Below are 72089 nucleotides of genomic sequence, written 5' to 3'. Positions count from 1 at the left end.
ATCCACTTCAGTAATGCTTTTTGAAGAAATCTATCTTAATACAATTTGCTGTAGCTCTTGTGTACTGTAAACTAAACTAACAGGGCAGCACTGGCAACATTTTAATTATGTTCTAAACTGTTCCTTTAAGAAGAGAGCGAGGTAATGGGGTGAGAGGGACAGAGGAGGGAAGACTAGAGCAAAAAAAAGAGGGAGGCAGGGCTGGAGGGATGGAGGGCAGTCACCTGTGGTGTGGGAATGGAGCAGAGCTCTCCACAGGGGACAGTGGTTTCTCCTGCTCCCCACTTCTCACCCCATCTGCTCCCCAACACACACACACACACACCCCACTCCACTTACCTCATCCGCCTTTTCACCTCCTCCCCTCTTTTGGATACAGCTGCGGGAGGGGAGGCGTGGGTGGGGGTACGTGGGAGAGGTTAGGTGCACGGAGACAGAGATCAGGATGGATGAGAGGATCAAAGGTGAGACAGGTGAAATGAAGTATATTCTATTAGAAACATTAAACATACAGTACCAGGCAAAAGTTTGGACACACCTTCTCATTCAATATTTTTCTTTATTTTTCTTTTATTTTCTACATTGTAGACAAAAAATGTTAAACAAACCAGAATATGTTTTACATTTTATATTTTAGAAGTAGCCACCTTTTTCTTGCTTTTGTAACTCTTGACTTGTACTGTACATAACAAGTTGAATACAGAATAAAGTTCATCCTGAAACAACACATTCTTTACAAAATAAAACTACAGAATAGAAAGGGGTTTTTTTTTGGAAGAAGTTGTTGTTTGTTTGCTTAATAATACTGTACTTTTAAATTTGGACTGTTAACTTCTAAATGTAATGCTTTATGCTTGCACAAATTAAATCATTTGACATTTAAATTAAAGACTAGTTGATCATGTTGTGTGGACTAGGGGCTAGTTGCACAGCTGTATTATTGATTAAAATTTTTTATTTATTTGTGTAAAATACTTAACATTTTAAAATCTAATGTATTGTTCACCATAAAAAAGTAAAATATGATAAATAATTTTCCCAATAACTCATCTTTGGTCTTGTGTTATTGTTTCTAAATATTTTTTCTGTCACTGAGAATTTGCTGCAAATGTGTCAATTAAGATTTTGGTGACAACGCATCAAACTATACACGATGACGTACTTATGAGTGTGAGTGTGAGTGTGTGTGTGTGTGTGTGTGTGTGTGTGTGTGTGTGTGTGTGTGTGTGTGTCTGTATGTGTGTGTGTGTGTGTGTGTGCTGGCCTCTGTCCCCCAGGCAGCTGCTTCCAGATGACCCCCAGCAGCGAGCTGTCACTGGACATCTGCATCACACACACAAACACACACACAAATTTGTGTGGCTGTGCGTGTACATGCGAGTGTGGTGGCCTCTTTTCTGCTTGGTTGGGATTCTGTCACAAGTATTTGAAGCGTCTCGCAGCCACACACACTGACAATCACTGACACTAACCACAGGAGACGGACAGACAGATGTAAGTGTGTGTGTGTGTGTGTGTGTGTGTGTGTTGCTGATGTTAATGATGAGAGAAAGAGTTGTGTTACTACAGCGAAATCACGGCCCATGACCTCTTGCCAGTAGACAATTGCAAGCAAATACGCACATACAGTAAGTGTAATAATGTTTGGTGATAACATAATGAAATACACAAGTTGTTTTATTGCAGCAGCTGATGAGAACAGTGCACGTACAGTACTTTTGATTTCTGACTGAATTGTGTCAGCAAATATTTAAAACTGCCCATTGTGCTCATTAAGAAAATATTGCACACAGAAACTATATTTAAAATGAAAGCATCCTCTAAAAGACACACAAACTCATTTTTTTTTTAGTTTACAGGAATTTTCAACCTGATTCATTATAACAGACACGCCACAATCCTCTGGTAAAGCTGTCAGAGTTATAGTTTGGGCGTAGGACGCACAAATGCGGCACCAACACGCACCAACAGCCTCACTGGCTCCAATATTAAAAACGCAGGAGATTTCTGAAAAAGGGAGATGTAACAGTTTTGTAATTCTGTTGGTTGCTCTGCTCTGATTGCCTTTGATCCTTTGATGTGATTACAGTTACAGATACACGCACACACACATGCGCGTAAGTGCGCACACTCCTCCAGATACACATGCTTCAAACACACACACAAGCACACACACACACAGGTAACTTTATGCGATTTTCGTTACACACACACACACACACACACACACAAATGCGGCTAAGCGGGCACACTCCTCCAGATACACGTTTCACACACACAGACATACACACACACATACACATTTTGAGGTTAAAGGGCATAGGTTGCTGTATAAATAAATACTTTAACAGGAATGCTTGTTGTAGGTGTGCTAGTTACTATTTATTACTAGTATTAATTGTTTGAAATCTCTGAAGAATCTCATCAAAGTGTACACACCCCGGCAGGATGTGATGTTAGAGAACCAACCAAGCAGCCAGCCAGCCAGCCAGCCAGCCAGCCAACCAGCCAGCCAACCAACCAACCAACCAACCAACCAACCAACCAGCCAACCAACGACCGACCGACCGACCGACAGACCAACAAACAAACAAATCACACCAAAAACCTTACCTCCTTGTTGCAGGTAATTACTGTGAATTTGTATGTTGATTTATTTACTAAAGCTTCAAGATTTACTTAGTTTGACTAGATGCTAAAAATAATACAAAAAAATCTGCAATCAGCCTGAACTGCAGTAGCTTCATATGACACAAACAACTTAACTTTATGGGCAAGGACAATATGTCGATAGACTTCTAACTAGCACTCAATATTACCCATAAAGATATTATATTGACAGTAAAAGCACTTTTAAGAACTTGTTGTGTCTGTTCTGTGCTTCTCTCAAGCACTCTGCTTGAGAAAATTTGACATGTATATTTCTATCAAAGCTGTCAGTGAGAAAATAAGAGCAAGAGAGACGGGGGACAGACAGACAGACAGGAAGTTGGACTTTTTCTCAGTTGTCTCTAACTCTTTCTGCTGTGCACACAAGCTGCATGTCTGACAGAGTTTTCCGGCAATCTCCTCTAATCTGTTGAAACAATGTGCTGAGGTGTCTGTCTGTGTGTGTGTGTGTGTGTGTGTGTGTGTGTGTGTGTGTGTGTGTGAGTCTGTGTTAGTAGGGTAAGGTAGGGTAGGGTCCCACACCACTGTGATTGGGGTCAAAGGTCGTCAAGGAACCAGGGAGCTGTCATGCTCCATTACGTTGTGCTTTGGGACAGAACTAAAACCAGAGTGAAACTTTTTTTTAGTCCACTTAACAGCCCTATTTTACACTCATCTGGACACTTACAGGATATGCTTGACCACACACGCACACACATGCATATACTGTATCTGCAGGGTATATTCATTTAGAGATGACAGAAAAGGTCATATCGGTGCTTATGAATAAGAGCATGCACGATGTTGAGCAAACATACTCAAGTTACTCACTGTAGCTGTTTTAAACTATTGATCTGTGGGTGTAAAACAGAATTTCAATTATTGTTAACTTCTTCTCACCAGTGTGTCTCATTAACCCTCCAGTTATGTTCATTTTTTTCAGGAAGAGCAATAACCCGGGCATGTTTAATCATCCAAAAGTGTCAGAAACTAAAAAATCCCAATAAACATTGTTTATATTTCATCAATAACTCCAATACTAACCATTTAATCAATATTTAGTGCAATGGTGTTCTTTACCTCTCACAGATCATGGTTCAATGAGGATAATTCACTTGTTTTTCATTAAAAAAAGGCATGTTAAAACTTTTTTTATGTACATTGGAAAGACCTACATATAAAATGTAATGGTTTAACATGACATTGATTTTTTAAATGTTATTTCACATTTTACATTCTATTCTTTTTATTCATTTTTTTTTTTTTTTAGATTTTTAAACTTTGTAATGAGTCAATTTGACGAACAACATAGGAGGAGGGTTAAAGCAAGCAACTGTATCAGTTATTTTTAGTTGTTCTGCACTGTTGTTAATGATTTTGGTCATAAAAGCAAAATGGATCAAATCTTATTTTGTGGTGAATTTATAATAGAAAATCAATATGTTGATTAGTAATGTTTTGAAAAACTATCCACTTTATCTGTCAAGAATAAATCATTTCATGGAAAAGAGGTTAAAACATGTTTTAAATTCCAACTTTATTATTCTTAACTTTTTTTTATGAGCTATATCATGGCATAGAAAACTTAAAATAACAGGATAATATGGTCTTATATTACATTAATACAGGTCTTCTTTTAGCTCAGGGCTAATCCAGTGAAATCCAGTAAATACCTGAAAAATTAAGATAACACAACAGTTTGATGGAAAAATGTTGCTGACAAACACTGACACAGGTATAGCTTATGAACAAAGAAAATTGCCATTGATTTCTTATTGGAAATGGGTTATTTTGTTTTGTGTTATCCAATCAGTAACTAATGTTGTGTCCATCCTGTCTAAACCATTTCAAATTACACAGAAGCTGCACTGGTGCACATTTTTCATGCTTGTCACAATGTTCCCCACTTTTAATCCAGGCTTTGATTGGTCGACTGCTTCTCAGTCTGGCGGAAACAGCTGCCAATGGGAGAAACTTTAGACCTCGAATATTTGAATCACTGAAGAAGAGATACGAGCAGTCAATCAGATCTCTTTTCATCCTTCATTCAGTTGCTGTTTGGATAGATGTTATGCATTTTCTGTTAACTTTAACCCTTGTGAACTCTATGAAAATGTTTACTAGATTAATTGATGTGTTGTGCTTACTATGGGGACTTACTGTGGGAGTTACTTTGTTTAATCTTGACATGAAGAACAATGTAACACATTTCACGGCTAGTCTATGCTGCCCTACAAACCCTTACTGCAGTAACTACGCAAAGAGAAAATCTTTTCTAAAGAAAAACTGCTTTAAAGTTTTTTGCTGCGGGTCTCTGGGCGGCTCCGCTGTCCCCCGGCTTGTAGCGAGATCACCGGCATTACAGCAGTGAGCGGCAGCGGAGCTAGTTGGTAGATTAGGCTTTTGCCAAATCCTGTCGGAAGCAAGGCTAAAACATCCTTTTAGGTGGTGATAAAGTAGTGTAAAGTCAAACATTGTTCTTCTTTTAAAATAAACTTTGGCTCTAAACTATCTAGAGCACTGTCTACAGCTAGATTGAAAGAGAGCTTCGTGTCTGTTGAAACCATGTTGGATCCATAAGAAAACTACAAAACTACAAGCATCCGTCTGTCGAATAGTACGCATCATCGTCCCCGGGCTAAGGGAACTCAGTGTTTTTTGCGGAATGCATTTCTGTGCAGGACAATGCATGCACGCATATATGTAATTCACCTTAATACTCTGTAAAAGATTCAGCAGAATAAAAAAATAACACTTACATATCAAGATACCTGGACTTCACCTCAACTTTTAGCCATGTCAAAATTGTTCAACCAAAAACACACCGCCATCCGGTCTCATCTCATCTCCATTCTCAACAGGAGAAAACTAGAAAAGAGAAGACAGAATTAGAGAACTGTGGGGCGTCCCGGTGGCTCACACTGGTATAGCGCTTACCATGAAAGCTGTGTGCTTGCTGCAGCGGACCCGGGTTCGAATCCGGCCTGAGGTCCCTTTGCTGCATGTCTTCCCCTCTGTCTCCCCCTTTCTATCTGTCTCTATCCAATAAAGCAGTAAAAATGCCAAAAAAATAATCTTTAAAAAAAAATAAGAATTAGAGAACTGTGATGTCTACTTTTCAGTCAAATTTGAGAGGAATATAAGGTGGATATGGAAATAAATGCTCATATAGTAAAAATTGGATAAAATATTAGTGGAAATCCTTCTGTTCTTTTTATTATAGTCCTACTAAGTATAAACTTAACAACTTAAAAAAACAACTAGAAGTCTCCAAGGTCTATTTATGTGTTCTGCCGCAATGTTAACAAAAGTGAAAAATAATTTGTTTATCCACCAACACTTCCACCAAGTTTCATAAAAATGGTAAATGGAGTGCACTTATATAGTGCTTTTTTCCAAAGTGCTACACTACACACTATGCTCATTCACCCGTTCACACACACATTCATACTAGTGGCCGAGGCTACTAGGGCACACTGGTGCCACCTGCCACCATTGGGAATTCATTCACACAACGATGAACGCAGCATCGGGAGCAATTTGGGGTTCAGTATCTTGCTCAAGGTCGGGGATCGAACCACTAACCTGCTTATCAGAAGATGACCTCTCTACCAACTGAGCCACAGGCACAAAATCTGGCCTTTAGTTTTTTTCCTGAATCCTGCTGACAAACAAACAAACAAACAGACAGACAGATAAACCACACCACAAAAAATGTAATGTAATCCGTAATCATAATAATTTGATTTGTCTTCTTTTATGCAATCCTGTTATCACTCTTTCACAGTAAAAGAGTAAAAAAAAGTGTGATTCCTGTGTTCAACCAAGGTATTTTCTTTGATAAGTTCTTTTGGTGCATGCACATAAATAAAAAATAACATACTTACATTGCAACATTCCTGGACTTCACCTCAACTTTTAGCCATGTTAAAATTGTTCAACCAAAAACACACCACCATCCTGCACCATTAATGTCTGTTATTGTTCCACTGAAGCACCAGACTGAGATGCTGAAGGTCAAACCAGAATACCAACCAGGAATTTCTGACTTCCTTTCTGACGTAATGTTCCATGCACCACTGTACCTTGAAAATGACCACTGAAGAATGTTGATTTGAAAAGGTTGTAATGGGTTTTTCCTTTCTATTCTGAGGCAACTTTCCACCATCTACGACGCACAGCCTATTTCCCTGACAGAAGGTACTCTCAGCTGTCCACAGCCTATTCATCACTCCAACAGGCTGGCTGACTTCATGTCTGCCAGCGCTGCAGAGAGAGACATGTGATGATGGAGCACACGGTTGGTCCCGGCAGCAGGTGTGTGTGGAGAGAAACACAGGGAGGTAGTCTTTTATCTTTCATCCTGTCTGGTCGAGTCGAGATATGATCGATTGGTTGAATGACTGAATTTACTCTGTAAAAGTTCTCCTCACTGCTTCATCAACTTTTGATGTGATAAATTTCACTTTATTCAAACAAGAAGTCCTGAAATGCCCCTCTGTGTCACGTCGACAATATAATGCATCCAGATTTTTAACATGCAGTGCTGTATGTGCAGTGTAGTTTATTATCTCCAGTGGTGGAAGAAGTACACAGATCCCTTACTTAAGTTAAAGTATTAATACCACACTGTGAAATTACTTCACTAGTAAAAGTCCTGCATTCAAAACTTAGTGAAGTAAAAGTATAAAAGTATCAGCATCAGAATGTACTAAAAAATATCAAAGTAAAAATACTTGTTATGCAAATTGGCCCTACTCAGATTGTTTTATATGTTCCAAATATAGTATTAGATTATTTGTATTGATGCATTTATGTAAGCAGTATCTTATGGCTAATTTTAACTAAAATTTAATTTAAGATCATTTCAACTAAAATATATATATTTAAATGTCTAATTACTATAAAGTTATCATATTTTTTTATCTTAAATCTCAACCTGAAAAGTAACTAAAGCTGTCAGCTAAATGTAGTGGAGTAAAAAGTACAGTGTATGCCTAATAACGTAGTGAAGTAGAAGTATAAAGTTACATTAAATGGAAATACTCAAATTGTACTTAAGTATAGTACTTGAGTAAATGTACTTAGTTACATTTCACCACTGATTATCTCCTCTAACGAAGTATGTTTTCAGTTTGGTTAGTTAGTTGGTCTGTCTGTCAGCAGGATCATGGAAAAACTAGTGGCCCAATTTTGCTGAAACTCAGAGGAAGTGTATGGTCAAGGATTCCATTAAATGTTGGAGAAATTCCAAAATCCCAGTGTGAATACACAAATTATCTTTCAGTTTGGGTAACATTGTGGGATAGGGCATTTGGCATAGCTAAGGCGTCCGTTCTCCATAACACTTTATTTAAACTCGTAAGGCACTGAGGTTTCCTTCATTTACAGTGACGACGAGTACATTTACAAACAGTACAGGAATTCAAATTCAAAATACAGATGACAGTCACAATAAATGAAGTAAAAATGCTGTTTAAAATGACCAAAGCTAAAAACTGTTGCAGGAAGGTCTGCAATCCAGCTATGAAATTGAAAAAAATGTTATGGGTGTATTGATCCTCAGTGTGAGTTGAAGATCATTTCAGGTCGCGGGTGCATTAAAACGAAAGTCTGACTTTTTAAGTTCAGTCTGCACATGGGGAACTGTGAGAGTAAACCAATTATTTGATTGTGTCATATAGTGTCCATGGTTCAAATCAAGAAGTCTTGTGAAGTACAGAGGAGCTTTTCCAGTAATGGCCTTAAAGATAAATAGGAACCAATGTTTCTTATTTATTTCTTTCTTTTTATAAGATACATGCCATGTCCATGCAGTTATAAACACAGATTACACAGTGCTTTACAACAACATCAAAAATATAATGAGATCAAATACAATGCACATACAAACACTTTAAGCAAACTGCCAGCAGTATACACCCAGGAAAACCCTTGCAGTAAAAAAAAAGGTGAAAAGTGACTTAAAGAAGGGGTTGACTGTACAACTTTGCGTGGAGTTCTGGAAACCAGGGAAATGTATTAAAACATTGCAACAAGAATGCTTCACATCTCCGCAAATCTGTCTAGAGCTAGCAGGGGGTTACTCAGCTGAGTATAAAGACTGGAAACAGGGGAAACAGCTAGCCTGGCTCTGTCTGCGACAACATTTATACCTGCTAGTGCCTTTAAAGCTCACTTAAATCATTCAGAGCATGTGAACTGAGCAGGAGTGAGAGCAGGAAGATTTTGGATGGAGTGGAGAAGGTATTTTTAAACCAGTTGGTCCATCGCCTTATCGTCCGCTCCATCCGCTGCTCCAGTATCGTTTCGGTACGTTCAAAGCATGCCCGAGTCCAACCCAGAATGCATCTGCACATCCACGCTCTTTTCTGTCAAAATGGGCTCAACAATGAAGTTCAGAAAATGTTTTCTTTCTTTGGAGCAAGTGGTGAGCGAGGGTGAAATCTGAGTTGAGCATGCAGCAATATTGGGTAAAGCAGCCTGGATCGGAGGGAACAAACAGCCTTGTAAGCGGAGATCTGAAATTCTGTGATCTCGTTTACCGTTTACCATAGGTTACGTACCGGACAATTTCTGAACTCTGTGCAGTCACCAGGCAACCAGTCTATTACTCATCCTGACTTGCAATTAGCCTATGAAGAACTGAAGTTGTTCCAAGGGACATAGAAACAGCTCCGACAGGCTCAGAGATGCAGATGTCCCTTCGTCATCTAATGCCCTTGACTTTTTGTTTACTACGCATGTAATGCACTTCTCTTTTCTGTGTAGAAATGCAGCCAAAAATAAAACAAGTCCCTTCCTGAACTCGATCTTTCCTTACTCTAACAGTTTCCACTACTTTGCTTGCAACATCCACATACCTTCGTACTCTTGAACAACATTTTGCTGTTGAGAAACCGATAAGGTGACACAAAGGTGAGACCTGCTGGCGTTGAGATGTTGGGATTTCCAGCCAGCAGGTCTGTGTGAATTGGGTGGTGATGGTGCAAGCTGCTCCTAAGCAAGCAGCTCATGTTTAGTCCCAGTGTAGTGGAAAAAAACCTGCCTAACCTGTCCAATACTCCCTCTGCCATGTCAGTGTGTGTGTGTGTGTGTGTGTGTGTGGGCTACTTACCTCACTGGTTGCTGCAGGAAAAACATCCGAACATTCATCAAAACAGCAAAACACAGATGAAGATAAGGCCGTTCTGTTGTTGTATGACATGTCTGTTTTTGAGAGTGTGTTCCCCGCAGAAGAGACAGAGAATGGTGTCTGTGTGTGTATGTGTGCGTGTGTGTGTGTGTGTGTGTGTGTGTATGAGAGAGAGAGAGAGAGAGAGAGAGAGAGAGAGAGAGAGAGAGAGAGAGAGAGAGAGAGAGAGACAGACAGAGAGAGAGAGACACACACAGTGTTTGGGAAAGACACAAGACAGGACGTAGAGACAAAGAGCAGGCTACGACTAGTTTTGAAGCCATATGCTGCCACCAAGTCAAATATCTGTCTTTGATTGGAGCTCTCCTGGAGGCCAGATAAGAAAAGCCTCAGCAGTGTCTATGTGTACGTGGTTTTCAAGCTGCAGCTTTCAAGGCATCTCGTTTTCCCCTGAAGTCTGATAAGACACATTAAAGGCAGGGACAGCCTGAGCTCCTTTATGAGTCGTGTAGGTGGGCAAAGCCTCCAGGCAACGGGAAACAAAATAAGGCAACACGGCCCTAAAACAACATAGACTGTCTAGAAAAGTGTCAGAAAACGTAATGTACTGGAACTTTTAGGTTTCTTACCCAGGAGATTGTTCGATGATTGTGTCCCACTGGAAGTTATGTACCTACCTTGTTCTTTTCCCCCTAACCTTAACCAAGTATTTATGGTTCCTACACTTAACTGTTTCACAATCACAACATGTTTAAAACATCGATCATCTTCAAAGGATAGCATAATGAACTGTGACACAAAAGTTTTCGGAAATCATACGAAAATCAATCATATCAACCCATTCATGACAAAATTGACATCTCACATTTTCAACATCCAAATATCCACCTAAACCTGAAGTTTCTCTGTATTATAACATTACTGTGTCTAAACATACCTTTTATACATACACACACACACACACACACACACACACACACACACAAAGCAGCCCTGCACATTAAATCACAAAACCTGAAATGAAAGAAAACACATGCAGCCAGGATTTTTTTCTCTCCTATTGTCTGTATTTACTGTTGAATTGATCTAAAATGCCCCAATAACATGAAGAATCTTGACCGGAAAACAAAGAAAAATGTGTGACTAATGACCACATGTCAGAATGCTACGCAATACTTCAAACTGACAAAATAACAAACAAGTCAATCACATATATAATTTCTTTATTTCTTATTTGAGGCATGTTTTATGCTTTATTGATAGTGACAGAGAGAATGGAAGTGGGAGACAGAGGGGAAGCAGCAAAAATACAATGGCTACAATGACTCAGAATTAGTGGTATGCATTCTACCAGTCAGCCATCGTGAAACCCAAATTAATTTCTTTTTAAAAAGAAAAGTATGGTGATTTTCTTAAACTTATGCACAGAAATGAGAAATTCATAACTTAGAATAAACAAGTCATGGCAAGAAACGAACATTTCTTATTTTGCACAATATGTTCAAGGGAAGTTGGTGACAACTCAGCATTGTATTTCATTAAGAAAAAACATTGCACAGCAGAAGAAAAGTGGCGAGAGATTTGTGTAACCAGAACAACCTCTTCCTCAGCTGAAACAATTCCTAACACTGCAATAACTTGATGCTAATGTGTGCATAAATTACAGATTGGTAGCTTAAGAAATTACACCTGCCAGGCTTTTTTTCAAAGGGTTTACTTTCCAGACTTGCCAGGAAAAGAAGGAACTATTCCATAAATGTCATCCCAACAAACTGATTACTGCTGTAACAATGCCGGGGTGTTGAGCTTGAAGTGAGTGGACGACATGACCTGTCATCATTTCTCTAAAAAGTTTTCCAGGATGTCACAGCCTTAACATTAATAAACATGTAGCTCCTCAACAATCACAAGCAAATCTACAACACTTTGATATGCTGGCAGAGCGTTTCCAGTGAAGGAATAACATTAAGTGAAGTGTGAGTGGGATTTTATATATCCGCATGAAGCCTTCTGTTCTTTTCATTTAAAAAAGCTAAACTTATAAGTGAGAGTGTTAAAATGTTTGATGAGGGATGGGCTCACGACTTTAAAGTGTTTAACTTTTTTTTCTCTCCCCCCCTCCAAGTCTTTCATCTCTCCCTCTCGGAGACATTTTAATATGTTACACATTAACTCTACAGATGGTGTCGGAGGCGACAGACCAACGTGTGCGTGGCAGAGGCGTGTAATTGTGCCGTCGCTCGACTCTGTGGTTTGTTTTCCAAGCTGGGAGATGATTGGAGCTGATAAGACGAACCTCTAAATATAAAGTTGTGGAATCATTAAAACCATGTAAATATTCCCCTCCAATCCCTTTACACTAATCCTCACCATGGCCAATGAAACCATTCATTAGAAAATCATCAGCTTTGCAACATTCCAGGATTTTTGACTTTATGCATAAGTGTGTGTGTGTGTGTGTGTGTGTGTGTGTGTGTGTGTGTGTGTGTATTTGCATGAGAGCATACAAGCGAGAGAGCATGTGAGTGTGTTTTATGTAGCGCTGCTGCAATTATGCATCCATTTCTGTGACAGTGTGTGTGTTTGTGTGTGTGTGTGTGTGTGTGTGTGTGCATGCATTACCTTAGTGTGTACTGCTTATTTATGCAAATCACTGTGCCGTTTTTATTTCGGTATAACTGACAACATTAGGTCTAATCCTGAGTAGAAAATGTAAGACATTGTTCCTGGTCCATTTAGCAGATTGGTAACGAGAAATGCTACCTGGTTAACGTTTTATGGCCCGGCTTCAAGGTCAAGAAAACATTCAGTTTTTAACAAAAAAACATTTTTATTAATATCTGTTGTGAGTTAAGGTATGCAGACTCAAGTTATATCAGGGTTAAGGCGTCTAATCAACTTGGAAGCTGAAACTATAAAAGCTTCTTAATTGGCAACTTGTGTGCAAATTTGTTTTTGAGTTATTGTACAGCTGATAACCTTGCTTGAGCTTTTGCAAATTACATGGTAAGGAATACAATGTAAGTGGCTTCATCCTAACAGTGAGAGTAAATTAATGATTTTATTGCCTGTGCTTTTTATTCCCCAGGAAGTCAAACCCTGTTTCATAGGTTTAAATTAACTGACACTGGGTTTGAGCCAAAGGTGAGATTGAAGGGGAAATTTACAAGTGCATTTTAAGGTGCAATTTAAAAGATGTTATCAGAAATTTAGTTTAAACACAAACCATGAAAAAGTTGTCTTTGTTGACTATCACTCGTGCAGTTTTAATCGACAAATTTGAAAAACGAAATTTCGTCACAAAGACTCAAAATATGACTTAAAAATTGAGCAGAGATTTCTTGAAAATAAGTAATTCAGCATGAAACAAGCATAAAAACAACTAAATTAATTGATCATTGTCGACTTGTCTTGTAATACAACTGGTACCTTAAGAGGAGATAGTGAGTCACTGTAGAGTCCAGTCTGTAAGTAACATCCAGACTGGTCTCCCCTCAAAAACGACAAAATATGGGCTGTTTGTATATGCAGCAAAATACGACTCATATTTACATTTTAGACTGTCCTCCGCCATCATCGTCCTGATGATTGACGGTGAGTTCAAACAGCAGACGTCCGTGGCTCACCTCACCCTCGTAACTACTTCACTTCTGGCATTTACCTAAATTTATTTTTTATAGCGCCTAACCAGGAAGTTTTTTGCCCTAAACATAGGTCAGTGGTTTGTAGCCTAAATTCACAGAAACATCAGCTTTTTTTACAACCTTGAACCATATGTATATGAATAATGACCTGTGTGCTATTTTAAGAACGAATTACTATGTACCGCGAAGCGCTCATATGAGTCGTTATGGGTGGTACTGACAAACAGTCTTTTCTGTCGTTTGGGTTGGAGATCTTGTTGGTAACATCATACATTGGCTATTTAGCAAATCTTTAGTGCAACTAATGACAACAAAACATTCCAAATGGTGTCGATATATGGTCTTAATGTGGCTGTTTTCTTTGTAAAACTGAGCTAAGCAAATTATAACGTAAGCTATAGGCCAACACCACATGTGAAGATTATGAGACAGCAATGTTATTTTCTCTCTAACTTTCAGCAGAGTGGTCAGATTTTGTGCACTCTTGCCCTGCTCTTAGTTAGTTGTTGATGTTTTTAAACTGGAGACTGGAAGTTTCTCAAAGTTCACTGTACATTTTTGAGGACAATGCAAGGTTTATTATGTGTGTCTGACTGTACACAGTGTGGGTGAGAGGAGGTGAAATGTTGCCCCCTATTTGTTTGGAGCTTGTCGGCAGGTTTTACTCATTGCACCTTTAAAGAAATATTACACACTTAAAATTCAAAACTACAAAATTCAAAACTAAGTTGACAGTGGTTGGTCTGGCATGGTGTGGCAACAAACACACACACTCAGGAACGCACACACACACACACACACACACACACACACACAAACACACAAACTACCTGACAGCAAGATGGAGGAGTGGGCCTCCATTTCAGGCCAAGCAGTGGGTATCGGTGAACCTTCCCCCAGGTGTGTGTGTGTGTGTGTGTGTGTGTGAGTAAGAGAGAGAGAGAGAGGCACCCTCCTTGGCAGCCAGTTTGAGGAAAGATTATCTTGACAAATTGGATAAACATCTTGTGTGTGACAGGATGCTGATGGAGGGTCTACCTGCCCACACACACACACACACACACACACACACACCTGGGGTTGTTGGTCGGTTTGTTTAGCCACAGACCGTGTGTGTATTTGTGTGTATGTGTGTGTGAACCCAGCCTAAAGGCAGGTAACAACAGGTCTCTCTCCTCAAACAGAGCATGCAGGTTCTCAGGTGTGTCTCCCTGCTCTGCTTCAAAAACTCTGTGCATGCTTGTGTGTGTGTGTGTGTGTGTGTGTGTGTGGTACTTTATGGAGAGTTTAAAGTTACCTCATTGCTGTTTTCATCTTACATAAGCTTGGTATATAAGCATTGGTATACATTAGTCATATAAATGTCCAGTGTTGTGTCTGTAAGCATTCATTATAGAAGAAAATATACACTCACTTTGTCTCGGTACCTCTGTGGGAAAAAAAGAGATCTTAATAAATTACTTGGAAGCTGTTTGTGGTGTACACTTGACTCTGTTGCAATGTGATATTATAATTATTAAATTTCACTCACATGTAAGTATCACTCCTAAATGGAGCAGCGATGCTCTGCCTTGGATTGAAGAATTGCTGTCAGGTCAAGTGTTCGTCTTGTAGTGGATGCAGTCTTCTGGGACCTCAGTCTGCTCCTGTTCAGAGTCATAAGATCAAATAAAATACATAGAATCAAATAAATTGTGTATAATTTTGGCATGATGCCTCACCTGGGTGAATTTTGGCTTTTCCAAACACCAATTAGGAAACTTATGATCATTGTTGAGAAGTGTGTATCTGTATCTTTAAATCACTTCTTAAAACCCACTTTTACAAACTGGCTTAAATGTAATGCTTTCTATCTTACCACTCCTTTTTACTCCTTTTATATTTTATTGTGTATCTGAGAATATCTTGTTATTGTTCCTGATCTGTCTCTTATTGTTTTTCTTTTAATGTAAGAATTGTTTTTAACTTTATGGCATCATTCTCTGTGTAATTAACAGCTCTCTGTTGAAGCACTTTGTAAACTGCTGTTTTTAAAAGATGCTATATAAAATTATTATTATTATTTATTATTGAATTTTAATCTAATATTAATTGGAAATGCATTTTGCCTTTAAAGAATCAGAATTGATGCTTTAAATTCATTAAAATTAGCACATATAGTAATTTATAATAAAATAAAAAATAAAAGTACACATGCTCAAATTGTACTTTTCATCATTTCAAGGAACATATTGGCTGACGCACAGACATGTCAATTATGGCTTTCCCCCCCTGAATACCAACAAGCATCTTCGGATAGAAGAAAAATAATCTGTTACTGTCACAATATTTGTGCTTCCTGAATAACAGATCTGCATTCAGGTACATCCCTTGTGTGTAAAGTCAAAGCTTCTCAACAAATTATTTCACTGCAGTTTTTGGGGTTTTGTCTCTCCTCTGACTGGTCTCCGAAAAATGACATTCCCACGCAACTAAATTGCATTGTCAATTGTATTTCAAGGGAAAAGTATTATCCTGTTTCATCTTGATGTATCACATAAACATTTTTAATGAAAGTCTATGAATGTCTGATTGAGGTTGCAGTGGATGGATAGGGCCAAAAAAAATCACAGATTCTAACCCTGTTTGTGTCCTTTAGAGTTATTTACATAAATAAAAATACTAATTTTAACCAAAGCCATACTCTTTTACTAATCCTGATCACGTTCTGTCACCTAAACCTAACAGGGTTGCTCTGTGTCTCATTGAAAACATTGCAAATTCCAAATTTCAACCCTGAAAGTGTTATTGGAGGATATTACAAGATCTTTTTTCAAAATTGTTCATTTTTACATTGGAAGTCAAGGTCAATAAAGTTATAATTATTATTATTATATTATTAGGCATGGGGACATTTTGGTCTGCTGAAGTTATCAAATATGGTCCTTCGTCCAATAAAGGGTTAATGCTTTAGATGTATTATCAAGTTTGAAAAAGTGATAACACAAATTCTACACAACATTTGTTATTTATGTTGATTTTATATTCAAAGTCAAAGTCAGCTTTATTGTCAATTCTTCACATGTACCAGACATACAAAGGAATCGAAATTATGATTCTAACTATCCCCACAGTGAAGACAAGACATTTCTAACACTGAAGTAAACAGTAAAGTAAAGTGCACAAGCTCAACAAATAGAGACAAACATATCCTAACACTAAAGTAGACAATAAATAAAGTGCACAGTAGATGAAGACATTTAAAAATAAACAAAAAGAGAATAAGAGTCCACAGTGTAAATGTAAGAAGTAGCAGCAAAGTTATGTATACATTTGAAGATGTAAAAGTGAAAGACAATCAGTGTTAGCAGCAGAAGTTTTCTGTTCTGTCCCATTTTCTTTATATTCTACTTACTTTCCCTTAAATCAAGTATACATTTTTGAAAAGGCTTGAAATTTGGTGTAAAATGCATTTTGTGTTATTAATGACTTCACTTCGGTCATTTTGGGCTTGTCTTAAAGTTCCAAAACAAAGATTGATTGAGGTACAACAATGACTCAGTCAAATCTTTGTAACCTATATTCTAACTCTAGTCATATATTATAGAATACTTTAAACCTTCTCCTGTGGTGATTGGGATATATTTAACCAGTCACACTTTCAGATATCTTGTGGAAGCATGCCGCTAAGTCCAACCTAAACACATGCATGCACATACAGTATAAGCCCACAGACACTGGAGTCACTGAGAGGTTAATTCATCCACTCCCACCCTCTTTAAGTCCCACTTTGACGGGTCCATCTCTTTTTAAATCCAGGATTTGGCGATTTGTTATCGCTCTCCCTCTCTTCTTCTATCTCTCCGTCATTCGAGTTCCTCTCTACTCCACGGGGGGTTCCAGGCTCTCACATTTGGAGGATTTTCAGGGCCACTTTTGTCTTAATTAAACCAACAGCCCAGCTCTGGGTTCCACAGAAGAACAGAAAGATGACTATGGGGCACAGAGGGGCACTGAAGACACTTCTGTGTGTGTGTGTGTGTGTGTGTGTGTGAGTGTGTGTGTGTGTGTGTGTGTGTGTGTGTGTGTGTGTGTGTGTGTGTGTGTGTGTGTGTGTGTGAGAGAGTGTTACAGAGAGGTCACAGGCTTTACTGTTAGTATAGCAGCGCCGTGCTTGATGCGCTTTCAATTTTTAGGCATTTAGCCAACGCTTTTACTCAGAGCAACATCAAATAAGTAGAAGCTAACATTGCTTCTCCTCATTAAGCCTGATAGCACAGCATGGCCAGAAAAAACAGCAGGGTGGTGATTTTAACTGGGACAAACTGTGAAGTAATAATCTGCAACATTTTTATATATGTACATGTCTTTTTTTTTTTTATCATGAAAGCTTTTACATTCTCACAGCCAATTCTCAAGTAACTTAAATTAGCTTCACTGGCACTGGAGAACAACATTATTTGTTGCCAAAAGAAAACACAACAATGCATAAGGAGTATCAGCAGCAATTAAACAAATATTCATCCATTAATGGAAATTCATAGAACAAACATGATGAACATTAGGAGTAATCAAAGCCTGGTGTTTCTTGTTATCACAGCACCATCAGCAGCTGTTCCACACACACTCTTTTGGAGGAAACATTTGTTGAGGCTGGAAAACCAAACTGTATTCCGCTTCAATTCCCTGACTGCTCAAAGTTGTTATTTTAAAGTGAAGCAACAACAACAAGCATTCGATTTAGCTAACAGGCTACATGCTAATGATGACCAATCGAATTGTGTATATGTCAAGTATCGAGTCAAACACAAAATAAACCAGATTTGTGACACGTGTAAAAAGTGGATCTTGATTTGTACTGTCGAGCAGGCAAACTTGATGAGTCCCTACAGCTATTGCTGTATGGGACCAGTGCTCGGTGCGATTGCCCCGTGGCCCTAATAAGTAGATGGAAGTCTAGTCGTAGTCTTGCAAATAGTGACCTCTGTGACTAAATATTCACATTGCTGATGTGAGAGTTTGTCAGACTCTCGTGTTTGGGAGGCATAAGGTGTAATATAGGCCACGTTTTTATTAATTCATTTCACGCTGTAAACAGATGATTTTACTAGTAATACACGCAGATTAGCAGGTGTATTTTGGGATGTGTCTTAATCTGCCCATCAAGATTTCACTGTGAATGAATCACACTTTGAAGTCAATATACAGTAATTTACATTTATTTGTGATAAAAGTTGAGTTGTTTTAGTCACACTGGGCTGTTTGTTTGAGTGTCAGCAATGTGGGAATGTCAATGGGCCGTGGGGAGGGTACAGAGTGGTGGTGATCGTCACTACGAAACACAGAAAGAAAGTCTGTTCACTAATACAGTGCTCACTATTGGGGTTTTGGCAAGCGATGATCGGTGTAGACCCTCAACACGCATATTCAGTAATGAAGCCACGCATACACACATCTAGTGGAGACTCATATTCTCTCTCTCTCTCTCACACACACACACACACACACAAGCACACTCTAAATAACAGCACTGTTGTCAAAACCTACTCAATACAATGTTGCCAGTCTGTGCTTTGCTAAAAATACCTCAAGCAAACAACCTCGTCTGTCTGGTCTGTGTGTATGTGTGAGTGTGTGTACATGTGTGCAAAGCAAGTGAATGAGGCCACTAATCAATTAACAAAGAGCTTGTGGAAGAGAGAGGAGCAAAAGAGAAAGAGAAGAGAAGAGAAGAGAAGAGAAGAGAAGAGAAGAGAAGAGAAGAGAAGAGAAGAGAAGAGAAGAGAAATGAAGAGCTAGTTGAAAAGACATGATGACATTCATGAAGACATGAAGGCAGATTAAATGTTTTTTGTTTTTTACTGAAATACAACTTTCATATTTTAATCTATATGTGGCTGTATAAACCAATGCAGTGATGATTGAATCAATAGCTGAGTGGATGTTTCCTGGTTGGTAAAATGCTGCACAGTTGTAGTTCAAATAACTTTGTCTTCTGGCCAAATCGCAAAAAAAAAAAAGATCCTCATGTGTTCCTTCATCTCCAATACAAATTTTGAAAAAAACAGAGAAGAACTATATTAAAACGGTATGGGGACTACAGGATTTGTAATCCTAGTTTGGGTTGGTTCCTTTGGTTTTCAGGTGGTATTCTTCACCATACCACTACAAACTAATGCCTAGTCTCCTGCATTAATACTACTCCATATTCTTAAACGGTCACTAGCTTGGATTGACAAACACTGCTGTGTGATAGGCCAATGATCTGTCAGTAATAATAAGAGAAATGTTGAAATAGTTAGTACAGGGGGCTGCTAGATTCTTGTTTATACCAAACAGACATGCAAAGTCTCAAGCTCCACTGGTGGGAACTGTACCGATGAATGTTGATAGTACTTTGAGATCTGCAGCTGAAATATGTTGCAAATCCTAAACTGGAAAAATGTAGGTGTTTTTGTCATTATTTTTGCCACCTAGAGCTACTTTGTACCTTTTTGGGTTATAGACTGTATATAAGTAGTGGACGTAGCTACTCCACCCATTTGTTTGTGGACTAACATTTTGAAGCCTAGAGTTTGGTATGTTGGTTGTTGCCATCGTGGTTTTTGGTGCCAGAAATGACGATATTAGGACGACAGGGTGCCAAGCAAGCTAGCTAGCTAGCTAACTAGCTTGGTTGGTTAGCTAAGTGCAAAAATGAACTTTTGATGAAACCAAATGCTGAACAAGACATTTTCAGGCGAATATTACAAATAACTTTTATGCAGTGTGTATTAAACACACTTGAAAGTGTCACATTTCTAGGCAGAGAACACAAAGTGTGCTGTGTTATGATTTGCCATGCGCTCAAGCATACCCTGCTTTACTCTAAATTACACCATAATTTATAACTTATGAATCAAGTGAGAAGTGAGGTAATTTCCTCATAGACTTCAATACAGTTTAACTTCTTTTTGCAACAAGTGGAGTCGCCCCCTGCTGGCTATTAGAAAGAATGACTGTTTAAGGCATTAGTGCTATCACTACCTTGTTCATGATGAATTACTCTAGAAAATGTTTTTTGTCTATCCTGACATCAAATCTTGATGTTTTCCATTTATTGTTTTAGATTTATTTTATAAAAATGTTAGTACTATTTGCAGTGTTGGGTCTGATGCTAGTTTACGAGATAGTTCAGTACGTTACATTGAGCAGGACGGTGGTACTGGGTCTGTTTTCCCTCGTGGTACTGCAGGGCTAATTTACAGCTTACAGACAGGAAATGACCATAATCCCCTGAGTATTCCCCTTAATCTGCAAACTCTTTCTGTTCTTCATGCTCCAAATGATCGGGCAACACACACACACACACACACACACTCACCTACACACTCACACACAGTCCTGAGCTGCTCAATGGTCAATTGTAAAGGAGATCCCGTTCAAGGTGATTAAGTCTTCTCTTCAAAACAACTAAGAAATAATCCGGAAAACTTTGACATCATGCCCAGTGGGACCGATTGTAATATCTTAGTGGCTGCCTGGCTGCAATTTACCCTCTGTGCTCATTTTAACTACTTAATATACTGTTATGATGTTTAATTTATAAAAATCATTTTAAGTTGATTACGTTTTTCATGTTAAATTTACCTAAAAAGTAACTAATGTAGCTAAATGTAGTGGAGTAGAGGAATAAAGCTACATAAACGGAAATACTCAAGTCAAGTAAAAGCACCTCAAAATTGTACTTAAATACATTACTTGAGTAAATGTACTCAGTTACATTCCAACACTGGAAGAGACTAATCTACTAACTTAATATAACTTGTTAGTGAGCAAACTAACACACAAACTGACACGAAGTCTCCAGGAAACTCTACAGGTTTAAGCTTCTGTCCACAACTCTGCCACCGTGTTTTAATTTATTAATCAATTAAATTGTTTTCTCAGAGCAGAGAAGAGGCTATATGGCTCTGGTGCAGAGCCATATAGATAAAATAATGTTTGGCTTTCAGTGGCATCCTGTGAACCCAAAACAAACTGCCAGCCCGTGAGTCAGAGCCAGCGGATGTTTCGGATGTGGGCCGTCTCACCTTGGTGATGATACTGAGGATGCTGTTCGGGCCAACAACACTTAGCTCTGAGTGCTGCCAAGGTAAACGGCGTCCTCCTGTGAAATGCCTTTCGGCCCGTTTCTAAGTGGTTAATGTGGTGTCTGTTGCCAAGGCAACACAGCACCTACCAAAATTATGTTTTAGGTTTTTGGCAGCGCCTAACATCCATTTTGACAAAATAAAGCGTAAACAGGTTCACAAATATTTGTAGAGAAGCGGTTTGATTTTTCACATGGGCCCCCCCGCTGAGATGTGAGAGCACAACACACACCTTGCTGTGATGGGTAGTCATGTGATACCAGCACTCCTCTCAGGTATTACTGCCATTACAGCATTTTCACACTTCAGCTAATATGTTTTTCAATGGACAAATGTGCTTTTAAATTACATTAAATTTCTCCTGGCTGGCAAGAATTCAAGACGAATTTATGAAAATCTGTTTTTTTGTGAAATACCACTCAAGCACTTGGCAATGCTCCCAGTATGGGCTGTTCTGTGATGGAGCCTGGGTGCCTGTATGATTAGAGAGCTGGACAGTGGTGAATAGATGCTCTGCCCTTTGCCTTTTAATCAGTTTATCTCATTCTCCTTATCTTTGTTTTTCTCTATATGTCTGCAACAGCAGTCCAAAAAGAATTAATGTTATATACAAGCAAACACAATTATGGCAGGCGTATGGCGTAATGTGTTTGTACTGCTAAATTGTGTGAACAGTCAAAATTCAGGGACATATTCCTAAATGTCTGCTGGAGGTGAGGCTTTGTTAAAAAGATCTTTATGTAAAACTATCTCACTTTGAATAATTGTTACCCAATGTGGCGGAAGATGTGGATTTCATTAGAGAGCAATTAGATAAACACTAAACATGGTTATGTGAAGTTGCTGTCCACATTGCTCTTTATCAAGATAAATAATGGTGTACGTCCATTTTTTTACCTTCATGTTTAATGCTTAATTCTCATCCTAGAGATGCATTTTTCACTGAAGATGCCCGGCCAGATTTGGACTTAAAATTCTTTTTTTCCGTTTTCAAGATCGTCAGTCTTCCCCAAAATCAAGCCTCCGTGGACTATACATTTTAAGTGACAAAAGAACAGACAAGTGGGTTTATTTTCAGCTAATTCAGAGTTGTGCAATCCACTTCACCAACCGTAAATGTATACTAATACTTTAAAAACAAACTGCAATGTAATGGTACCTCCTCAGCACCAGAACCCTGGAGGAGATATGTTAACATTGGTCGTGCTGTACCTCACAACTTTCATCAAATGTCCACGTTTAATGCCAATGCAGGATTTGCTCTAGTGAAGGTGTCAGACTTCAGGAAACTGGAGTTTTTATCCTGTCACAGACCTGCAATTAATGTTTGTTTTTTTGTTACCCATAACCATGATCTTTCCCTAACCTTAACCAGGTGTTTTTGTTGCCTAACTTGTTGATTGATGCTTTTAAGACATCTTTGCACCGGACTGAGTGTTTCACTGCCCTCTCTGTTTGAAAGTTCCAGTCCTGTTTCCTCTCTGGGCTCTGGAGTACATCTTTACATCACTGCAGCAAAGTAAGAAGTTAAACCACTGTATAGAAGAAAACATTTTTCAAGTTACTTTTTAAACTTTAATGTTTTATTTGCAATAACCATGAACTTTTCCTCACCAGTTCTGTGCTGGAATTTGTGCAAGCAACCTGGTGTTTCTGAGTATTTATGCCTTTGACAAGTCAGAACTGAAGAGATATTTTGCAAAAACAGATAAACAGAAATAAAATTTTAGAATCAATAAAGCAAACAACATTTTGATAGATTTTGACTTGATGACACAATAAAAAAATCAGATGTCTAATCAAAGTGCTCAAAAACAACTAAAACATGATTAGGAAAATAAATCAAGATAGAGATATCTGTGTTTGCAAATTAACTCTGTATTTTATAAATATGTTCACTGAACATAACCTGGGGTTTTGCATAATTAATTTCTTTTCACTAAAGTTTTAGTTCAAGGTCCACTTAAAATACAGTTTTATTTTCTCTATCTGTTTTTCTTTTGCTCAGAATCAGCAAAGCGAAGTACCGACGCAGCCGTCTCCTCTTTCACTTCTTAATTAACTTTTAATACATAAAGAGAAAACAAATTCCACCCAGTAGTTATGTGTTCAAGAACCCCCCAAACAACCCCTTTAATTATTTTTACAGCAGCTTTAAATGACCCATATTTAATTTGTAGCTAGTTGAGCCCTCTTGTGACCATAGTAAATATGAAGTTCACCAATGCGGAAGTGATGTTATGGAGTGTTAAGGCACAACCAGCATCTCACTTGATGTTACCTACGTAACTACCTGACTTCCGTTTCTTATGTCCATTTATTTAATTTATTCTAAATAAATATTTTGCTACACTTCAACCATAGACTGTATATAAATAACATAGTCACTGTGACATCATCCATTGGTTTGTGGACTGCCAGTTTGAGGCATCGAGTTCGGCGTTACGCTCGTCGCCATCTTGTTTTCAGAAACGGGGAGCAGACCTTATTTGGACTCTGAGGGGCGAGAGGGATCTGACGACACTGACTACACGCCTCTCTACACCGGCAACCTGACTGAGCGAAGTCGCTGCTAATTCATGTTAGTATTAACTGGAGCATTAACTGGGATGTTCATTTTGGCTATTTTCTCATTTTGTATTGAAATGAATGGACCCAAATGCTTCTGCGGCCACCGTCAGCACCCCCTGTTGGAATTGTTTTGGTAGAATGCAGCTTAAGGCACTTCCTGGTTTGCTTCACTGCTCAGACCCGGAGGTTGCAGCTTGACTTCAACATGTACTTTTGCTGCCTAAATCTAAACTCCAACCATTTCACAGATGACATGTTTAAAAAAGGTGACTAGTTTTAGTTTTGAAAACACTCCTGTGGGTTGTATCAGACAGTAACACACAACCTATGTGGTTGTATGGTTTGGGTGACTTGTTGGGTCTTTCTAGTTAAAATGCTGAGACAGAAGGGGGAATGCACAATTGAGCCTAATTATATACTATTATTATACATTTCTCAAACCCAGGAACAAATATGTAACAATAATGGGTTAAAATAAAGCATTAGTGGTTTTTCTCATTTGCATATGGATTCAATGATAAAACTGAACATAATGAACTTCATACATAAAAGGCCTAAGACTGGAGATGGGAGGAGAAACAGAGACAGGCATGTCTGTGAGTTGTTTCCTGTTGTGATGAGGAGAAAAGAGTCTTGTCTGCTGTTGTCTCTCACACTGAGACTGTATTGTGTTTTGTGTTTGTGGCAATCAGCGCCATTAACTCCAGTCACTGTCTGCACTTCATTAGGACTCTGTTCTGCTGCTCATTCAGCAAGTAGGGAAGATGAAAAACCATGACACTGTTTGATACGAAATGACGAGGAATTGCATTATTTTACGTTTTAATATAAGTCGGTAAGAGCAGGAGTGACGTGAGGTTACTCAGAGGCGATGGGAAGAGATTGAACAAATGATGAAAAGGAAGGAAATGGGGCGAGATAGGATGAGATGGAAAGATATTAAGAGATGAGAATAAATCAGATGGGAAGTGAGGAAATATGTTCAGGGGGAAAGGGATAAGATGATACAACACATAGGCAACATTTAAAACATAACTGTGTCTATTTATAGCAATAAACACTATTGATTAGAGCATGCATTAGTCTTTTACCACACAGTATATACAACCATATAAAGAATATGTTGATTTATATTTAGGGATTATTATTTTCTGTTTCTTTTGTTTATATTCTATTTAAAAATATATAGATTTCTTCATGAATTTAAAATTTTTCAAACCTTATCCGGCTATTATCAGAAGACAATGTGAGAAAGACTTAAAATCCGGTTCATATATCATCACATTCATTGTCAAATCTTCCATACTGTTCGGATTTTGTTTTACAAATCTCAATCACTGTGGAGCTGGGTGAGCGATGGGATGCTGAGACTCCTTTTAACTCTTTTTGCACCGATCCACTACTCATTAGATCGGTCAATGAGAAATAAAGCAAAGAAGAAGGAAAATTTCACCAACTGTGTCACAGTGAGGTTGTCTAACAGATCATATGTCACTATGCACAGCTGTGGATATATGTAGCATCAGAATCAGAAAACTCTATTGTCTGTCATGACAGAAAATCGTCTTAGACGTTGCTCACATACGGGGCAAAAAGCAAACTCGGACAACAGACATACAACAAGTTTTCCTAAAAAAACAGAATAAAATACCTAATGAAATTAATTTATGCAGGATAAAAATTGTGTAAAGCAACAAAGTGTCTATGTGTTTGTGTGTGGAGAATCACCTTTTATTTAAGATGGTTATAGCGGTGGGAATCAAGGAGTTTTTATAAGTGCTTTTCTTGGCTCTGGGAACTTTATAACGGCGGCTCCATGGAAGTAACTGGAAAGATTTGTGTTCTGGGTGAGTGGGATCTTTTGTTATGTGATTTGCTTACCTGTCAGCTGCTTGGGTGTGAAGTACTGATAATGGAGTTTGAGTCTGGCCAGTTATATTGCTTCCTTGGTTATTGATCCAGCAAAGCTTTGATTTATTCCTAACCGATATGAAGTTGAACCAGGATGAGATGTTGACTGTGAGTACAGGTTCAATTAGTGATTTGTACACAGCTGCTAAAATGTCCTTTCTGACTACCCGTACCACTAATTCATTACGTTCCTGCAACCCGTCACCTTGTTTTAGTATCAAAAGGATGATAAATGATTCATTAAAAGCACTCATGTTGAAAGTGACCTTACAAAGTGGTTCATAGTTTAGGATCAAATGAAACGAACATTAACAGAGAAGTAGGCTCAAATTTAAATAAAAAAATCATAAATCACTTAAAATTAAGTAAAAAAATATGCCTTTGATTGTTTGACCGTCTGACATTTGACCGAAGAATGTGCAGCCTGAAAAAATAATAACACGATCAGTGGAATGGGCAAACAGCCTTAAAAAACGTTTGATTAGAAGGTTACATGTCTCACCTGATACTTCATGTTCACCTTCATATTACCAGCAGCTTTCGAACCTAAAATCCGAAGAACTCGTGGGGTGAAGTTTATATGTCAGAAAAGCTTTTTAGCGCATATAGATATTTTTTTCAGATTTTTATGAATCTGGTCGCAGATGTCCGACTGCATCAGGTCGCATTTTGCAGTGTGTTCAATCCACAAAAGAGTCAAAGTTTAAGGCCCGATCTTATGACGAAGTAGCATGTTCCAGTCATATGCATACTGCATGCTACACTATGTACTTTGCCCGGGCAGCTGTAGCATGTACGTATTAAAAAACTCAGTTATTTTTCTGTTGATTTCCTATGACATTTTTGATTGAAATATCACAGCCTTGAAAAACTGTTTAAAAGACAATAAAGTTTTACAACTCCTATGCATGCCTGTGAAGAAAAAAAAAAGATGAGTGACATCATTGTCTGCAGACAGTCGTGTGATTTGGAGAACCGCAGGCACCAATTCACTCTCTGGCTGTTTGGCTATTCAGCTTCTTTCAAAGGAGAAACTGATGACTTACACACACTCTCACACATTGATCAGCCAAGTGAGTAGGCACATTTGTCTGTTTTGTGTGTGTGTGTGTGTGTGTGTGAGAGAGAGAGAGAGAGAGAGAGAGAGAGAGAGAGAGAGAGAGTCGGGGAAAGCCTAGGGAATGTGGCAACTATCTGTACTCCACTGACTACTTAGGGAGTAACAACAAAGCCTAAAGCTAAATACAAACTCGCATAACAAACTGATCCACAGTTATTATGTTATAGTGAGATCAGAGTGGGTAATACAGTGGTCTGGGGGTGTCTTAAACCCCATAATCAGCACTTCAGATTCTTTTAAAATGTCAAAATAAAATCTTTGAGCAGTGGAAAAATAATTTGAATCCTTTGCATGTTAACAGTAACAATACCACACTGTAAAAATGCTCAATTAGAAGTAAAAGTCCTGTAGTAAAAAGTAAAAGGAAGAAAAATATATACAATGAAGCCCCCATGAGTTACAAAACATAATTTTTGGATCTTATTACTGAAGCATGGACGTGCAAGTGGCATTTTACTGTTGTAGCCTGTAAAACTGAGGCTCATTGTAACTGTTTTGTGAGCTAGCTGTCAAATAAATGTAGTGAAGTAGTATATATATTATAGCATATATAATACAATTATTTTTTAAAAATTGCATATGTAACAAAACAGGCCTTTTCATCCAAGGATGTATCCTTAAAACAGCATGATATTGTCGTACAGTGATAATAAAATAAGTGAAGTGAAATCAGTAAGTGAAGGGGAAAATTAAGAGTCTATTTATAAATTGAATGCAGATGGGAAAATAAATAGTTTCTCTATATTACTGTCACCTGTGCTCCTACAAATTCAACAGATAATTAGCAGAAGTCTCCTTCAAAGGTGAAATCGAATTTTTGGTTTTATGCTTTGGCAGCTCGACACACTAAAAAAGAGAGAGAGAGGAGTGAGAAAGACAGATGCCTTCTCACTGACCTTGTAGCTGAACTGTAATAATGTTAAACCATTTCTCTTTCTGCTGTGTTAGTGTACGTGTGTGTGTGTGTGTGTGTGTGTGTGTGTGTGTGAGAGAGAGAGAGAGAGAGAGAGAGAGAGAGAGAGAGAGAGGGTGAGATGAAGAGAGTATTCCAAAGGGCTTAAGGGCATTTCACAATGTTAAAGGGGTAGGTTTTCAATTACAGTGTGTGTGTGTGTGTGTGTGTGTGTGTGTGTGCTCTATGACAAACCTCTGAGCCACCTACACCTTTCTGCCACTACAGCAGCTGCCATGCATGCAGTAACACACACTTTTAATGAAACGGTAACTGACAGGATAATATACGACATGGTTTGTTTTGTCTTTTGAGCATGACATGAGACATGAGTATGCTGAGACATCAGTGTGATGACAGTAAACACAGGAGATCACTATCTCTACACTTCTTTTACTTTCTGTGTCACTGGGTCCAATGCTTTACAGAGACTGCCATGTCTTTATACATTTACCTGACAAGGACCACTTCTCTTGTGTCTGTGTAAATGTTGGCTGTTGTTCTGCAATATATAAGACAGGCTCAGCAAGTCTGACCTTGAATAGAAATTAATTCAACTACATCACATGGCATCTAAATCTTTAGAAATTAATTTTGAATCAATCAATCAATCAATGTAATTGAGCAAATCTGGTATTCAACAACTTCTCCAAATCATATAACCTCATATGTCATTTGTTCCTACCCTCAAATACGTCCCACAGGACTGAACCCTTACCCAGTTTAAGGAGATTACCACATCCTCATATGTAAACACAATGGTCACCGTTTTAAATGTGTTGTTAATGTTCACAGTTTTCTTTATGCAAAAAAAAAAACAACCAACTTCCGTTAGGTTAGGGCAAAAAAAGTACAGAAGACGAAGAAGATTGGGGCCTGGAAGAGAAAATATTAATGAGAGGAGGATTTCTTTTTTCATTATTCAAATTAAAGAATAAAGTCAACTTTTTGAGTTCAGTAACGTTGGAAATATATTCACAGATTTGTTGTTCCTGTGTCAAAAGTGATCAGAGGAACATTGTTTCAGAGAAACGGCATGTCTTCCCAGACAGTTACGTAGACTGCAAGCTGCAACCTGATTTTCATCAATGTCATAAAATGAGCATATAATGTCATAGTCATAGTCATTGAATGAAATACCTGGCCCGTATCCTCTTCCATAAAAAAGTGTTTAGGTGTTGCAAAAGAAAAAAAAAGGGAAACAAATGGACGTAACTACGGACAGTGAAGTTGTTAAGTTGGTGAGTTAAAAAACCTTTAAAAAACTAAATTACTTAAAAAAAACATAATTTGCATTTGTTTTCACATGGAACATGAATGCTGGTTTCCTGAGTGGAAGTCCTGTGTTTGTTTGACTCATCCACTATCTCGCCCTTCGCCCTAAGTGGACCTTCAAGTTCCAGTTAGCGCGGTGCTAACTTTTGTGGGCTCTTTTGCTCTCCTGTCTCTGATATCGCTGCATCCTGGCATTTATTCTTCATTTTATTTGCCAGGATGGTGTCTGGGCTTCTAATTCGATCAAAAAATAGTTTCAATCTCTCGAATCTTAAAGCCATAATTAAATGGAGAGTTTGTAAAATATGCTTATTTGGTTTCTTTGTCTAAAAGACAGTCTAATGAATCAGCTGTATTTTTTTCTGATGATTATCTTTTAGTTGAATTTCAGCCAGCTAGCCAAAATTAGCATCCCAATTAATATCACGGTTAACATGAATTACAAATGCAACTTGCTAATGAAGCTAGCTAGTTAGTGCTACCGTTAGCTGTTAACTTTGCTTTTGTTATTTTAATGGTGCCATTACCACGTGCTGATGCATAGCAAATACAACAACATTATGGCTGAACATTTGTGTTTTGAGGGTAATATTATTAAATAGTAATACTGACCGTATCATCTGATTTCAGCAGCAATGCAGCCCAGAAAACGTATGTCCATCATCTCGTGAAAGGGAGCTCCCAGCAGGACGCATCAAGGTCCTTTAGACAAGTAAGACAAACACAAATACATTACTTAATTTTTAGTCACAGTAAACTACTGCTTATATTCTACACTAATTTGTCAGTCTCTTTAGTGTACAATGCTTTGATGAGACGTAAGCTGGACACTAGACGCCAGGATTTTATTCATTTGATACTTTATGATGTGCTGTCAGTTACATACCTGTCTGGTACCTACATGCCAGATTTAAAGAGTAGCACCTGACCACATGTTGCAGGCCGAGCCAAAGTCGATGACTTTCATTCTCAGTGGCTGCTGCAAATGATCCACCGTCCTGATATTTTCAGGCTTCAGATCTGCATGAACGACACCTGCTCTTCAGAAACTCCAGAGCAGAAGCCAAGTGAAATCATAAACACAAGTAAATACCTGCTGCACTGCAGTGTGACAAAACATGTTTGAGTCGAGAATATCCAGAGAACCCAAGAAAATGCAGCAATAACAAAAACTTGTAAATTCAAATTTTGGCAAAATGTATTACAGCTTTCAGCTATTTCTCTCACGTACCTTTGAGACAGACCAGCTTGTGGTCTGAATACTAAGGATGATGACTTTGGCATTAAGGTAAAGTCATTAGTCCACGACACCTGTTTAATCAACTAAAATAATCTATCACTGAAAAGAAATGTAATGTGATGTGATCCACATACTGACTTGTTTATTGCAGGGTTATTGGGGGTCTTGAACACCATAATTTATATTTCAGATTCTCTTAAAATTTCCTTTAAGATTTGGTGCAGTCTTTTTAAATCAATATTATATTGGGAAAATAATTTTAATCCACATATTGACTTGCTTTAAATGAACTGTGCTGAACTGAACTGTGCTGTGTGGTAAAAATGTGTAGTGTTTCAGTTCTTTAGTCAGAAGCATGCATGTATTATTTTAAATGTATTTGTAGCGTCTTCAACAACAAAAAACAACCAAACTTAGAAACTGTAAAATATACATTTTGAGAAAAACAGTTATACAAACATGTGAAAATTATTTAAGTCTCTTGTTTTTGTATAACAAGTGTATTTAGTGATTGATAAACAGCCTCAGCAGAGATGTGGATTCATAAAGAAACAATGGTGTGATATTGTTTTCACTGGAATAACCATTTATGTATTAGCAGGTTTAGTGATGAAATAGTACAGGTAATCCTTGCTATCCACATCAAATTATTTAAACTGTGTTGTCTTAAACCGTCGCATTTTGTAGTGTGTTTTTTTGCAAGAGTTTTTAACCCACAGCGAAACCAGAGCCATTGTCACCACATGTGCTCTTCTCTTCACCGTGCTTACTGATTAATCTGTCCATCCATCAATATCAGCTCATCTCCGCCCCGCAAACAGAGATATCAGTGACGGATCACCCTGATTTGTATCAATAGACAAGACCTAATCAATAAGGTTAAACACACTAATGTGGTTCTAGAGTGTGAGCAAACAAATGTGTGAGTGTGTGTGTGTGTGTGTGTGTGTGTGTGTGTGTGTGGAGGAAAAAGGCGGGCTGAGGGGTGTTGGTCTGATATAACAGAGTCAGTTTCATCACCCGAGGCATCGACGATGAGGAGGAGGAAGACGAGAAGACACAGAAGGGAAGCGACATAAAGAGTCTAAAATGACTCTCTCTCTCTCTCTCTCTCTCTCTCTCTCTCTCTCTCTCACACACACACACACACACACACAGATAGAGACATTGGGTGTCAGCTTGCATCAGTAGCCTGTATGGCTGTGAGTTATGACCACAGCTATGCGATCATTTACACTCACTGCTGCAGATAGCCAGAGGCTACTGTTCCTCTGTCCATGTGTGTGTGTGTGTGTGTGTGCGTGTGTGTGTGCAGAGATTTTGTGTGTCCATAGACAACACTTGTTTGAGTGTGTTGGTGTGTGTGAAGCCGGAGATAAACCCCCCAAAATTATTTTATTTACATTTTTCGCATTCCAGGTATACTGTAATTATAAAAGGCACGTGCTGTCAGAATGCATGTAATGTTTATTAACTGCAAATAAAATGTCAAGGTGCTTTTGTTTTTACAATCCAGTACAGAAAACATATTTCAGCTTTTCATAAAGACTCATGGGAATCCTTTTTTACCTATGGATATATACAGGGGGCTGCAGAAGTACGTATACAGTAATGAAAAACATAACATGCGCACAAATCATATTTTATTAATTATACAAACATATCAATAATAAACATATTAATTGCTTAACTATTTCCCCATTAACACATCCCAGAAGCACTATTATACTACTAATACTGGAATAATCCTTACTGTATACCTTCTTTTGCAGCCCCTTGTATATTTTCTTTTAATGTTATTTACAGTTTTGGCATGCATTGGTCAGAACTGAAGATACCTTGTCACTTCACATAGTCAGCGAAACAGAAGTCTTTGTAGAAAAAACTGTGAATCATTTTTATTCCTGCAACACACAATGCATTCAATGCACACATTCTCCAAAAGCTCATTGAATGCAATTTGAATGCTGTTTTCTCCTTGATACTCCACTACCTGCAAAACACGACATAACAGCAGATCATTTTTTTAAACACTGACACACCGTTAACTAGCTCACAAAACTATAACACAATTTATAAAACACATTGAAATCAGAATGATGGCAAATTCTGTGCATTTTCAAAGTCACCATATACACTGCAAAAAAGCCAACTTGTATTTTTTGGCCTAAAACAGTGATTTAATTTGGTAAAACTTGGAAATATAAATTACTGACATTTAGGGAAATAATGTAAGTTAGCACAACAAAGGAAGCCAGTTGTCTGCTCAAAAACAAGTTTGTGAGTTGTTGTTACTTATATCTTTAAGTTGGGGTTCAAAACAAGGGACAATAGTTCTGCTAACTCTTATTTCTTTGTTGTGAAAATTGGTCATTAGCGAAAGCTAGCGGCTAACTGATGCCAGCAGCTAACTGATGCCAGCGGCTAACTGATGCTAGCCGCGCTGCTTGTTACAGCTACAAGAGTAGCCATTAGCGTATCAATGCTAACTCAAAATTGTGGTCACAACATTAGCTGACATTTCATAGCGGCGTTACAATCGTGCCAGAGAAATTCAGAGTTGAGCAAAGTCAAAAACAAAACTTAAAATATTTAGTTTAATTGTCCAACTTTAAATTTTATCGAAGTTTGTTGCCTTGAAATTTTGAGTTCACCCAACTTTTCTTTTTTTGCAGTGTAGAGTTGGTTATTGTAGAGTGATTGTTCTTATTTTGTTTCCGACAGAAATGCTGTTTGAGTTGTAACAAATTTGACTAACTCAAAATGGACCATTTGACAAAAGTTACATTAAGAAGATGAAGAGTAATGTTTAACTTCCCCAAACTTCTTTAAAATGATCTGAAAACTGGATGAACACGGATATTAGGAATCTGCTCCAGGTTCCACTGATTTCAGACTTTAAGAGTTCCACAATGTTATCTGAAGAAGGTATATGAGCGTAGTGACACATGAAACAAAAGGAACAGAAATAAGTAGACACTGCAGATTGCACGTTTTTCATTAAAGTTTAATTTATGTCATACAACATGATGAAAGTGTGAACAAACCAGCAAGAAACTCTGCCAAAAAACAGGCATATATGACAGGTTTTCATCTGTATTATTTCAAGGGTTTTCTGTGCCTGAACATTTTTCCCAAAACCTCAGAGAGCTGTGTGTCCTGTCCAGCTGAAGGTTTCGTTTCAGTTCAGTTCAGGTCATTCCAGTTCAGATCAGTTCAGCTTGATTCAATTTAATTCCGTTTGCTTCACCTGGAAATGGCTCACACTACTGACAGCAAGCTCTCATTTACTCTCCATCTCTTGTACTCCTACTGGCTCCATGTTTCACCTACAGGGAGACAGAGAAGCCACGTTAGTGTGTGTGTTGTTGAGAGAAAGACATACAAGACAAGATGTGTGTAAATGTAATAACTCTGGTGTAATCAAACTGCTGTAACATGAAAAATCCCAAATCTCCAGGAAGTCTACTTTCAGGAATAATAGAGAGAAAGTGCTGTTTTTAAATAAAAATTACATTCTGTTTCAATATTTGTGAAAATATTAAATGCATTGTGTTTACTGCATAGAGACATAATGAATTGTTAATTCAACATATGACAGAAAAACATTACAACACGACATAGAAGAGCAAAGAGATGAGGTGTCTGTCAAATCAATGTCCTCTCTCTCTCTCCCTCTCTCACACTCACACACACACACACACACACACACACACACACACATACAAAATTCAATCATGTCTCTGCTGCTGCCTCGGGGAAACACAGTGTGGAAGCCTCACTATAGTGGAAAATCACCTTTTCCATGTTATTTTACACAGCAGCACACACACACACACACACACACACACACACACACACACACACACGGTATGGCTGCATTTACACCAGGAACCAAGAGATCTGATTCCTTTTTTTAACTCTTTGTGGTGCAGATCTCACACCGTCATGGCTGTCTCCTCCAGAAGAGTCAGTGAGGAAAGTGATTTTTATACAACCGTGAAAAAAATCAGTGCCTCAAAGAGCTAATGCGATCTTGTGACAATAGTGGGTTTGGTGCTGTGAGCTTTCTTGGTTCGTATCGTTTCATCCCTAATACCTGACTTGCCTGCCATCACGACTAAACCTGATAGTCATTTGGCAGTAATCTTCATAATATACAAGTACTGTAAGTGTAACTGTGATCATTTATGGTAATATTTTATATATATAATTCACATTACAAATCTCAATGCAATAAGTTGGGTGTGATTATGCAGCAAGTAGACAAAATAATATGAACACCCAATGGAAATGTAGCCGTGTTTCCATTAACGTCGAAGCGAATTTCGAAGTGAAATTTTGAAATGACGCATTAAAGAAAATGCGAATAAGGAACGTTTCCATCAACTAGTTTAGAGCAAATAAATGAAGCTGTATAACTGTACTTTGGTTAGAAGATGGCAGTGTAATGTATTGCTCTAGGGCTAGGCTAATCCATCAGTAATAGTTGAAGAACTAGAGATTGTGCATTGGATTCAATTGGGAAACTTATAATTGTTCTTTCATGTCAGCTCAGAAACAGCTGATCAATCATGTCAGATAAATGTTCGATACGTCAGACATTATTCCGAAAAATAGTTTCCATCTCCTGTTCAGCGCATTAACTATTTTCGAAAAAGACACCTCAAGCAAGTGTAAACATTTTTACCTGGTTTCTGTCACGTTACTGGAGAGCTAAAAAAAAATATGCAAAGAGGTGGAGGGAGCTGGAGTGGTGCTGTGAAAGCTGGCCTATGAAAAGTGATCCACTAGAATTTGTAGATGTTATGAAGCAATATAAAAACCATGTAGATGTGGTGGATCGTATAACCAACACCAAGACTTTCAACCATGAGACCAGTGTTGGTGTCCCATTGTTGGACGTTACGGCTGGAAATATTCCTCTTCTTTTCACCTAACCTTAACCATGTAGTTTTACTGCCAGACTTTAACCCAGAGTTTAAAAAGTGTTTTTTAAATGTTTAAACAGTCATCACCGTGTTTTAATATGTCTTGTGATCGTCAGCAGTTTGCAGTGAATTTAAAATAGAGATCATCATGTGTCACATCTCGTAGGATGTTATATGAATCATGCTGCAAAAGTTCTTGGAAGAAATCCTACAAACCCACTCATGGGAACTCGCTGACCCATGACAACACTCACCTGTCACTCAAACCAGCTACACCCCCTAACTATGCATACCTTAAAGCCTTAATGCAACTGAAATGGATAAGTTATATAAATGTTCACCCACACTACAATTGTCATGAGTAGGGGAATTAGCAGGGTATTTTTTGTTTCAAGTCTGTAAACGTGTTTATTTCTGCTGTAAAGTTTTAACATGGGGGTCTATGAGGATTGACTCCCTATGGAGCCAGCCTCAAGTGGTCATTTGGGGAACTGCAGTTTTTGTTTCATTTATTTGCTTTGTATTCATATGAATTAAACAAACAGACAAGATATCACCTTTAGAGGTGCTAAGGCACTTATTATTACATTTGCACAGAACCATCATAGCTGTTTTCAGCCTTTATGCTAAGCTAAGCTAACCAGCTGATGGCTGTAGCTTTTTAATTCAATTTTCAAGTCAATTTTCTCATCTAAATCTTGGCAAGAAGAGTGAGCGTTTTTCCAAAAGTGTTGAACTATTTCTTTAATCTCAATACAATCACAAAGGTAGGTCATATGAGGTTGGATACTGTGGAGCATTGTCACTTGAAGATACTTGAAGTTCAAAGCATCTTGAGACAAAATTTGGCAAAAAAAACTAATACAAAGTCGTAAATTAGAAAGTCACAACATGGATTGAAATCACAAAGAGCTCATGTTGCAGCAAAGTTATTTCCTATTGAATATTGTCATAGCATGTCAGAGCATTTGTTTTATCCCAGTTTAATATCAGTACAAAGTAAGCTCACTGCTGGACAAATATCACATCAGACTAAATGGGCAGATATGCAGCAGCAGTGAGTGGAGATCTGTGGTGTTCTGCTAATGTTACAACCATTTCAGAGGCCTGTGGTGTGATTCAATGTGTCAAAGAGGAAGGAAATAACATGTTGGGCATCTCATCAAATCGCTCCGGCTTTAAACGGCCTCTCTCCAGAGTGTGTTTAGGAAATTAAAGGCCAGGGATTTTTTTCATAATTGTCTATTTTATCATTTTATTACAGCTAGCTTTCCTCTGATGGGCTCCCTTTATGATTTATCAAATACAATTACTGCGTGACTTATTTCAGGAGCCTCTCCATTGCTGAGGACCATTAATGTGTGTGTGTGTGTGTGTGTGTGTGTGTGTGTCAGCTCTGGTGTATTTAAATAGCATTAAGTAATTGGAAAAACAGGAAAAGAGGCTGGAAAAGCTAAATTGTCTTTGTGGATTTGTATCCCCATCCCCCCCCCCCCCCCCCCTTTTCTCCCTCTCTCTCTTTCTCTCCGTTACTCTTTCTATATATATATATTCCAGAAGCTTCCGTTTTAAAAGGTAAAAAATAAGAGGAAAATCATGTTTTAACTGATACAGAGAAACTCATTTGGAATAGTTTCATTTTTCTGCTGCTCAGATATTTCAGTGGAATAGAGAGAGATAGAGAGAAGGAAGAAACAGAAACAGAAAGAGGTTAATTCCATACCTTCCCCTCCCTGTTAATGAAGTGTAGGTGGCGTCCCGGTCAGTGCGGCTAATTGAACAGTGGAGATTACAGCAGCCGCTGCTCCTCTGTGAAAAGAAGGCCGTGTTCATTAGTCGTTGCCATATAATATTCATTCTCTGTAGAAATATGTAGATAGTAATCTATGCACAGAGCCGCTGGGAGGATTTTAAAGCTCTCAACATGTACCACGAGTAGCAATAACTCAAACAATCATCTGAAAAATTACCGGCCGTGGGCTGCACGCCTGCCTATGTTCAACATATCTTCTCTTTCTTGCTTGTTTTTTCTTTCATGCTAAATACATTTATTTTCAAGCTTTTACAGCCTCAACTACCTTCACCAGAATAAACCCAACAAGGCTGGAGGATTCAAGTTATACCGGATCCTGTCCTAGGGTCAGGGCTGAAAAAAGTATTCAGACATTTAATATAAATACTCAAAATTCAAAATCGTAGGAAGTAAAAGTACATAAAGTATATATTTAAAGTAAAAGTACTCATTATGCAGAATGGCCCCTTTCAGTATATTTTAATATATTATAATTAGTGATACACCAATGTGTTACCAGTTGAATTTTGAGCTGCCACAAATTATTATTTTCATTATTGATTAATGCCAGTTATAAATAATATTCTATATAAGATTTTTCATTAATTAATGCTAATGACTAATTATTACTGATTGAGTTCTTAAAAGTCAAAAGTCATGTCCTTAAATGTCTTATTTTTTAGTTCCAAACCCCTAGGAAATCTTCCTAGTTGTGAGACCAAAAACCATGTTTGCATTAAAAATAATTTTAATATTTATCTGTTGACTAATCGAATAGTTGATCGATCTTTGCAGTTCTAGTTAATTTATATTTTGGAGCAATAATGTCATTCTGTAAAGTAACTTAAGTCATTAAATAAATGTAGAGGAGATTGAAGTACCATAAAATGTAAATACTGAAAGGAAGTATCTGTAAATTGTACTTAAGTACAGTAATTGAGTAAATGTACTAAGAATTCACTTATTTCAAATGGAGATTTTTTTCTGAATATCTGTTTTGATCTGCACTTCGTGGCTTTATAGAGTGATGGTGCAACACACTATGTCTTAAACGCTTCATATTTTATTATTTTCTTTCTTCTGCAATTTATAAAGAATGACTGAGGAGTAAAACATATTCCTAATGTCGCTGGCTAATGAAGTAGACCAGGTCAGTACTTCAATGAACACACTGATACAGTGTGAATCGTGTTTTCATCCAAATGTTCTGCCAATTTTAAGGATGTGAGTGTGCAAAACAAGATTACATAATTAAAAGCAGCGGCGGTAACCCTGGTGAATGGTGGCGTTGCACCGCTGCCTCTGGCATGCCACGTTATTTTCATGAATTTAATTTGTGTCTTCACACCATGTCACATTCATGTCTGCTGCTTCTTTTATTATTATTATTTTTTTTAGGTTTGGTGGTGGAGTGCAGGCATGTAATAATGGCTGAGAGCAAAATGCTGAAGTCTTTCCTGCAGTGTGGGAAAAAAGAACTCTTCCTCTAAATAAACTGACTTAGCTGCATCTTTCCTCCATTCAATTTTGAATATACAGCAAATATTCTTTCATTTCTGTGGTTTCTAAATGTAAAATTTAACTTTAGAGCAGGTGGACGGGACCCTGGTTGGGACGGTGAACATCTCTGACTCATTCATCTGGTTTCCTGATGCCGCAGTCGCTGAAAATAGAACTCAGTAGAAACTCAGCACGTCTTTATCAGGACAAAAACAAAACTCCTCTCTGCTTCTGTCACTTTTCTAACCCCACCGAACCCTCTCTCCTCTCCCCCTTTTTCGGTTGCCCATCCAGCTCAGTGGGACCCTCTCTCTCTCTCTCTCCCCGTTTCTAGCTGTCTCTCTACCTCTCTCGCCCCCTCCCTCAGGGCAGAAGTAAACCACGCCTTGAGGCCCTGCTCCCATTGTGTGTCCTCTGCTACTTCTGTTTGGGGCCTTTGTGTGCCGCTAATCAGCCGTGGGGCCATGCTCAGCCCCGAGTGTGTGTCTGCGAGTGTGTGTGTGTGTGTGTGTGTGTGTGTGTCTGTGTCCCTTGCCCTCATTACGTAGCCACACTGGGAGGCCAGCATGGGAAGTTTCTGCTGCACTATACACCTCCCTCCATCCCCCCTTCTCTCTTTCCCTCCCTCGAGCTGTCCATCACTTCCTTCCTCCCCCCGTCTCATCTTGCCACCCCAAGACTTAAAGCTACACTGCCCATGATTTTTTAATAAAACTATACCTGCTTTAGCCTAAATCGAGCATCCTTCTTCTGCAAAAAAACTTTTCCTAGACCTAGATATTTGCTTGAATTACTTTACGTATCATTCAGGTTTCAAAATGGAAATAGTGCCTTTTTCTCGTTCAAAATGATACAGCCTTCTAGAAAGCATTTAGTCAGAACTCTTAAACTAAACTCACAGTGAGAAGGTAATTAGCTTATACAGGGTCGCTGTGCATTAACATTCTCAAAAACGAAAGTTGCTTTTTGTTGATATTTTGTGCATCTAATGAGTACTTGACAAGCAAAGCATTTAAATGAAATTAACCTTGATAGATCATTTTTACTTCTTCATGATTCAGGGCCAGTTTGTTTTCACCCACCATCAACTGCTTAGAAATAAGCTGATAATTAGTATCTTTAAATTAAAAAATAATTCGCCTCCGCAAACCTTAAATACAAGCCAAACTGATTTAAAACACATTAGAAAAGTTGATCTTTGATCTTTCTGCTGCACTGTGAGAGCACTGAAGGCCATTGAAGGTGGCTGAAAGTTTCCAGTATGGAACTTATGAAATAACATGTCAAACTACTATTTCTTAGGTCAGAAATAAACCTTCAAACTCTTTTTGTGCATTTAAAAATATTGAAATTGTATCTGTTAATGTCAGTGGTTAATGTACACTCCCCCTCTACTGCCTAGAGTAAACAACGGTAATATTTGTATTTCTGTACTTTCATTTCAATGGTTTTATTGATTGCATGACATGGCAGTATACACAGTATGCCTTTTGAATTGCAACCACAATAAAGTAACTCAGTAAACTTATACAGTAATATTTGGGTATTACATGAATGAAACTAAAAAAAAGTAAAAAGTTAAGAATTTAGGGGGTGGGGATATCATTTTGAGGGTTAATTGAGAATAATTCATGTTTGAGCTTCTCCTCTTGGGACAGAGATTACCAAACACCGGGTCCAACAGGCTGACAATATCTAATGCCATCAAGCTTTCACTTGTTTAGGATGAGTCAACGAATGATGAATCATCATCCAAATAATTGCAAGGTGACGATGATGATATTATGCTCTCAGTGAAGTGTGTGAGCTTGTGTGGGGGCTTGTAGATTACGTTATACATATTTTTTTATCGTTTTTTTATGTTCAAGACTTTGTGTTTGACCTGCCTACCAGGGACAATAAAGCTGAGGTAAAAATATACTTACATTATACCAGGCTCAGTATCAAACAGCATCACTGTACACGGCACACTGTTTCTTTGGCTGATGATTGAACAGTAACAAGAGCTAAGTAAAGAATGATTATCTCTCTGATAGTTTAATCAGCTTCACCATTACTTAAATGCATAAATAAGCTGGACTGAGTGAACCCCCTGGTCACCAGCTGAGTGCCCCCTCATCCTCCTGTTCCCTTCTTTTCACTCTCTCTCTCCCCCTCCTCCTTCTCACATCCATGATGTATCACCTATCCATGTGTGTGTGTGTATATGTGTGTGTGTATGTTTTTATGTGTGTGTTTGAGTGTATCTGTCCTTGTGCCCAACGGGGTTCTAGCCACTGGAGCTCTTTGACTTGAGGACAAGCGTTGTCTGTTCATCGCTCATTTACACACACACATACACACACACACACACACACACACACACACACTATCCAGTCAACAGCTACACTCCTATCTCAAATTTCAGTGTGGGACCGAGAACATCTCTTTCTCTCCTGTGGTCAGTCTCTCCTCCCTCATCACTTTCTTCACCTGAGTTATCACAGACGTTTGTCAATTTACTGACCCATATTCATGTCACGGCACATAATGACGTTATTATTTATGTTTATTACCATTTTCACAAAGAGAGAGCGAGAGAGAGAGAGAGAGAGCTTAGCAAATACTTCACAAGGGAGATTACTTCACCTTCTTCTTTTACTGTCCCATCATGGGTAATCCTCTTAATGACAATTCCTGATCAAAATATGAGACCAGTTAAGATGTTAGGAAAACGTGATTGTAAAAGTAAAAGTTATTTTTTAAGACACCAAACAAGGATCGACTCGTTTTTCTCGATGTCCAAGTTGACTCCACATGCTCTGCGACTCAAACTGATTTCAACTGCTTGAATCTGTGATCTCACAGTTATTACCACTTCCTCAAATTCATCAGGGCTGGAGCACAGATCAACCATTGAATCAAGAACTTCTTCCTCAGGCTCAGCTCACTCTTTAGCATAACACTCCAGTACAACTCCTGTGTAACTGCAGATATATCACTAATCCATCTGTCGATATTAAGATCCAGTTTTCCCTCAGTTATGATAATATGATACTGATATTGAACTCCTTCATTTGCTAGCATCTCGCTCCAGATCCTGAGAGAGCGAAAAAGCCACTATTTTGAACCGTGGTCTCAGACTTAAAGATGCTGGCTCTCATCCCAACTTGGAACTGGATCATCTGCAAAAGTAGACATTCAACAGAATCAAAAAGTAGCAACTTTGGTAAAGCCCAACAGCCGTCTGGAACATACTTTATTTCCTATAAAAGGGCCGAGCGACTTGGAGCAGCAGTCCTGGCACCAGATACCCAGAGAGGTCATTACAGGGACTTAACCAGGGTGACCAGGAAGTTTTTGAGGAACTACAACCAGAGGAAGTAAATTTAGTTCCTCTACAAAAGTTCAGGTAGCAAAAAAAGTTTCTGATCTGATGGTGCTACTTTCCAGTACTTTTCAGCAACTATCAGGGCAGGATCTGCATAACTTAACATTGTGGGTTGATTAAACACAGACAGCTGAAATAATGTCAATGCTGCTTCACTGACAAATGAGAACATTGGGATTCAAATGCTACTGTGTCTAAAGGCTCCAACAAAGACCCAAGGCCTCAGTAGCATCCTTGAGACAGTTTCCTTTTAAGCACACTTACATTTGCTTTTCCAAGAAGACAAAACAATGTGATTACCAAAAACTGAACCAATGACTAGAGCAACATTTAAGTTCTTTGAAACAACAACAACAAGTTGATGCCAAATGCTTGAAAATGTTAGCTTCAATGTGAATAGCTGCACTGGAAACCCAAAATAGAGCCGAGAGAAAGTTATAATAACTACCTTCCCTATAAACTACTGCTGTGAGGGATTTCCACTGGCTAAAGGTGACAGAGCTTGAGTTTGGTGCATGGAGAGCAATATGGGAACTCTGTGTATGAGTAGACGTGGATGATAATTAATGGTGACTCAAGGCTTCCCTGAACATAATCCTCTCAACACTCTACACTCATACAGGTGTTCACAGAAACCAATTACCAACAGAGGAGGGAGAGAGAAGGGCTACAAAAGTAGTATTATTAGCATCAAAAACAACCTCTTTTTTCAGATGATAAATAATACATTTGTCTTATTCTGCCTTCACTGGGCAGGAAGTGTTGTGAAAAATGCCATTTTCCATTACCAAAAAGCAAATTAGCAGTACATTTACACTTGAATCAGACTTGGCGATTATGCTGGGTCTTTACAATGACTGCTTTGTAGGTGTTTTGTAGAGTAAGGTTAGCAGCATATGTAGCTTATGAAAAACAATAATTGACAATATGGTAGACTTACTGCTCTTCAAAACATGACATTATATTTCAAAAGCTGTCTGTTTATGCCAGGACAGCTCATGCTCTTAGAAATGGTAATTGAGCTTTGGTTCAGTTCATGGCTAATTACCCATGTAAGGCTGTCTCTGCTGTGTCTTTTGTATTCGTATGTGTATCGGTTTCAATATGTAAGTCCAGATATTGTGTACAGTAGATCCAGTATGTGTCACTGTGGTATTGTGCAGACCTCGTCCTCTGATCCTCTGTATGGTTAGCCAACCACAGAGCTCTGAAGGGGCTTTTGCAGCTTATTCAAGTCAGCCTACTATTCCATGTGAGCGTCTGTTAGTTTAGCTTATAGTGGCTTGAAAGTATGAAACCAGACAAGAGTTAAATCAAAGGCGGTCGCTCCATGCCCATGTTTGACTAGAATGATGATGTGACCATGCCAAACACATGTTGAACACAACAGGAGATTGTCTGTGTCTGACGTGTTCTCACAAACTGGAAATACTCTGGTTGGTTTGGGTGAGGGGTGATGCCTTGGTAGGAGTATGCAGGAGGCAGGATATAATGCAAAAAGATAAAATTGAAATTGAAGTCTTTGTTTACCAAGCCAGCTCTTAATTTGGTCTTTTGCCATTCCTTGAAAGCCATTCCATTCCATTTTTGCTAGGATTTTCATGTAAATAACCTGTCTTCTTCAGCCACTGATGTCCCTCACGGGGTATTCTCCTGACAAGGAACTGTTTTTTTCACACATGCGCCATCGCGCATTAGACAGACTCTACGTTAGACAAACTCTACATTAGACGGACTCTACATTAGACAAACTCTACATTAGACGGACTCTACGTTAGACAAACTCTACGTTAGACAAACTCTACATTAGACGGATTCTACGTTGGACGGACTCTACGTTAGAGACTCTACGTTAGACGGAGTACGTTAGACGTACTCCAAGTTAGATGGACTCCAAGTTAAACAGATTCTACGTTAGACGGACTCTACGTTAGATGGACTCTATGTTAGACAGACTCTACATTAGAAGGACTCTACATTAGACCGACGGTAATGTTTCATTTCCAGTCCAATTGATTCTGACATTTGCCTTTTCAAAATAAACTAAAATTTCACTTTGAGCAATAAAACCACTTGAGTAAGGATAGAGGAACAGGGTTGGACTAAAAACATCTACCTATGCACATAACTTCCGGATGCAGCTATGCAGGTTGAGTCCAGTCTCCTGGGTCAAAGTCTTTGATTTGTTTGATCCATCCACCACCCCTCTCTCCCAATCTAAATGGACCTTTGCGCTCTTCATAGTTTGTCCCTTACTCCAAGCATCTAATATTGCCTTGGATGGGTTTACATTGAAGTTAATGGAAAGCCTGCTGTGTCTCATACAGACATTAAAGTGTGCCTTGTGCTTCGGTATCAGACACTGAACGCTTTGAAGTTGGTATCTGAAGAGTTGGGAGTGAGACCAGGTTAGTAGCTCATATACTTCTATGCTGGTTGTCATGAAATTTGATTTGTCTCAAAGGGTTACACACACACCTCTATTCCATGAAAACTTTGCAAGTGCTGGTGAACATACACAACCAAATTAAAATGTTTGCCACTGCTTTCTTGTTTCTAACGCTATTAGTATTTCATATGGACACTTAGGCTGCACAATAAGAAAGTAATGTGCAGGTACTTCTCTGCTTCCACTAAGATTTGAATGACCTTGTTGCCTCTTCTACAGTGCCAGCTTTTAGAAGAATTACTTATTTTTTTAACTTCTAAACTATTTAGCATCAGGCCACTTGGACCTTGATGGATTTTAGCTGTGTTGAGCTCTAAACATTTTAAAAGCAGCATTTAAATGTTTGATATAAAGGCATGCTACATAAAAAAGGTGAAAAAAGGCCTTTGAAACAAATGTGGCATTCTGGCTTTGAGGGCCAATCTAGCACACTGTAGTTTTGACCAGCTGCCACAATTTCCATGAAACTGTCAAGTTGTTCAAACTTCTGACAATTCAAAACTGTCAAACTTGTTGCTGCAAAGTGAAATCATGGGGGCCATTGTGAAAGCCTCTGCAATAATGAATACATAATTTTCATCATATTTGCCTTCAGTGTTTTGTGCTGGTTGTGATCAAAGTGCTAATACATAAAACGAGATTATGGCATTTATTTTATTAGTACCGGTATTTCTTTATAATTCATTGTGGCATTACATGTTACCATATCAGTATGTTGTGGCTGGGGGAGCACTTTTTCATGCTAAATACTGTTAAGGAGTAAAAAGAGTTTTTGGTGAAGATGAAAGAGCAAGAAGAAGGTGAAGCAAACAGAATGAGTAAAAAAGGGGAAAAACTCAAGCCTCTTGCTTCATTCCCTCCAAACTTGTAATGGAGGTTTGATTAGCAAGCATGTAATGTACTTTACCCCCACGGACGGAGACTGAGCGGGAGGAGGGTGAAAAGAGGCGAGGGATGGAGAGAGAGGTATAGCAGGAAGGAGGAGGAGTGTATATAGGCTTCCCTCTCAGCAGGTCTCCCCATCTCCCCTCCTCCCTCCTCCTCCACTTTATTCCTCAACTCCCTCAGACCAGGACATAAGTTTCACCCCCTACTCAAAAACCTAGCATCACCTCCTCTGCCTACACACACACACACACACACACACACACAGACAGACAGACACTAAAGCCTAACGCCATCCCTCCACCACCTTCTCCCCCCCTATAGCTGCACCATGCTGTGTAAGCGGTGGGTGTGGGTGGGGTAGGATGGGGTTGGAGGTCAGAAGCAGGAAGAGTTTTTTTTTTTGGTTACCCGCCCCCGTTAACAAGCTGCATGTCTGCATGCAGGAAGTTGTTTGTGCACAGACACAATGCAAGTTTATTTGAATCCAGCAGGGAAATGTCGGCTGTGTTGTCACTCAGCTGGTTTTAGGGTTAAAGGCTAAAGAAAATGTTGAGGTAGCATCCATCGGTCTGTTGCCAAACTAAAAGTCATCAGAAAAAAGTGTTGAAAAGGCACATAAGCTGCCATCTATTTACTCATATTCCTCTGACAAAAAAAGTTAAAATGTTACTTCATGTTGCATCTTTATTTATTTTGGACAATGATATTTTAATCGCTGATATTCGAACCAATACATTTTTTTAAAACCAGCAACATCCAATGGCTACACTTTTATTTTGTGTGCCTTGTTTAACATTTACACAACTTTAAGCAATCCATTCATTTTGTTAGATTATGTCCCAACTTTCATGCCCTATTTCAACATGAGGTACTTTGGATTATAGAGGCAAGATACAATCCAAATACACTTTCTTTGTGTAAGTGTGACTCTTGGTTTCTTTCTTTAAAGACAAAAGAAAGAAGACACAACACCATCAATAGTCATTTCACCTTTTAAACATCAGCGATAACCTGCTGAATTTAAATGTCTCCCCTATATGTAACAATTAATAGAAATGAGAGAAAACTTCTTTTTAACTCTCATTTAATATGTGAACAATACAGTCTCTTCTTATCCCTCAGTGCCTCCCACCACGCCAGATCACTGTTTCTCTTCCCCCCTCTGCCTCGCTGTGCTGTCGGCTCCGGGTGTGAGCAGAACAACGTTAATGTGTGGAGACACCTGACAAGCCCGCTGGCCTTTAGGGCTCAGCCTAATCACTCTGGACCCAAACCCATCGGGAATTAAACCTGCAAAACCAAACAGTCACTGTGGGAGCTGGCTGGCATCTGCTGCAGCCACTCCCATTGCTGCTGCAAACTACATGTTGGTGAAAATGAATTGTTTAAAGAGAAGAAAATCCAAGCTTTAAGCTGATTTATATGAAAACTAGCAGTGTGAACATTTAGGTGGGAGACATAAGTTTAATTTTTTTTAGATATGTATAGATGTATAACAAATTATAGCACTGGGAAGCCTGTAAATTAGGAAAATTGTGCATGATTCGATAGTTTATGTCACTCTTTCTGCCATATGCAAATGAAAAAGTCCAATTTATTGTAAGACTAATTATCTGGACGTTTTACCGACGTAAAATCCATCAAGGGGAACTTTAACATATTCTGCTTTTTCTACCTCTGTCTGTAATTCTACACAGTACGTTGATTTTTTAACTGTGACGGAAAATCTGACAGCATTAAGGTCTCAGGGTTGAATTCTACACACATGCAAAAACATATTCATGTGTCATTGTAATAAAAAATGTCCAGAAAATTATAATTCTGTATGACCAGGCAGAGTCTGATAAATGTGGGCTTACGCCAACAGAAAGGAGGTCTGACAGCGAGAGGCCAAGAGTCAGTCTGAAGATGTCGCTGCAATGTGTTTGAAGTAACATTAAAGCCCTTTCGCCATCATTCAGAGTACAGTAGTGCGTTAACTTTAAAATTAATGGGGATTTTCCAGTGTTTAAAGTACAGTAGCTTGTTAACTCCGGTATCTGGTAAGCCACGCAGGGGCCCTCTCCACTCTCTCTCTCTCTCCAGATGCCCTCATTAATTTTAGATTGGCTCTAAATGAGTCTCCTTCATCGTGGCGGAGGTTTTCTAAATTAGATTCATTTATATTTAAATTGTGAAACAGGCGTGGTTAATGAGAGAATCATTATTTTTGGGGTTATTTCAGATGGGCTGATAGTTGGGCAGCTCAGTGCTGTGTGAAGTGAAGCCACCAGAGGAGGCACAAATGATGTGAGAAGCACAGAATTTGGGCTTTTCATTTTCTCTGGCTAACACTGAAAATCACATCAAAATAAAAGCATTCTTAGTGGAAAAAGATGAGTTATTTGTCAAAAAAGTAATTTTAGCAGCAAAAGCAATGTTTAGGAATTTGTAAAGGGGGAGAATAAATAAAGGAAGTGATGATTGAGTTTTTAAAAAACCTTCCATATATAAATATTTTGAATGTTTTATGTCAGAAACAAATAAAATTGGAAATAGGGGAGTTTTTAATGGCTTTGGTGTAACCCATTTAATGTTCAATTTATTTGTTTATCTGTCTTCTGATTTGGAAAATCACATTCTTCACTTGTTAAAAGATACATCTGCATGTTTTCTGCATCTTATGATTCTAAGGAGAACATGCAAATTGAAATCCACCTGGCTGTCATACACTCACAACTTATCCTTGTTTGTTTCATTTCCTAACACCTAATTTAACACTCTTAAAACTAATGTGTCACTTTCAACACATCTGTGTAGTTTTCGGCACCACATGTGCCAAAAACCTTTTACAAGACACTCATGTTGACTTAACAGGTGTCTCTCCCGACACATGATGCCCCGACAAAGCAGCAGGATGCCTCTCGACCTAAACTGCTAAAATTGGAGTGTTGGAAATGCCACATCTGAGGAAAAGAGGACGTGAGGTGGAACAACAGAGCCCCCCCCCCCCCCCATCCCCATGAACCCATCCATCCTTCTCATAAAAAACACAAATCACACAGCGCTTTACAGCTGTGTGTCTCCTTACAAGGCGTCTCGCAGCTCCCAGCGTCCTATAGCAACCCCCAGCTTCTCCCCGCCAGGAATTTGACTGTTAGGAATCTAAGTGCCAGGCGTTTAAAACCTGAGGAATGCTATTGTTCTGGTCACAGCTGCACTAGCACTGGCCCGGCTACTGCTGCCACTGTGCGAGTGTGGGGAGGAGAGGGGGGGTGGAGGAAGGAGGGCGGGAGGAGTCGAAGGTGTGAAAAAGGAAACTTTACGTGTTTCCAGTGCTCTGCGGTCTCATGACAAAGCAGCACATAGTTGACAGCGAGTTGACACATTCCTCAAGCCTGGATGGCTGAAAAACTCTCTCCCCCCTCCCTCTCTGTTTCTCTCTCTCTCTTCTTCTATCTTCCTTCAGCATCATATGTTTCACTCTATATGTCTCTCTTTCTTGTCTGATATCAGATAAATGTATACAACACATACAAACACTGTCGTAGCTATGTAGAGAAAAAGGTGTAGCTATGCTCATCATAAATGTACTATAGTTTAGAATGAAGCTCTTTCAGTGAAATATATATTAGCAATAGATAGTTTTTCATTCACAAAAAATCGATACAGCATAGTATCACAACATTTTATTATTATTTATTATTATTGATTATTTATCTTATTATATCGATTCATGGCCGCCAACACCATTTGGCGTTCAGGCAGTTGGTGGGCTGTTAGTATTTTCGTCGTTTTTTTTTTTTCCCAGAGGCCAGAGTGGGCTTTTAGGAATATACTGGAGAAACTGGTATCATATGAAACTAGAAGATCTAAGGAATCTATAGTATGTTAGGATATTGTGTCTGGAAGTTATCGAAATAACGCTGCAAAGTTAGGCTTATTATGTTAACCCTTTATCGGGCGAAGAACCGTATTTGGTAACTTCAGTGGATATCCAAAATAAAAATTAAAAATATTTAGAGATAAAAGTTGCAAATTTACTTGATTAAAGTGGCAAATCTACAAGAAAAAAAGTTGCAGATTTAACAGATGTAAAGTGGCAAATCTATGTGGAAAAAAGTCACAGATTTACGAGAAAAAAAACTTTTTTCTCGCAGATTCACCACTTTAAATCTCATAAATCTGCGCATTTTTTCTCGTAGATTTGCCACTTTAATCTCATAAATTTATCTTTCAAAATATTATCCCCATCCCCCGGGTCCGTATGGTTTTTTTTTTACACATTCTGGCAGTATGTAATATCCTCCAATATTCTCTAGGGTTAAAATTTGGAATTTGCAAGTATTTCAATGAGTGCCCTATTAAGGGTTAAAAAAGATTTTGAGCAGCAAAGTTTAAAGTTGAAGAAAATTTGAGAAAATGCTGCAGTTGTTGTCGTCCATACATGTTTGATATCAGTTCATTTCAGTCTGACTGAATACTTTGTTGGTCATTCTGTGGGTTTGACTCTCATTGTGGAGAAATAAAAAGACTGAAATGAGATGAATAGACTGAGAATTTTCTCTTATTTGACAAAACAATTCTTGATCAAATTTAATTTTGTGGACACAAAATGCAATTAAACAGTTAAATCTCAATTTATTGTATCGCAATACTCATCATATCACAAAATGCTTAAAATCACAATAATATCGTATTGTGACTCAAGTATCGGGATGAAATTGTATTGTTGGGCCTCTGCTGATTCACACCTCTAATAATCATGTATTTTGACATTGTGTGCGTCTCTTGTCAACCATAAAAAAGCAATATACCCACTATAGACAGCGATCAAAATTAACTCTTTTCCCCAAATTCTACTTATAACTGTCCCAAACATAACAACCAATGTCACAAATTTACGTTTTTTTTTTATATTCAACATTATAAATATAGTTTTATATAAACTATGTGAGTTAAAGCTGCAGTATGCGATTCTGGAGTCTCATTCCCAGGTCATCAAATGTAGAGGCTTTGTGATGGTGTACTGTGATGATAAACTCAGAAGTGTCCATATTTGACAAGATGATGACACTCAACGAAACTGTCTTTCTCCAGAATTACATACTGCACTTTATCTTAATGAAAAAAAAAACTTAAATCATCCTAGGTGTTTGGCCACTTATATTGTTCAGCCAGCTCAGCATTTTGATGACTGTGTGTTTTTTTATGCTGTTAAAATATCAAAACGTGCGGTTTAAAAAAACAAACATATGTAGACGTTCAGGAAGAACTCAGGACGCTCAAAGTGAAGTCGGATCAATGATAGCTATTATGGTTTTGCCAAAAATGCTTTCTGTTCGAGGCCAGAAATTCCAGTCTGTCCACCTCTGGCTGCTGTCACTGTTCCGGGTCATTGGCAGTTGGTGGCAGTTAATTCTGTTGATTACTCTGCTGTGCATACGCGTAAGCACGCACACTCCTCCGGATACACATGCTTCAAACACACACACACACACACACACACACACACACACACACACACAAACAGGTAACTATGCGATTTTCATTACACACACACACACACACACACACATACACACACACTTTGAGGTAAAAGGGCATAGGTTGCTGTATAAATAAATACATGAAAAGGAATGCTTGTTGTAGGTGTGCGCCTTGTATATTATATAGTATTATAACATTACTAGTATTAATTGTTTGAAATCTCTGAAGAATTTCATCATAGTGTACACACACCGGCAGTAGATCCCGTGGCCCTTTCAGAATTTCCCCAGAGGAAATTTTCTAGTATTATTAGTCATTGCACAGAAGTACAGCGAAATTAAAAAGAGCAGCTCTCATTTTAGTGCAAGAGAATACAATAATTTAAACATAGTGGAAAAAAAAATACTCTAAGTAAACCTATAAAAAAGCTCAAGAAGAAGAAGGGGGAGCAGCAGGTTTGATATCCCATCACTGATCCTTGTTTTACATGGAGGGAGATTCTGCTTTAATATGTATATATATCCATACATGCACCAAGAGAGGAAGCAGGAGCAACAGTAGTGAGGTGGCAGGGTCCCCCCTCTCTCTCTCTCTCTCTCTCTCTCTCTCTCTCTCTCTCTCCCTCTCTCTCTCTCTTTCTTTCTAGTAATTACCATCCAGCTGCTTGGAGGAACAATGCTTGGCTCTCTTCCAGACGGCTGACTTCATACACTCTGTGCCACGCTCAATTTGGAGCGCAGCGGAAGCTGGGCATGACTGGCACCCTCCAGGGCATTGCTGTGTCTCTCTATAAGACTCACTGTGTGTGTGTGTGTGTGTGTGTGTGTGTGTGTGTGTGTGTGTGTGTTTTCCCTAAACCTACCAGTTCCCACTTGCCATCCGGTTCATGCATGGTCCCGCTCTCTTGATCGTGTCTTCACTCTCCTGTTAGGTCACTGGAGACACAAAACAAAAAAACAAATAAAAAATATTAAAAGTGATAATAAGTGACTCAGGTTGTTATGAAAGAATTCCTTAAAATGACAATGAAAAATGTTTTACTTTGTTTGCAGTATTTAGGTCAAGAAGCACGGAAACAGAAAAGGAAGGTCACACTAGTTCGACACCATAAAAATGACCATAAAATTATTTTTTCTGTGTCTTTAGTAGAACTGATGTGACTGAAGATTTCACTCAGCCTTGGTGAAAAGCTGCAGAGACTAAAAGTTCACAGTGGATCCTTACACACCCACAACGGCTCGCACTGCTTCCTGATACAAAGTTGTGTTACCAGGCAACAAGTACCATTCAGGCTTGCGACTCGCTGACTTTCTTCCCTTGATGCACTGCAATAAAGTGTAGCTGCAGAAAGTTAAAGCCGACTCTGTCTACAACTACTGTAGCAACAAATGTATTCGATTTTAATACGGAGAATTCCCTCATTATATGGGTCGCACACACACATTGACACACCAAGCTTGGCTGAATAGGGTGCAGCACAACCCGGCTCTTCCTCCTGCTGCACAATGAGGACCTGTTTGGGTCCAGTATGCCCAGTTACCCCAATCCAACTGCCCAAAAAAAGCAACACAAACACACACAAAACACTCACACTATCAGCCCCAGTCTGTCTCCTACTGTTTTGGACAGAGGGGCATTTAAAAAGCAGAGACAAACAGCAACAGTTGCTAATTGTTGTGTAACAGTTTGACGAGGGGACGGCAGCGTTAAAACAGAAAGCTTTACAGTTCTTTCACAGGGTCACACCATCCAGCTGACAAGACAGTATATATATATATATATATATTATATATATATATATATATATATATATATATATATATGACTCATATTGGAGTCACACACCGCACTGGTTTCATGCAACCAAAAGCATTACAAATAAAGCCAGTTTCAAGTTATCTTTCTTGTAAATCTCTGTCAACAGCCAAACTATTTATTATCTATGAGAGGTGTGAATCAGCAGAGGCCCCACTATACGATTTTATCCCGATACTTGAGTCACAACACAATATTATTGGGATTTTAAGCATTTTGCGATATGGTGAGTATTACGATACAATACATTGCGATTTAACTGTTTAACTGCATTTTGTGTCAACATAATTAAATTCAGTCAAGAATTGTTTTGTCAAATAAGAGAAAATTCTCAGTCTATTCATCTCACGTCAGTCTTTTTATTTATCCACAATGAGAGTCAACCCCACAGACTGACCAACATAGTATTCAGTCAAACTGAACTTAACTGATATCAAACATGTATGGACGACAACAACTGCTGCATTTTCTCAAATTTTCCTCAACTTTAAGCTTCTCTGCTTTGAATATATTTGAATGAAACATAAACAAAGCCTAACTTTGCAGCGTTATTTCGACAACTTCCCATATGGTAATGCAAGATAGTGCCTACTTTTTCCTTAGATTCCCTAGTTTCATTTTATACCAGCATCCCCAGTATATTCCTAAAAGTGAGCCCTATATGGCCTCCGAAAAAAACAGAAATACTCAGTACGCTAAATATCGATACTTGGTGGCCATGAACCGATATAATATTGCCACGCAAAATATCGTAATAGGTATATGTATCGATTTTCCCCCCACCTCTACTAACTACACTGATGTCTTTTTAATTATTTGTTCTGTAAAAACAATATCTACATAATAATAAGGACAGCATATGGTAATAAACATGTTTAACATTAAAACTGCAACCACACTTCTATTTCGCTTTTAAGTGCATTTTCAATTTGAGTATAAAAGACAGAATTTGGATTTTTTTTCCTAATGTTTGTCTGAGTTTAAAATAATAGCTGCTGGTGAAACCTGTAACATTCCTCAAACTAATACATGAAACAAACATCTGCCATATTTACATCGTACTTTCCACATGGCGCTCTTTTAATGACTTCGTCTTACTGCACCTTCTGCTGCAGCGGTTTAGTGGCTCCTGACTGCAGCTCCTGATTGCACGATTCATATGATAACCTACAAAATATGACCCAACTGATGACCTGGGTCCTGGGTTTGTTTAGGCCATCCACCCTACCTATGGCTTTTAACATTATGAAAATTTAACAGGATAGCCATAAATTCCAATGCATTGCTTTTCATAGGAATAACTAAAAACAACATGAGTCAAGTTGGAAACTTAATTTTAAGAAACATAAACTAAATGTAAAGTGTAATACCATTCAGGAGAGTAAAACTTATTTAAAAATATATTTTGGTAAGTGAAATCAACTGTAGGATTACACACAATGCAGTTAGCTAATAAACTATAAAGTCCCTTTAAACAGCTTTTAAATACTTTTATACCAAGTTTTTGACACATTTTAGAACATTAAAACAGACATAAACTTGAGTTAAAGTCAGTTTCTGCTGTCTTAAAAAACAGCAGTGTTTGTTGGACACTGCACTGTGTCTGTGTATTAACTCTGTAACAGCAGAGAGTGAGCAGTCAAATCAGAAACACACCTCTGTTTGCTTTGGGCTGGCCCTCTGCCACTCTGCACCAGCCTCAGCCGCATGCCTTGCAAATGGGGAATGACATTACTGTTATTGTATTCGTGGTGGAGTTCATATGAATATACTGTGTCTGTATCCAAGCAGACGTTAATATGGATATGATAACGTGTTTAGATAATGGAAATGCTTATCTGAAGGTCACAGGGAGTCAGGTCAGGAACTGTTTAGAGATGCTAATGCTTATACATTCATAATTCTTTATACATTTGTGTTATATACGAGAGATGGGAATTAATTAAGAATTAAGTTGGATAAAGCTACAGTTTGCAAACAATTGCAAACAATTATATGAGTCGAAATTTTAGCAGCAAGCAGGGAGTTAGGAGTCCACAAATATAGACAGAAGCCAGTAAAATCTTAAAATCCATTCAAAAACTTTCAGGTAACCAGTGAAGGGCAGCAAGGATTGGTGTGATGTGGCTGCTTCTCTTAGCAGTTTTGTATCAATTTGGTCAGGTTTCCATCCACGTGTAACACAAATTTTAACTGAATTTCCAGAAAACGTGCTAAAACAAAAAGCAAATGAATGTCTATTTACATTCACTAAAGTTGTATAAAAAGTCATACAAACCTCTTAATGAGAATGTGCTTTACAGTGGGGATCTGTTTCGGAAAAGTACTTTTTAAGTACTTTTTTTTTACTTTCCTAAATAATAGCATTTCACCTAACAGTTGAGTGTACCTTACAAAATGTCATTTAAAGTTGGTTTTAGCTCCCTAAAGGTACAAGGTTGCCTGTCAAGCTGGAATATATATATTGGTATATCTCCTAGACTTTATTAATCAATATCTCCCAAACACATCACAATGAAAATGAAACCACAATTAACAGAGGATTGTGTCTGAAAACAAAATTATTCCAACTTTATGGCGGACCGTGTACTTTATAGTTAGTTTAACTTTCCTAAAATAACAGTTTATTTACTTTCCAGAATGGATATATGTATACGCCAATATACAGATAAAGTCTGGTGTAAATGAACATGAGTACAGATGATGATGGTCTGTTATGTGTCAGTGTACTTATACTATTATATTACTGTATGATGCATGTGTGCATGTGTGTGTTTACCAACTCATTGAACACAAGTGCATGTGTCTGAGCTTGTGTTAACGTGTGTGTGTGTGTGTGTGTGTGTGTGTGTGTTAACGGCAGCGGGCCCCCTGGCAGGGCCCCCCACAGTGTCCCGAGGGATTGTGGGTAGTTGGGAGAGGGTTTGGATTCTGGCTTTGTTTGTCTCTGTGTGCTGACATCACTGTGCTGATGGCACCAAATCCCCCGTTCTACTGCACACAGCACTTTCTATACAAAACACCAACACACACACTAACACACATGGTGCAACTAATGCCAACTTGGCCAAAAAAAAAAGCTCTCTCTCTTTTTACCACACATGCAGACATCCATGTATGCATATATGGATGCACCACACACACACACACACACCTATGCACACCTAAGGGGGTGGCAGTGTGATCATCATATCTGTAGCAATATTTAACCTGCTGCAGGAACTCCAATTGACAAATGTACTATTTTAAATTCACATTTTACATTGTCTTTCTCCTGTTGATAAAGTTTTATAACCCCACGACGCCTTGTCTTATCAATATCAACAACTAGATGCTCAATTAATCAATAAATTCAGATTTCATTTCCTCATTCCGTATAGTTATGATATGATGTTGATAATACAGTATCACTGATACTTCAGAATAATAGCAAAAATGGTGACATCTACAGAAAAGTGTAACACATGAAGTCAGATTGTAGTCCCATGTTTTTGTGGTATTTCAGAACCATTTCAGAACTGCGGTACATGTCAGCCATTAAACTGATCCCACACACACACACACGCACACACACACACACACACACACACACACACACACACACACACACACACACACACACACACACACACACACACACACACACACACACACACACACACACACACACAGTGTATTTGCTCATAAGCTCAGCTATCTGACTCTGTCTTTACATAGCCTGGTTAAACATTAACTGGAGCCTTTCTCTTCCCTCCTGCGCTGTCTTTGGTATGTATGGAGCTCAGAGAAAGCGGGAGGAGTGATACTTCCTTCCTCTCAAGCCTGGAAGAAATAGCCACTTTTATCATTCATTTTGAGTTGTTTATTGGTTGCATTTGTTTTTTACATGCAGAGAAACATGACCTCAATGATCCTCATGTAGAAAGTTTGATACAAGGTCTCCATGTTTACTTGCACATTAATATTCCACTATTATTCAGGGTCAAGGGTCATGTACACAGCATATTCTGTTAGAGTTCTATGAATTAGGCCTTTTCCTGATTAAGACATTAGGGGCATGCTGATGTTATTGGGGTTTTCGGAGCCTTATTTGGACATGTATACAGCACATTCAGAATATGTGTCTCGTTTGGGGTTTTTTCTGGAGTTTGCGATACCCAGCCTTGTTTGTTTACTGTCAGCTATGTGAGCTGAAATCAAACCAACAAGCAAACAGTTTGCTGGTCAGAAAGAGTCATTTTAAGATTATTTTGGGGGCTTTTTTGCTTCTATTTGATAGTAAAGCTGAAGATTTGACACGAAAAGAGGGAAAAAAGAGAAGGGATGACAGAATCAAACCCAGTTACGGCAAGGTCGCTCAAACAGAGAGTTAGTGGGACGCCCAAAAACATGGCAACTTTTAAACATAATGAAATACATTGTTATCAACAGGTTTCTGGATATACTGCAGCAGCAACCTATTTACGAATGTGTTTGAAAGACTAAAGCTTTGTTTGCACAGTTGGACAATTCTGCCTCTGGTGGGGGGAAAAAATCTTATTTTGATGCATAACAACAAAAAAGCATAAGGGTCTCCAGCTGTTGTCTCAAACACAGCCTATAATGGGATAATGCTCAGCTGAACATAAACAGTAATATGAGTGGAATCATTCTCATCTTGTATCTTGTACATGTTAGAATATTGTATTTGTCATAATATGGACAGAAACCAGCTTATATTGTGCTATGTAATCATTCTCTTAAATTTTCAATAACTCAATGTCATGAAAAACGATTGTATTTTACATTAAGGTCTTTCCAATATACATTAAAAAAAAGTTTTAACATGCATTTTTATGAAAAACGGGTGAATTATCCTCACTGAACCATGATCTGTGAGAGGTAAAGAACACCATTACACTAAATATTGATTGGATGGTTAGTAATGGAGTTATTGATGAAATACTAAGAATGTTTATTGGGATTTTTTAGTTATCTGACACTTTTGGATAATTAAACATGCCCTGGGCCAAATTGACCCACGAACATTATTGCTGTTCCTGAGAAACGAACATAACAGGAGGGTTAAAGACACTTCTGCAGGGCAGCAGCAGCATCCTTTAGTTCTCCTCAACCACTCGGCCTGTCTGATGCCCTGCTATGGTTTTGTAGTTTGTAGGGCATACGGGGACTTAATATGGTCATACAGACACATATCTGCACGCAGAAATCCTGACACCCACACAAAGAAACAGAGACACACTCAAAAAGGCATGGCAACATGCACACATACACAAACACACAAGCCAGTGCTCCTGAGGACCCGGGGAAGCGGTTGGGATGGACCCAGCACTCAGAGCCACTCAAAGCCAATCAAAGCTGATGATAGCTCAGACATTTACACCATCCATCCACTGCCTCTCTCACTCGCTCACACACATGCACACACACAAAGAAATGCCGTAAGGTGATCGCCATCATCGTCGTTTGCACACGGAGGGGATAAAAAAAAAGAGGGAGGGAGGGCATACAGACAGAAAAGGGTGGAAAATGGGAGAGATGTAGTGATCTATGGGAAGAACATACTTTACAAGTACTGAGAAAATAGATGATATGAATATATTATGTGCCCAAAATGTTGATTCATAGAATCCAACGTCCAAACGTTGCATCAGGGTTATACATTTTAGTGTAGTAAGTTTATAACAAAACAGCTTTAAAACTGTTTTGATAACTGATGAAGTTAAGCTGTCATTCCTGGTCGATTGTTGCTCAAAACTATCATTTTCTTGGTGAAATTATAGTTATGATTGTCATTTTAAATTTCACATGTTAACATGTTTCACATTTTTATGTTTATATATATATATATATACGTATACATATATATATATATATATATATATATACACACATACATATGTATATGTATGTATATATATATATATATATATATATATATATATATATAAACACATATTGGATATATACACTCTTATGAGCTATTTTTGTTGTTCTCATTATATTTGTTCGAACAAATGTCCAAAAAATGTGTGTGTGTGTGTGTGTGTGTGTCTATATATATATACACACATACACAGTATTATTCACACAGTCTTGAATGTTACAGGGAATTATATTAAAAAAAAGAGAAAAAAAAGAAGAACTTTAAAATTGAGGCAACTTTCTGTTTTTTTGTTTGTTTTGTTTTTTACAGTAAAACTAATGTAAAACGAAATGTAAAACTTGTTTATTGTTATTTGATGTGTTTGGAAACTTTTACAGTGTACACAATATTCAGATATATTGCAGCATTATTTTAAAACAATGTTTTTTAAGTCAAACTGTTTCTTAGTAACTTGTGTGCATCTGAAGAAATACATCAACACATATTTGAGGACTGAACAGTTTGCTGCAGTTTTAGAGAAACATCTGACACTTTGCTCTAAAGGACTCTGAGGCACAAAGAAGAACAACTCTAGTTTAATGATTGATAGTAAACACGAGTGTCATTAATCAACTTGACTCTAATTATCACACTCCTTAAGTGAACGAGCCGTTTTGTTTATACCAATAATGTCACTCTCCGATTCTTCAGGAAAAATAGTTTTTAAGTGTTTTTTAAAGTCTGACAGAAAAGCATGTTGATTCAAGGTCTGATTGAAAAATTAGTTCTTTTTATCGGAGTCAACTCATTCAAGAAGTAATTACAGTCATGATATTTTAGCAACAGTTCATGTTAGAGAACTATTTCCTGTAAATCTACCTGCATATTTAGTCATTTGAAACAGACAGATGGCACCTCATGTGATTCCGATACTGATCAATAAAATCTCCGATAGCAGAGTTTTATTATATATATATTTGTTTAGGAAACACCCGGGATGAAGGTCAGGAGAGAAAGAAAAATTAAGTAAAATCTGTGCAACTATGCTGACAAGTAGGGGTATAAAATCTTCTCAATACATAACTCTTATGAAAGATTTATCATCTTTTGTCACCAGCGAGGATATTCAGGTGTTATCTTTAGTATATTTTTGCTTGTTTGTTTGTACACGATCCCCCATAATGGTAAAAAATAATACTTATAAAATAAAAATAAAATATTTTTTACCTCTTTCCATGAAATGATTGTGACAATGTGATTTATTATTGACAGATAGAGTGTACATCTTCTCAAAACTTTATTAATCAATCTCTTCCAAACATATCACAATGAAAATAAACCACAATTAACAGAGGATTGTGTCTGAAAACAATATTATTCCAACTTTATGGCCGACCGTGTATTTCAGCAGGATTATGAAAGAAATTATGAGTCCAAATTCCATAAAACTTGTGTGTCAAGGGAGAATCTGTTACATTTTGTATCTGAATCATTGCACAGATACACAATTTATTTTTAACTTTTGTTAACATTTGAGGTTGGGCACAGTCACAGCGGACGTCTGTGCTCTACGAGTGCCCTTTTAGTCTCGTAAGTGCAACAGTCTTTTTGGTGCACCTGCTTCCTCTCAAAGTACCTTCTGTACTATACCTCAGGGAGCTGCACTACTACAAACTCACTACAATTCTGACTCACATGGTAGCGAGAAGTTTTGTCCCAGATGTGAGAAAGTTATTGTTTCTGAGGTAAGACGAAGCTGTAACACACACACACACACACACACACACACACACACACACACAATTGCTCCCATGCTCACTGATACTCAAACACATTTTCCCAACGGTTGAAGACTTTTTAATAAACTTTTAATGACCACTCCAAGAACACACCCCATCCCCCCCCTCTCTCTCTCTCTCTCTCTCTCTCTCTCTCTCTCTCTCTCTCTCTCTCTCTCTCTCTCTCTCTCTCTCTCTCTCACACACACACACACACACACACACACACACACACACAGAGGGTCCTGTCAGGGCTAACTAAGCGGAGTGGTGGGCAGGGCAGCTTTTGGATTGGCTGGACAGGGGTTGCCGGGGGTTACAGTGGATTTGGTGGACCACCTGCTGAGACTCAGCCGCCAACTGACTGAAAACATTTACATCAGAAACCACCCAGGATAGAGACAGGGAGACACACAAGGGTAAAAAAGGAAGTTGGGAAAGTTTGCACTAAATATCTTCCATGGAAGTTCTCCTGGTGCCAGAAATAAATTAAAACACAAATCATTTATTCTGTGGTACCAGAATAATAGAAACTTCATTCATGGTCCAATGCCCACATTATTCAACCAACAGAAAATGCTGGAAATGTTTATTTTTTCCCCTGTTTTTGTAGCACAGAGGAAGGTTCCGGTAGCTCCACAGACACGAGTTTACAGTTCCAGAGAATATGAGGGGGCTGCACCTGCAGTGGCAGTGTGGTGGCAGTGGAGGACTTCTGTGTGATTCATGGGGTGAAAGTACTTTCCAATGCCCGCAGTGGTCAAGGTGTCCATGTGAGTCCAAACCACACAGCCTGAGCTGTTCATGTGCATGGAGAGAGTCTGGCCCACAGTCAAAGCTGCAACAAAGTTTCACTGACAACAGCACAAAACTTTGGTGACCGTTGGGCCTTGACTGGGACCCCAATTTGGGGTGGTCCTGTACCGATTTCTGTGTCTTTTAATGTCTGAAACATAACTGGATTCACTGTGGACGGGTTTGAACTGTCTACTCACAGCCCAGAACCGTCAAGAAACATCCATCCATCCATCCATCCATCACATTTTGCTTGAACTGCACTACATTTTAAAGGCAAATGTGTACTTTTGACCATACTACAATTATATGACAGATTATAGACTGTTAATTGTTACTTTGTAGATGTTTTACATATAAAACATATGATAAGCTTTAAAAATATAGTAAAACTTTAAAAATTTACTAATAAACTTTACCAGCTGCAGTATTAAATGTTGCTTGAATGTTACTGTAATGCAACAGGTATACTGTTCCATCACTATGAAATAATTTGTTACTGATGTAAATTTAGTAAATAATACTACTGTTTTGTTTCTGGAGTAAAATTTAACATGCTAGACATTTGCTTGAATTTTTACAGTACATTATTGCTACTTTTATCAGCAGAAAAAAAGATCAAAATGCTGCTTTTTAGGAAAGTAAAAGCAACTGTAAAATACTTTGTAGGCTGGGAAAATCCAATTAAAAGTAAAGAAAGATTCATGAAAGCAACTTCAACTTGTGGTAGAGTATATTTACATTGTGGTATTCATTAATTTACTACTTTTTTAAGGATGCTCTGGTTTTTCTCCCGTTTTCAAAAGCTGCATTGGATACTTTGAATATGTATATGTGCAGAAAGCATCATCGCACTAAAGAAATTGAAATGAACATCAGGGTAACTGAAGTGAAAAAAAAATCCAATTACAACAAAGAGTAATTCAGAATCAGATATTCAAACACTTATAATCAGATTAATTTCATTTCCAGAGATTGAAAAAGTTCTGCTAGCACAACTGTTTTAGATGCAGAGCTCTGCAGCGGCCCCCTCCTCATCCCCTCATGTATAAGGACCAGGGCCCATATGGGGGCCTGGGCCTACTCTACTCTCAGGTCCCGTCTGTGTGTGTGCGTGTGTGTGTGTGTGTGTGTGTGTGTGTGTGTGTGTGTGTGTGACCCGCAAACTGACCTCCTCAAACTTCAAACTGAATACTTCTGGCAGTTACCACGACGACAGAGCTCTCCAAGCCTTATCCTACTTACTGAGACGAGACGAGAAGCGAGGAGGAGGAGGAGGAGAGCAGGAGCGAGAAAGTAAAGAAAGAAGAGAAAGACAGAGAACGGTGTGGACAGAGAGAAAGAAACACACACACCGGTAAAAAGAGAGAGAGAGAGAGCGGGGGAGAGAGGGGGGAGGCAGGGGGAGGGCAGCCTGGCAGAAAGCGAGACTTGCTGCTGTTGCATCTCTGTGTTTTTCATGAGTAGACAGTTTACTGGGAGATTATTCACAGTCTGGTATTTAGCCTTATTAGGCCACTGCTCCCAATACAGACGTCCCCTCCCATCATCCATTGCCACACTGAGGCCGTTGTGTTTGTTTGTTTGTTTGTTTTTTTACATTTTTCCCATCTTCCTACAGTATTTATGAAACTTATATTCAATGCACATTGTGTCCTTTCAAAGTTATTTTGGGCATCCGGAAGTAAATCCTGCTCATTTTATGCACAGACAACATGAGGTGACCTGCAGTTGGAGCACTTCCAAAGCTTTGATGAACATAAAAATACACTACACAAGATGTTGTTGCTAAGTGTGTTGGAAAATATCTGTTTCTTTGATTAATAGTCAAAGGTACAATTCAGCAGTGGTGGAAGAAGTATTCAGATCCCTTACTTAAGTAAAAGTGCTAATACCACACTGTGAAATTACTCCATTACAAGTAAAAGTCCAGCATTCAAAGCTTACTTAAGTAAAAGTACAAAAGTATCAGCATTGAAATGTACTTAAAGTGTCAAAAGTAAAAGTACTTATTATGCAGAATGGACCCACTCAGATTGTTATTTATATTCCAATTTACAGTCATGGAAAAAAATAATTATACCACCCTTGTTTCTTCAATTTCTTGTTCATTTTAATGCCTGGTACAACTAAAGGTACAAATATAATGATAACATACAAGTTTCATTTAAGAGCTAATATCTAGCCATTTTCCATGGTTTTCTTGATAATAATTATTATTATTATTATTATTATCAAGAAAACCATGGAAAATGGAACAAAAAATTGAAGAAAACAATGGTCTAATAATTATTTCTATGACTGTATATATTGATGCATTTATGTGAGCAGCATTTTAATTGTGTAAAGACTGGGCTCATTTTAACTACTAAAAAAACGACTAAAAAGTACAATATTTACGTCAAAATTTAGTGGAGTAGAAGTATAAAGTTACATAAAATAGAAGTACTCAAGTAAAGTACAAGTACTTAAAAATTGTACTTAAGGACAGTACTTGAGTAAATGTACTTAGTTACATTCCACCACTGCAAACCAGTGAACATAAAATCTCTTTGATATGAACTGAAAACGAAAAAGTAAGCTTACAGTTTAGATCTGTTTGCTTTCAGATTCTGGGGCAGAGTCCTTCAAGTGAACTACATGACACAATACATCCAAAATGACACATTCACTTGAAGTTTTTTTTCTGATCTGATGTTGCCATGATTAAAATTAAGGCTGTTTGGAGAAATATTGTCATTAAGGTTAAAGTAACTACTTGGTTAAAAGTACACTATGCTCCAAAACACACTATGTCCCTAAAGAGCACACCCTCTGCTTTTAGTTTTTCTTTTCTTTTCGGAAATCTGTTTGCTTTCAGATTCTGGGGAAGAGTTTTAAAAAAAAAAAGTCCTCCAATTAAATTAAATGACACAAAACATCCAAAATGACACATTCACTCAAAGTGTTTTCTGATCTGACACTGCCATGGTTAAAGTTAAGGCTATGTTTGGGGAAATATGATAATTTTGTTACCTTTTTGTACACAAGGCTATGAAAGAAGCCACCAGATAAACATAAATACAGCGAGGTGAAACGCCAAGTATACAAAGTTTATTCTAAAATAAAAGTGAATCTGAGCATGGGAGGAGGGGCCAAGTCTGAATGTTATGTTTACAAACAAAAAGACAATTCCTGCACAGTGTGTCTTTAAGGTTTTGGATGGTGGTCATGGTTCAGAGACACCAGCCTTCACTGTCAGTAGATGGAGGAAAGTTAGGAAATCAGTCTCCCTTGTTAACATCCAGCGTTTGTTAACCTTTTAATCCAATCCAATCACCTTGAGCTTCTGAACATCATCACACTATTACTTCCTTTGCTTCAGGTTGACAATATCATAATTCCTACAAGCTGCCTGCAGAAAAAAATGTCTTACTTAGGTGTAACTTGGTGCAGTTTTTATTCACAGCTGTAATTAAAAGTGTTTCTCACTTCTCCAGTTCAGCCACTTCCAAGGCTGCTGGGCACTGTACCAAACTGACAGGGGGAAAAAAACATTTTTTTTAGAAAAAAAAAGTGATTCTTTTCCAATTATGGCCACAATATAAACCAATTGTACTACTATTATCCGGAAGACTGCCAAGTTTCTATGTTAACCCTCCTGTTATGTACATTGGGAAGACCTACATATAAGATACACTGGTTTTACATGACATTGATTTCAAATATATATATATATATATATATATATTATTTTTTTAACTATATATACAACTATATTAACTAAATATATATATATTTTTTTTAAACTTTGAAATGGTTCAATTTGACCCACAACATTATAGGAGGGTTAAGGAACATTGAGAATATCATTAAAGTAAAACTTCTAAACACTTTCTCGAAGATACAGTGGAGCTTTATGTTACAGTTTTCCTTGAATGCATCCTTTGTCATTTACAGAAGTGACGTTTATGAGATCATTTAAAGCTCATCCTGATTCCTTCTTCACAAGCTGTAAACTACTTAGTATATGACATTTTATTGCCAACAGTTTCCTTCGAGTGCCACAGAGACCTCCCTCCATGCTGCTAAATATCCTGTAGACCCGTTAGAAGACATGTCCAGAGGGACATTCCTGCTCGCAGACATTCACACACAGCAAGAGTCCGAAGGAGACAAAGTGAGGAAACACAGAGTAAAAGAAACAAGGTCTGTCATCTGTGTGTGTATATGCTATTGTAAGTGTTTGGTTTTGTGTGTATGTGAGCCTTGAGAAGAGCAATTCAGAGAGATCTGATGGAAGGAGACTCAAAATCAATAGTGTCCGTGTTTGTGTCCCCAGGCTAGCTGTCACTCACCGGCCCAGAGACTGAAGTGATTGATCCGTCTCTGCTTTAATCAGTGCTCAACAGCCTCACCTGGCTCGTTCCCAAGGCCACACACTCTACGTGCTCACTGCGAGCCAAAACTCTCAGTACTGGGACAGTTGGCAGCAGCGAATGTCTCGTCTGTCCCAGTGCTGCCAGTGTTGTTGACACACATAGGGACATAATACGAAAAGATGGGAAGAAAACAGCCATGTGTCGTGTCCTACTCTTGTCCTGTCCTTCCCTGTATCATGTCCTCTCCTGTCTCATCACATCCTCTTCCTGGCTGTCCAACAATGTCCTAATTTTGTGTCCAGTGATGTCCTTCTACCCCATTTTGTCCTGTCTTATCCCGTCCTGCAGCGTCTCGATTGATCTCATTCTGTACCCAAGTCCACATCATGGCTATCATTAGAGGTGGGGGAAAAAATCGATACAGCATAGTATTGCAATATTTTGCTTGGCAATAATATATCGATCCAGGGCCTCCAAGTATCGATATTTAGCTTTCTAAGTATTATTTTTTTTCGGAGGCTGTAGTGGGCTCACTTTTATGAATATACTGGATATACTGGTATTATATGAAACCAGAAGATCTGAGGAATCTACAGACAACATGTGCGTCATATTGTGTCCAGAAGTTGTTGAAATGCTGCAAAGTTAGGCTTCTTTATGTTCCATTCAAAAAGCACTGAAGCTTAAAGTTGAGCAAAGTCAGAGAAAATGCTGCAGTTGTTGTCATCCATACATGTTTATCAGTTAAATTCAGTTTGATTTAATACGTTGTTGGTCAGTCTGTGGGTTTGACTCTCATTGTGGAGAAATAAAGACTGAAGTGAGATGAATAGACTGCAGAATTTTCTCTTATTTGACAAAACAATTCTTAATTTTGTGGACACAAAATGCAGTTATTCAGTTAAATCTCAATATATTGTATCACAATACTCACCATATCGCGAAATGCTTAAAATTGCAATAATATCATATCATGACTCAAGTATTGGGATGAATATTGTATATCGTGATATCGTATCATTGGGCCTCTGGTGATTCACACCTCTAGTTATCATGTCCTGTCTCCATCTTATCCTGCCATTATCTGCCCTTTCCTATCATAACCAGCCCTGCCCTGTCCTCTAATGTCTTGTTCTGTTACGTCCTGTCTTGATCTGTCACATAATGTCTGTCCTCCCCTGTCTCATCGTGCTTGTTATTTTCTTGCCATGTCCAATTTTATCTTGTTTTGTCCTGTCCCACGATAACTGTCCATTTCATGTCCTATCTTGTCCTGTCCTGAGTCTTATTCCATCATATAATATACTGTTCTGTCCTACTCTGTAAGACCATGTCCTGACTCGTCCAGCTTGTCCAACTCCTGTCTCGTCCTGTCCTGATCTGTCTTCATGTCCCTATGCTGTATATGCAGCACTGACAACATACAAACCAATACTGAAATAGAAAAAAAATATGATTTTAAGATGAAGGATGCCAACATAATAAGCTGAGACTTAATCGGCTGCTAAAAAAATCAAACTTCCTCTTCCACATTAACCTCATTCAAATCATTTAAAATAAGTTTGCTTTTAAAATGTGGAGTGCACAGAAAGTTCTTCGTAGAGACTGTGGAAGTTGTTGAATAAAATCCATTTTGCATTTTTTGCTTTTTCTTTCATTAAATCATTTCATATCCTGTACTGACCTTTGCTGTTTTCTAATATTTTACGTTGTTTTTATGTCCTGATCTCTATGTCAAATTCACTTAGCTGAGAAGTTTTTCAATATTTTTTTCCTGTTTTGTTTTTCTCTTTTCTTTTATATAATGTTCTTTTTCTGACACAATGTTGCTGCCCTCTGTTGTGATGTTCTGCTTAAACATACAGTTTCTGTTACCATACAAAAGGCTCTGTGTGGGTCATACTGTGAAGGTGCACTGTTTCTATTCAAATATGTTTCAAAGGAACGGTTTAGTTGATCCCTTTGGATATGAATCCTTAACATCACAGTGCAAATTTAGTCACAAATTTTATTGCAATTATTGGAATTATGGCCTCAAAATAAAACAAAACTATAAGTGGTGTTTGACCTGTTTGATCTATTTAAAATACAAACTTGGTGACTAATACTTCTTCTTCATATGAGTTTAATTTAAGAGCTGATATTTAGCCATTTCCTGTGGTTTTATTGATAATAACCAAAATCATTATTAAAAAAAACATGGAAAATGGCTAGAGAAGAAATTGAAGAAAAAAGGTGGTCTAATATTTTTTTCCATGACTGTATATTTGTTTTTTTTATGGGAGGTCATAGATTAATTTCTAATATAATTAATCCTTAACTCTTAGAATGTGCAAATATGTTTAATACATGTCTAATATCTTTCTGATACAGTTCTCGTGTTGTTCTATTACATAACTAAAACTTAAGAAGTGTTAAAAAGAGGAAATTATTCCAAGGGGATCCTGGGTAAATCTTTTAAGGGCTCCCTGACTTCTTTAAATCCTCTTTATAGCTACTAGACTGTGTCATGATGACTTCATCTGCATGTGTCACTTGTATACAAGTTATTTGTATTGATTGTTTTGACATCAGACATGCAGAGTGTAATCTAATGTGTGTGCAGTGCTGCCGCAGTGGGACGGAGATGATGTTCTGAGGCTAACAGTCCTGAGCTCTCCCTCGGGGCTGCGTCTCACGTTTGAGCTCCGTCAGTCGGTAAATCGGTAAATGATCCCGGCTGTCATTTAATCAATATGAACAGGCAGCAGCTGTCACACATCATCGTCTCCCCCGGGGGTCGTTGTCAAGACTCAACATAAAAAAACATTTGTGTGTGTGTGTGTGTGTGTGTGTTCTTTTGTGTTCTATTTCATCCATTTTTCATCTGCCTTTATTGTGACACCAGAGCAAATGAAGAGCACGCTCTGGTTTCCTGTAGTGTTATTGTCAAACCATTAGCTATATATTAAAAGACACCACTTATTTTGTTTTGTGCAGAAATGATTAGCTGATTATCACTTAGTCAATCGTCAAAAAATTAATTGCCAATTATTTTGATATTGTTAATAATTTAAGTCATTTATCATGCAAAGAAACCAAAAATTTGCTGATTCCAGCTTCTTAAATGCAAGCTGCTTTTCAGTTTTCTTCATATTTCCAGGGTTGGGACAGTTGATTTGACATTTAAGAGACAGTTTGGACTCTTTGAAAACATTTTATGGACTAATCAATGAATTGAAATACAACTGACAGATGAATCAATGAGGAAATTAAGAGTTCTGATCACTTTTCCTGCTGTCTTAAATCTTTTATTTTAATAAAAGATTTAAGACAGAATAAATAAGGTGAAGCTTTGAATAAGGTGCAATACATATCTGATAATGTTTTTTCTTGCAGTAATTGTGACAGGAGCAGCTACAGGATGTTTTAATACCGCAGGGGGTATAGAGGGTATCCTCCTCTCCTCTCCTTTCCTTTCTTTCCTCTTCCTTTTCCGCACCTCTCCTAACGTGAGACAGTGAAATCTCATCCAGCCACTCTGCCTGCCCTTATAGCCAGCAGGGAGGGACATGTCATTTCACTTGTGTGTATGTGTGTGTGTGTGTGTGTCGCTTTACTGCGCAACACACAATGACGAGAGCAGAGGTAGGAGGCAGGTGGGGGCGGGGTGGGGGGGTGACAGGGCTCTGATCTCTCAGATAGGGAGATAGCCACCTGATTCAAATGGCTCGCTTGTTCCCGGCAGTCACTTGATCGGCGTGTGAACTGACTCCTCTCTTATTTACAATCAAATGCTGCTGCACTGACCTGCCCAACCCAGCCCAGGCCAGACCTGTCTCTCTCTCTCTCTCTCTCTCTCTCTCTCTCTCTCTCTCTCTTTGCCCTATATTTCCCATGTCTCTCTCTCTCTCCATCCCTCACACACACATACAGGTGTACTCAGAACCATTATGATGGAAACTTCCACAGGGGAGGCCAGCTATGATAACGCAGTCTTCCGAATTTTCTCAGAAAGTCTCTCGCTCAAGTCAAGCTGATTTTTTCCCCCCTTCTTCATAAATGTTTGTTTTGCTACTTTTCATCAACATTTGATATAATATTCAACTCAACCAGTGGAAGAGTAAAAAGTATAAGTCCTGCACTCAAAACTTATGGAAGTAAAAGTACAAAAGTATCAGCATCAAAATGTAGTTAAAGTATCAAAAGTAAGTACTCCTTATGCAGAATGGACCCACTCAGAATGTTTTATATATTCTAAATATATTATTACATTATTTGTATTGATGATTTATTGTAAGCAGTGTTTTAATTGTGTAAAGGCAGGGCTCATTTAATTACTCAATATACTGTTACAAGATTTAAAAAAAAAAGAAAATCTAATCACTCTAATTTAATAACTTTTTTTGTGTTAAATCTCGTCCTGAAAAGTAACGAAAGCTGCCAGCTAAATGTAGTGGAGTAAAAAGACAATATTTGACTAAAAATTTAGTGGAGTAGAAATATAAAGTTACATAAAATGGAAATACTCAAGTACAAGTACAAGTACATCAAATTGCACTTAAGTACAATACTTGAGTAAATATACTTACTACCAGTTACTTTCTACCACTGAATTCAACCTACAGACACTACTACAAAGCTGAGATGAAGTTTTTTCTTGGTTTTCACCTAAATCACTGTCTATAGTATTGCTGTAAATCTAGAAGCATCAGAAAAAGTAAAGTGCTTAAAATATAAACATACAATGATAAGGAAGAGTTTGACTAAAAGGCACATATCTCAGCTATGTTCAGATACAAGAAAATACTTTTTGAAGTTCATGTTCACTTATTTATTTTAGGATGATTTAAGAGCACTTTTCATGAGTTCTTGAAAATAGATGATTATGAAAAACTGCAGTTTTTGTTTGCAATTAAATGTAAAATGTTATGTTCATGCAACAGTGGTGTCTTATAAGTCCACCTGCACTCTAACAAAAGATGTGCTGGCTCAACGCAAAAAAATTGAGGTAAGAATTTCCACTGATATTTTTAAGTTATTTCAACTTAGCTAGTATTAAGTACATGCCACAAGACTTTTCTAGTTAAGCCAACTCAGTTACTTTAGTTCAATGAACATGATTTGCCTATTCCTCTACAAGTTTATTTAAGTTAAACCAACTTAATTTTAATTGTTTTAAAATTACTCCTTTTAGTTAATCTAACTTATTTATTTTCCTTTCATTCTACTCAGAAATGTCCATGGAAATTCTTACCTCATTTTTTTTATGTTGAGCCAGCACAATTTTTTTTGTACAAGAACTTATTTATCTAAGTCAGAAAATATCACACATTGAAATTCCACTTTTATGATCTGTTTATTCAAACAGTCAGCATCTCACTTAGATGTGAACATTTTCGCGGTGTGACATTTTAAGTTATAGCCTACATTGCTTTGAACTAGGTGTAAACTCAACAGTACACCTACATGCACAAGGCCTATACACATTACAAATAATGCAACATTTCCTCTTAATTTGAGGAGAGCATAAATGTCTAAACTTTCAACACTACACGTACTGTAAACAACACACTGCAAATAATGCAATACTTCCTCTTAATTTGAGACTCTGAACTATTGTATAGTTTAGAGTTTAGACTCTAAAACAGTCTCTGAACAGTACAGATACTATACAGTATTTAAACAACACATTGCAAATAACGCAACATTTCCTCTTACTTTGAGGACAACCCAAATGTCTAAACCCTCAACATTAAATACACAATACAATATTAAACAGCACGCAGTAATCAACACATTCCAAACAACATGGCAACATTTCTTTTTTTAATAAGAGGACATCTTAGATGCCTCTTTCCTTTTCAGCACAACAGCTTATTTTTAAGCATCATTACCTTGGGGCTTGCTTTGAGGTCATCCAGCTCAAGAAAGATCTTTTGAAAGACTTGGAAAGTGCTTTTCAGTTCTTTTGGGTAGCTGAGGTTGAGTGCATATATTAGCCCCATTAGCAAGGCACAGGCTCTGGGAATATCCATGTCATCCATTAGGACCTCGGTTCCCTCCAGGACAATCTTTGCATGGGTTGCAGGTATGCCACCTGTTGGAACGATCTTCATCACTTCGCCTGTGATATCCCCATCACCATCCTGGTTGGTCAGAATCAGCATAAATGTTTTAAGTTTGTTTGTAGAGGGAACATTTCACATGCACATAGTTCTTTTATGTAAACATGCCGCCTGCTATTTGTTTGTTTAATTGTAGAACACATTACACAGCACCACAGTTAGCTCTCAAAAAAATTCACATTTATGTCCATAGATCACCATCTATGGACATAACTATTGCACCACTGTGGGTCCACAAGGGGGGAGTAGCTGCTCTGCTCTGCTCATGCGCAGCTCTGTAAAAAACACACTCTGTCTCTGTGAACTCAAAGTATCTGATTTACCTCCTCTTTAAAGAGCTCCTCCTCCTTTTCCCTAAGG

At 38.1% G+C, this 72089-nt stretch overlaps 1 protein-coding gene across 1 annotated transcript in view; it reads right to left on the bottom strand.

Annotated features, from left to right (window-relative positions):
• Positions 1–70634: 70634 nt before the first annotated feature.
• The window catches only part of LOC131977621 (uncharacterized), a 2621-nt gene continuing 1166 nt past the window's right edge, over positions 70635–72089 (bottom strand). The window contains exons 3-4 of the mRNA XM_059341009.1: positions 72053–72089; positions 70635–71750 (exon numbers count right to left, since the gene is read on the bottom strand). The exon at positions 72053–72089 is cut by the window's right edge and continues 53 nt beyond it. Of these exons, the coding sequence (XP_059196992.1) occupies positions 71466–71750; positions 72053–72089 (322 nt within the window). The 3' untranslated portion in view covers positions 70635–71465. The remainder of the gene's footprint in view (positions 71751–72052) is intronic.

The sequence above is a fragment of the Centropristis striata genome, chromosome 9 (genome assembly GCF_030273125.1).
Source record: "Centropristis striata isolate RG_2023a ecotype Rhode Island chromosome 9, C.striata_1.0, whole genome shotgun sequence".
Taxonomy (NCBI): domain Eukaryota; kingdom Metazoa; phylum Chordata; class Actinopteri; order Perciformes; family Serranidae; genus Centropristis; species Centropristis striata.
Note: the sequence above shows the minus strand (reverse complement) of the source record. Positions and strands in the feature narration are given on the sequence as shown.